Source organism: Akebia trifoliata, chromosome 15, assembly GCF_017979445.1.
Source record: "Akebia trifoliata isolate Shusen 1 chromosome 15, ASM1797944v1, whole genome shotgun sequence".
In the NCBI taxonomy this organism is placed as follows: domain Eukaryota; kingdom Viridiplantae; phylum Streptophyta; class Magnoliopsida; order Ranunculales; family Lardizabalaceae; genus Akebia; species Akebia trifoliata.
The window spans coordinates 25,569,313-25,626,962 of NC_141389.1; the positions used below are offsets into that span (position 1 = coordinate 25,569,313).

Genomic DNA, 57,650 nt, shown 5'->3' on the forward strand with positions numbered 1-57,650 from the left:
CAAATCCCCAAATCACATTCGTATTCTTCCTCTAACAAAAACCACCTCATACGAAGCTAAAACATCGAAAATTCAAGCACCCTAACAGATCCGAGCCTACAAAATTGATTATGTCGAAATCCAATCATTCTAAAAGATCATGAAGAACACGGGTAATTTGTCAAAATTGCAACTACCAATTTTAATTGAATCGTTTAAATTGCATATATATATATATATATATATATATGTCCACCATTAATGGTGGACTGAAGATCCCCCTCCCTCTTTCGATTCCTTCTCTTTTTTAGATTCGACTCGTGCTTCAAATCTTCTAGTTTAGAGGTTTGACGGAGTCCGCCATTAATGGTGGACTGAACCGAGAGGAAGAGAGTTAGGATTTGAGGTAAAATGAGGAGAAGAGAGAAGAGAGAAATCTGAAACGAAGGAGAAGAGAGAAACGAAGGAGAAGAGAGAAGAGAGAAGGGTTTGAGTTAGAGAAATTTGAAACGAAGGAGAAGAGAGGAGAGAAATCTGTGATTTTGGCTCGGGGAGGTGTTTAGAATTTGTAAAAGTATTGAGTGAAATTATTCACACGTGGGTTATTAATATGTTAAATAGATCTGCGCCATTAGATCTATCGTGATCCAATGATCCATATAATTTGTCTGGATCTTTGTCCCAAATTTTGTCTATTGATCCCTTCCCTATATATATATATGGGAAATGTTCAGCAACAAACATTTTGGCAAAACATTTTTCAAAACATGGGTTAGAGGTTTTGGAATGGGCTGATTTTTGGTGAGGATGATGTCTACGGTGAGGAGATCATCCTCACAAAAAATCAGCCCATTCCAAAACTTCTAACCCCATCAAAAATGATTTACAAAAAATGGATGGTCCACGATTTTTCAACTTGTAAACTGGGGCTAGAAGTTTTGGAATGGGCTGATTTTTGGTGAAGATGATCTCCTCACCGTAGAGATCATCCTCACCAAAAATCAGCCCATTCCAAAACCTCTAACTCATGTTTTGAAAAATGTTTTGCCAAAATGTTTGTCAAAATGTTTGTTGCTGAACGGGACCCTATATATATATATTATAATTTTTTTTAGAGTCGTGCTGGGGTGACACAGTATTTATTGTGATTTTCACAATTCTGACGTGGACATGCATACATAACCGTAGATGGTTTTACTCATATCGCAAAGAAATACATCTATGGTTATGTGCACATCCCACGTCAAACTTGTGAGAATCGTAGTAAATACTTTTTGTCATTTCAACATTTTTTTTTTTTTTTTAATCTATTGGGTTTTCCAATAGATTAAGAATCATGATGGAGTGACACAAGATTTACTTTGATTCTCACAATTCTAATGTGAACATGCGTATATAACCGTACATGGTTTTTACTCGTATTGCGAGGAAACACATCTATGGTTATGTGCACGTCCCACGTCAAACTTGTGAGAATCATAGTAAATTATTTTTGTCATTTCAACCTTTTCCATAGATTAGTGAGGCCTTTCATCTCTCTCTCTCTCTCTCTCTGTATGATGGTTTTGGATCAATCTCCTAAATTTTAAAAATTTCTTTATCCAACATCAACAAAGATAGGATCAGACTCAGAATCAATCTAGACAATTTTGGATCAATATTAGAATTCAAACCTTATCTAATAACAATGGTGTGTGGATAACTAGATCAAATCAAATCCGACTTATAAAATCTAAATAAAATTCATATATATATATATATATACAAAATATGTAATTTAATTTATTTACTTCTCCAATTTTATCGGATTATACCATAATCGGATTGAGACATGGTTGATCCAGAACCGATCCAACAGATTGTCAAATCCGATCCTCATCATAACCCCAATCCTCAATTCAGATCCAAAATTATCATATCACAATGGATTCAAGTTCACATATGATCTAATCCATTGACATCCCTAATTAACTAATAAATAACAAAATCATAAGAGGGTTAAAAATTTTAACATTTACAAAATGAAATCTATTCTTTTAAAAATTATCCAAAATGATTTAAGTGGTTGAACAATCTTACATTTTAGTAACTCGGTAGATTGTCCAACATTTTAATGTGTTAGCATACATTATTTTACCAAAAATACCCTTCCAATGATTAAAATGTTCGACTGTTCAATAATTTAATAACTTGCTTTTAACACCCCAAAAATTTAACCTCCACTAGACAATCCAGTCAATTACTAAAATACCCTTCCAATGATTAAAATGTTGGACTGCCTTGCGTCTTAATGTGTTTTGGTAAATTTTGAAAGAAATAATTATTTTTTTAAATATTAAAATATTTAACCTTTTTAAAGTAATTTTCCCCCAAATCAAACGTCATTTTTACCAATTTCTCTTTTAACGTCAGCAATACGTTTGATGTTTTACCTCAAACGTCGTTTGAGAAGAACATTTTCCAAAAAGAAAAAGAAAAAGAACAAAAGCAAGATGCCAAAAAGAAGAAGGTTTAAGAATGTCAAACAGGAAAAAGCCGGTCAAAAGATCCAAAATACAACACCCAATTACACTAATAGTCTGACGAGTCCGATTTGAAGAAATCCTCCTCGTTACAAGACACGTGGCGTTTTTATTATTATTTTACTCTCTACATTCAGGAAATTTTAAAATACATTTATAAAATGCCACGTGTAATTCAATGGAGAGGTTTCTTCAAAATTTTGAAGCAGCTTACCCGCTTCAAAGTTTTTTCCCACTCACACCTACTGTCACTGTACTCTCTCTCTCTCTCTCTTCATTAGTTTTGCATCTAAGCAAAGGAAAGTGTTTCTGTAACTGTAGTTTTAATCACTTTTGTTCTTCTTCTTGAGATTTTCTTGGTTTCGGAGCTTAGGTTGTCTCCACACCAGCAATGAATTTCTCCAAATCAGCTTTATTAGCTCTGTATTTGGCAGATTTACAGAGTTTCCAGTCCAAATCGAGATGATTAAACATCTCGAGAGCGAGATCTCTCGTCTCTATCTGGTTTTTGAAACCTCGAGATTTCAAAAGTAATGGAAGAAATTCAATCTCAATCTGATAACTATCGATCTTCATCTTCATCTGCAAGTAGTCCACCAAGTAAGGTTCCTTCAAGTAATCTCTACTATTTGCGAAAACCTGGTTCGTTTCGACAACCAATCTCGTTCGAGGATTCTCCCGATTGGGAGGACACTGAGATCGATGTACACGTGGAAGAAGGTGATGGTGATGGTGACGCGGACGATTCGATCAATGTCGCAACCACAACAATTTCCCCAGTTCCTTCGAAGTTCAACAGTGGATCATTCACCTCCGTACAATTGCCAGAGTGTTCAGCTGTTCGAAAAATTGTTGGGGCAACGGTTGTTTGGAAGGATTTGACCGTTACGATTAAGGGAAAGAGGAGATATTCTGATAAGGTTGTGAAGAGTTCGAATGGTTACGCTTTGTCTGGGACGCTTACGGTAATCATGGGTCCTGCGAAATCGGGGAAATCGACACTTCTAAGGGCGATTGCAGGTTTGCATTTGTAAAGTTTGAATTTTTTCTGAATTTGTGGGTTTAATTTGTATTTTTGGAGGTTTAGAACTGAAATATGGTTTGGTTTTTTGTTAATTATAGGGAGATTGCGCGATTCAGATAAAATGTATGGTGAAGTGTTTGTTAATGGGGCAAATTCACGCTTGCCATATGGATCCTATGTAAGTTGGCTTGATAATTTTAATTCATGTTTTGAGGTGAATTTTATTTCAACTTAGGCATATTTGTAATCGAAACTGATCTTCTGTGTCAATTTTAGGCCTTTGTCTATTATCTTGTTATATTGTTCATTTTGTTTTAGTTTTAGAGCTGTGCTAGGGTAGTCATGAAGAACAGACTTGAGATTTGCGCCATTGTATTCTAAATCCAAGGGCTTAGCTTGAATTTGAATTGATGCACACTCAAGAATTTAAGATCAAACAATGTAGAACTAAGGACCGCCATGGTCCCAAGGGACCACTCTTTAAACATTCTCCTTTTTGTGAAGGGTGTACTAGTAGTCATCCAATATCATTGGACTTCAAAAGTACTTTTTAATTTCATCTTGCATTTCTTCCTTAAAATTGAAATCTTATAAAATTATCAAAAAATTGGTAATGTCCTGAATTATTAAAGCATCAACTAATGTCATTTACAACAACTCAAAAAACAAGATCCTTCACCATTTAGGCCATCGAAAAATATTTGATCATCTTCATGTTGTGTATTCTGATCCAAGTGTAAAATCTCCAACATATTTATCCTTTTTATCCCGTTGTTTGTTGCTATAAATCCGTAGGCCAAAAAGCTAGATTTCTAGTGTTATCACATTATTTGGTCGCATTTCATTAATATGTCAAACATCTTATGCTTGATTCGTATTGTGTTTATCCCATAGTTTTTACTACCAAACAATAAATCATCTTGCTTTTTAGTATTTAATAAAATTTCAAAATAATAATAATAATAATAATAATAGGGGGTCTAGAGGGAAGTCCATAGATTGGATGGAAGGATCACTTGATCAGGAAATGTTTTTAGGGAGATATTTGGGGTGGGGCCTGTTGAGATATCTTGAGTGTGACCCATCAAATGATGCCCACAAACCCTTCTGTTCATATATAATACCCATTGTTTCTTTAATCATATCCATTCCATTTATTATTATTTTACATGTATGCAATATTTATTGTTGGTTGATTGAAGGTGTTCACATGAGAACTGTTTTCACTTTGCAGGGATATGTAGAGAGGGAAACCACACTGATTGGATCCCTCACTGTCCGAGAGATGTTATACTACTCGGCACTTTTACAACTTCCTGGGTTCTCTCAAAAGAAAAGTTTAGTAGAGGATGCTATACTTGCTATGTCTTTGGGTGACTATGCAAACAAACTGATTGGTGGCCACTGTTATATGGAAGGTCTTCCTAGTGGTGAGAGAAGGCGTCTCAGCATTGCCAGGGAACTTGTGATGAGGCCACACATCTTATTTATAGACGAACCACTTTATCATCTTGACAGGTTCCTATGTCATTCTTACCCAATTTTGAATTTGGTTTAGAATGACTTCGTGTCCAAGGTGATCTAAGGTACCCATCTTGTAAAGCACAAGGATGGGAAAACAACTGCATGGCAGGCATTTAGTGCACATGAGTTTGGAGTGTAGGATGGGCCATTTGATGTGACCAAGTATAAACTCCAGGGAGTTGACCTGATAGGATGATCCAAATGTTTCAATGTATTGTTAGTATTGTATTGTAGGGTTGACTCTTGGCCTAGAAGAAGTTCTCTTATATAGGTCTCAATGAAATGGGGGCCACCCTATCCTCCCCTCTGCACATACACATTTGATACTGATCTGTTGGTCCATCTCCCCTCTATCGTGATAAAAATTTTGTGCTGGGTTGTTTTTTTGGTTGTCCTATTTTTGTTTAACAGTAACTTTTCCTTTCTTTTTTTGTCTTTTCTTTGCTTTTAAGTAACAATTTCTTTTCCTTCTGTTCAGTGTATCTGCGCTTCTGATGATGGTAACATTAAAGAAACTTGCGAGCACTGGGTGCACTGTTGTTTTCACCTTGTACCAGAGCAGCACAGAAGTATTTGGCCTCTTTGACAGGATTTGTCTGCTTTCAAATGGAAATACACTCTTTTTCGGAGAAACAATGGCTTGTCTGCAGGTTTATATTCTTATGGATTTGATGTGTTTTTCTCTGTTGACTTCAATTTGCATAAAGAACTTGATAACCCACAATTATTGAACCATTTTCTAATTTTTGGGGTCACTTGTTTTGCTTTCGTTGAGGATCATTTCTTTATTTGTACCAGTGGAGGAAAATAACTTGGCATCTTTTTTATTGCTATGTAGCACTTTGCAAATGCTGGATTCGCTTGCCCAATTATGCAAAGTCCCTCTGATCATTTTATGCGTGCAATAAATACAGATTTTGACAGGATCATAGCCATGTTCAAAAATTGGCAGGTAAACATCTTTGGGGAATTCTAAGGCCCGAGTCTTCTACCCTTCACTAAGATTTAAAGGCAGTATGACCACGCTACTGTTACTTGTATCGTACACCTAGGAAATCTCTGCAAAATTTGGGTTCAGACGCATAGCTCAGTTGGTTCAACAGAATGTCAAACAACTTTGAGGTTGTGGGTTCAAGTCCGGCTTGCCCATCCAAAAAAAAAAATTATATATATATATTGGGCTTAGACCCATAGCTCAGTTGGTTTGACACATTGCAAAACAACTTTAAGGTTGTGGGTTCAAGTCCAGCTTACTCAAAAAAAAGGGCTTAAACCCATAGCTCAGTTGGTTTCACACATGTCCTGCTTACCAATAAATAATAATAATAATAATAATAATAAAATTGGGTGAATGAACCATCTTATCTAAATTAATCTTTAGTACAAATAATTGTTAGTTGGTGTCTTCTTTTGTATTGCAAAAGATTTTCTTATGTATACATGACAAAGAAGGGAACAACCATTTTGACAGGATGACCATGGTGATTTTTCATCAGTGAATATGGACACTGCTGTTGCGATACGTACTCTTGAAGCAACATATAAGTCATCAAGTGAGGCTGCTGCGGTTGAGTCTATGATACTAAAACTCACCGACAAGGTACCATTATTACTACTAATAAATCCTTTCTCTGGACTATTATTACGGTGTTCTTTTTTGTAATTATGTTTGTTTGCAAAGCGGCCTTGAAATATTAAGTAAAAGACTAAATGGTTTTACAGCTTGCCCAAGATAATTATTAGTCAAAATTCCATCCTCCTCTCCCTCCTTATACAGATGCACAGTTGCACACCTTTTCTTTCCCCAATCATTTGTGGATTTGTGCACCCAGGCGACAATTTTTATGTCCATCTATCCATAATGCACATGAACTGCCTACATCTGTCTAATGCAGTTTATTTGGCCTAAAAGCAATCTATCTCTTGCTTCACCTATTCATCAACCAATATATCTATCCGACCATCCATTTTCTTCTTCTGGTGAATGGATATCCATCGACCAATATATCTGTCTAGGTGCTCTTTTGATCATATTTTATTGCTTATCTCTTATCTCTTATCTCTTTTTCTTTTTCTTAGTTTCCTTTTTAAACTATTTCCATATTTTTCTATACTTACCATTTGAACGAGAAAATGGTTTTGATATATGACATATTTAATGTATACTTCACTGTTAGTTGGATCATTACATTGGCTGGACTATAATTACTTATTGAAAAAATTACATTAGCAAGACCATGCTTATTACAGGAAAAAAAAAGGACTTGCCAATATGTTCGCTCTCTTGACTTCTTGGTCTAGAAAATCTCCTGTTTTATCTTCAATTGAATTTTTGTAGGAAGGTCCACTCCTCAAAAGCAAGGGCATGGCTGGTAGTGCTACACGAATTGCGGTTCTAACATGGAGGTCTCTATTAATTATGTCAAGGGAATGGAAGTACTTTTGGCTTCGGTTGATTCTTTACATGTTTCTCTCGCTCTGTGTTGGCACAACATTCTCCAATCTAGGGCATTCTTTGTCGTCTGTAGCGGTGAGTTACTTAAAAAATGAATGTTATGTATCACATTAAGTTGGCTGACAATAATCTTTAAAAAGGTTAAATTCCATTTTCTACGCTTAGTAATCATCTGCACAGGTATATATGTATATCAAAATGTACTTACTATGCCAAGTGTTTGACCTGGCCGGATGCTTATGTGCTCACTTGGTCCAGTTTGGCCATGCAGATGTTTCTTTTTGTCCATGCCACACCCATTCCCTACTATGGTTTCCCATATGTAACAGCCCTTTAGTATTTTAAATTAAATTTTTTACTGGAAAAAGGTGAAAGTACCTTCCTTTGTTTTGCCATGTGGCAGATGTTTAGTAGGAAACTTTCCATTGAGGAAGAGAGTGAGGTGGTTAAACATGTGGGGCCCTTTGGGCATGCTACCTCAGCTGCCACATTTGAAGATGCTTTCACATCAGTTGGGTGCCTATCAGGGTTACTGCTTAGTTCCCAGGCACCCCACCTTTAACAAGAATGACATGGACACATATGGACACAAAATGAATTATCCTACCTCTTATTGGACCCACTGAACCCTATGAATATGACGTGATACTTCAATGCATGTTGCATACATCACAAGAGCATCCAAGATCTTCTAATGACAACCTTTACTCTTTTGAAGATGTTTTACTTTTGCATGATATGTAGTCATGATTCTGTATACATCCACATTACATATCCATGTACTTTAAAGCTGATTTAACATTTATAAAGTCATGGTTGCTTATCAGAAAACACACAGAACATCAACTTGAAGTCATACTCATTTTCTTTGTTCTGCCTCTTAAATTGCAGGTTAGAGTTGCAGCAATTTTTGTATTTGTATCATTTACTTCACTACTAAGCATTGCTGGAATACCCTCTCATATAAAGGAAATCAAGGTAATTTTGACTCACTATTTTGCTTAATATTAACTCATAGGATGGGATCAAGGAAAAGTTGCCTGTGCATTGTAAAGTTCAGAAGTTTATTACTCCGTTCATGTATCATTTTGAGAATTGAGGTCACTATGTTTATTTTCTCGGGATGCATAATAGTTTTCATTTCTCTCTTTTCCTGATAATTTTGTACATAAAGCGTAGTACCCTTTGGGAAGGTGTTTGGATCCTCTATCAGTGCATGACAGGTCTGTCACTAGTGAGGTTACTTACATAAATGACTTTAGGGCATAAAGTAGTATTGAAGACTATCCAATACAACTGTGGGTTCAGGTATTTCAACCAAGTCTTGTTGACATATAGGAAATAATTTGAAGTGCCAACTTAGCTTAGTTTGTAAGACGCGTGGAGTGTTGTTCTCACTTCCTAGGTTCAAACCCCCCCCCCCTTCGAACCCAACTTCACTTGCTAAACACTAACCATTTACCTATAATAAATAAATGGAGAAAAATATTAAGATAGGAAATTTTCCATGTTGTGTGAACATGGTTTAATTCAGGTTGGGAAATGTTTGGTACTGGAGAACCACACATCCCATATTAGTTCTAAAAATGGTTAGTAAGAAACTAGCAGTCCTATCTTGGAAATATGTTTGCTTGAACTAGAATTTTCTTTATTGAGCTAAGATATGTGTTTTCTTTTTAAGATGCATTATTACTTGTCATCATTATTTATGCTTTTACTGTAAATGAATAATCTGTTCTGCTTTCTAATTTTGCAGATATACGCCCATGAAGAATCAAATCAGCATTCAGGAGCATTAGTTTTCTTGCTCGGGAACCTTCTCTCCAGCATCCCGTTTCTCTTCCTCATCTCCTTTTCGTCAAGTCTTGTCTTCTATTTTCTTTTGGGGCTGCGGGACGAGTTCAGTTTGGTGATGTACTTTGTACTGAATTTCTTCATGTGCCTCCTAGCGAACGAAGGACTCATGCTGGTTGTTGCTTCTATTTGGCAAGAAGTTTTCTGGAGCATTTTGACTATGGTGTCTATACACGTGAGTGTCGCTCATTATCTTGATAACTTGCTAAGCTAAATCTTGATCGGGTTAAAATATGAGAGATTTTATTGCCACACCAACTTTTACTAAGAGCACCCCAATTCATATGAAATCACCAAAGAATTAGCACAGATCTTGGGTTGCTCTTACAAAAGTTGGTGTGGCAATATAAGCTCTCATTATTTGGCTGACTTGGGTGCAGTCTGGAAAATTTTTCTTTGTTTTAGGGTGCCAACACATATTGCTTACATCAATATATCATAAATGCGACGATTACTAAGAGAACCGAAGCTGGCTAGGCCTAGCAAATAGAGTCCTAACCAGTTTTGGTGTTGGCCAAAGTCATGTAATGAAACAAAGATCTAATTTCTTGATTTTGATGTCATCTCCAGTTAGATTTATTATTTTGTTAGATGACATTATTGATTTTTACGTAACAATAATCCATTGAAGCTTGATAAGCCAACTTTGTTTTTAAAACCTGAGCTTATTGTTTCTGCAACTGAGTTTAGTTTCTGTTGGGTTCATAGATGATAATCCACTGATCCCCTTAACTTGGCCGGGTACTTCTATAGATCCATTATTCCATGCTTGCTTATTCTGAAAGCTAATGTTTCTGTTTTTTAGGTGATAATGATGCTTGTCGCAGGCTACTTCCGAATCCGAGATGCATTGCCCAGACCAGTATGGACATACCCATTGTCTTATATTGCTTTCCACACATACTCTATCCAGGCAAGCAATGTCCTGATCCTTACCGCTATAATATATATGTATCTATATATATATATATATTTTGTTTTGAACATTTTAAATCTTATTGAACAAAGGGATAGGTCAAGAAGATCGGCCTGTTAGAAGAAACCCAAAATACTCAAGCAAGCATTGGCAAAGAAAACAGACCTATTTCTTACTACAAACTAGCTCACATAGACAATAAGGCCGTAAAAAGGAAACCCTTAAAAACTCTTTGAAAGGTTTACATTAAAAGAAAATTAAAGCTAGAACGCTGATGATGACTTCCTTACCATTATTTCAAGAGTCCAACTAACCTTACTAAGTAGGATTTCAACTCTTACCAAGTGTCGTTGACCTCACCTTGTCGCATCCAAAAATATGATCCGATCACACAGAGGTTTAGAGGCCAAAATTCCATGAACTTTGAAAATTCAAAAAGAAATTATTTTTCACTGTTGAATTTTAATTTTAAATTTGGGAGTTTCGTGGAAGTTCAGTAGCCGTCCATTTTCAAAACCTTGGATCCGGCCCAAAAAATTGTACTTTTTTATTTTGGATCTGAGTTTTTCAATGAAATCTAGAGGGCTGTGGTGTTGGATTGCCAATGTGGTAATCCATTTGAGCAAAACAACCCTTAGTTAGACTTAAAATCTTACTAAGTTAGAAAGGAAAATGTTTAACTCAATTTTGAAATAGAAGTGCAGTCACGTTACCCATTCACACTACCTTCTGATGTTTCTCGGTTATCTTTGTTTATGTTAATAGGGGCTACTGGAAAACGAATATGTTGGGACTTCCTTTGCTCTTGGGCAAGTAAGGAATATTTCCGGGGTTCAGGCACTCCACGAGGCTTACAACATCTCTCCTAATTATAATGCAAAGTGGGGAAATTTACTGATCCTGTTTCTGATGGCGGTTGGATATCGCATTATTTTGTTTGTATTACTACGTTTTCGTGTAAGTAAGAACGTAGTGTCGTGTAGGTTATACGGGTATAATAGGAATAAGGCAAGGTGAATGTTTTAATACTATTGGGCAATGTAGCTTGTATTTGTATTTTTTCTTTTTTGTTTCTGTTCTATTTCCAATCTGCTATTTGAAATCAGAAACTTTCTACCATAATAGATGATTTTTTAGCAAAATATATTACAGCTTTCTGATTTAGGATTTCTGGTGATTTATTATTATTATTATTTACTTTTCTTACTTATGTAGCCTGAAAGATACAAGACATGTACACTTATCAAAGCATGCTTTAATATTTTGCGGGATACTGTTTTAAATAACTTCTCAGCTTCCAGCACTGTGGATCCAACAATCCTACTGCTCGGTCTCCAATCCATAGAAAGACATAAATTTTGAGTGTTATTTTTGTTGTAGAATTCATATTTTTATTTAATGGGTGTTTTGTGAGGGCAAGACTTGAATTTAATACCTACACTTGAGAATTAGTGGTAAGGTTTTTCTTTTTTGGTGAAACCTAAGTTAAAAAGCAAGTTTCTTTTCTTGTGTCGTTGAAAAATTCGAAGATTCTTTTATTTGCTTTCTCTTGAGAGTTGTAGGGATTATTCTTTAAATGTTTAGTTTCGCATCAAATAGAAATAAGACATATGCACAATTAATAGAAGTTTTCATTTTCCTATTTACTTGAATGTGAATGAAAACGAGATTGGGCATTGTGCGCATGTGGGGTCCAAGACACAATGGGACTACAACACATTGTGTTTGGTTTGGGGGAAATCTGTTGAAAAATCTTAATGCGTGCATGTGCGCTCTCAATAACACACAATGTGTTCCTGTTGGGGTTGGCTCAGCACACACAATGTGTTCTAGACCGTTGGGGTCATCCAACGTATAAAAATGAGCTAATTAAGGCTTAAATGTCTCTTTTATTTATTCTCCTTATCGTTGGGTTTTTCTTTATAAAAGAGAAGTGTGCCATAGAGTTCTATACACAGAAATACATAAATAGAAATTGTGTTCTGATCTCCCTCTTCTTCTCTTTTGTACTTGATTTTATTGCTCATACACCCATCTAACACTCACCAAAAAAACACAATGTTTCCCATATTACCGATTCAAAACTTACTAAACCCTATCGAAATATTTCCACCAAAAAACTCTATTAAGATTCAACCGAACATTTTGTCCTCAGATATTCTACAAAAGATTGTGTTTTGATCCATTTGTGAGGGTTCATTATTCACACAAATCCAATATTTACCTTTTTTTTGTATAAATTAAGCATTTTGATTGATGAAGGTGAGTTTTTATTATTTATTTTCATCATTTTTTGTTCTAGGAATTGTTTTACAATTGAACCATGGTATAAAAAAAAAAAATCAATTTTATCTTTATCATTTGCATTAGATATATTTTTTTTCCAAAATACCCAAATCGTTTCGTAAGTCGGAACTGTATGCATCAACACTATTTCAATAGTTACATACCAACTGAATCAACACAATTTTGGTAGGTACATACCGAATGATTTTTCAGATGGGATCCCACATATAGAACTATTTGGTACATAACCATCGAATGATAGTGTAATTATTCAATATGTTGCTACCGACTTTATTTTCTTAGTTTGATAACTACATACCAAACATTTTTGTATATGGGATCCCAAGTGAAAAATCGTTTGGTATGTTATTTCCATACATTGTTGGACATGTTCAGTATGTAACCACCGAAAGTTATTGAATGGTTCAATAGTTAGATACTGAAATTTTACGGGTCATTTTTTCGAATCTTATTTTTAATTTAATGATTTGCATCCTATTATTTCTATATGAACCTCCATTTATTGATAATTTATTTGTTGATGTCTTACATTCTTTCATTACCAATAAGGTATATAAATTTTTTTTATTGATCGATCACTTGATAACAATTTGTTATGTTAATCTGAAACAATAATCATCATATTGTAATTATCTTGTAGTTATTTAAAAACCCACAAAGACTTGTGTAAATGGTTCGAGACATGCCAAAAAAGTTGGTGCCCTTGTTGTGGTCTCCCGATCCGATTTTAGCCAAATGGGAAAGAACTTAAACTATTTTTGTATGTGGGGGGGTGGGGGGGGGGGGGGGGGGGGGGGTGGGGGTGGGGATGAGATGTATAGAGGTTCCAAAAAAGGTGAAGTTGATTTGGACGTTGTTCGACAAACTAGTACTAAGAAGTGTGGTTGTGAGGATAGATTGAACGAAACCAAATTGACGAAGAACGTGATTTGAGATCAAAAAATCTTAAACAACCATAGTAAAATTATATTTCAAGTGATGGATGTTACGCCCTACTTCCATTATACGAGTCCCAATCATATGGTTTTAAAACTCGTTCGAAACCAAGACATATCGCCCTAGTTAACTTGGTATCGGAGCTGAACGAGATCAATTCACGAAGTCATTTTGTTGATCGAAATTTAGGACTCACGTTCAATTTTTTTATTTGTCTCATGAGACGTCTCAAACGTATCGGAAAACTCATCTAAGACGATTTGATATCGGACCTGAATGAGACGAGACACAAAACCGAGTTTTAAAACCATGGTCCGGATGAATCTGTAATAAAAGTAAACAAAAACATGGGTTAAACGAGGAGGAGGGTGTGAAGAGCAAAAACAGTGGGTGTCAATAGAGGTTCCCTTTTGACGGTTCCAACTTCCAAAGTCCGCCCACGCACCTAAAACTGCAACTGCTACAGCGATAGTCGTCATACGCGCCTATTTTCTCTCTCTCTCTCTCTGAGCTCGCCATGGCTGTATCGCTCTGTAATGGCGAGTTCTTCAATGGCGAGAGAGCTGTTGTTTTTCTCTTTATCTCTCGCGTTCTCTTCTCTGTTCCTCTCTCGCTCATCTACGAATGTTTCGCTCTTTCTCTCCTCGCTTTTGCTGGCCTCTTTGTCGAGATCTTTGCTGAGAATTCGACCTCCTTGAGCCGATTCAAAACTAGGTCTAATTTCTTATTTTCTGATCTCTATGTAAGATTAAACTTTTCCAATCTTTTGAAATTTAGTAGAATTTATGAAATTTCTTCCATATTTTCTGTTAGGGCTGAGATTTGTTATTACGGCTGTTGTTAATGTGATTATATTTCACATAGTTTTATATGCTATAATTAGACATATTTACTAAAAATTCATAATTTTTCATTTATTTTTTTGGGGTTGCGGGGTGTATGTTTTTGTTGAAACTCATCTATGATTTTTAGGTTTCCATGTTATTAAGGTAGAATTTAGGTCGATTTATTTTTTAGAATGGAAGAAATTGAGCAAATTCTACCATAAAATTAGTCGATTTTTTTAAATTTTCGAGTCTAGGCCATGCAGACTTGAGTGTTCTTCTTAATTTTTTTTCTTCTTTTGGTTAATTTCTTCTGTTCAGACCGGGTGCTTCGTCCGGTATACTGCTGGGAACAGTTACACTTCCAACAGTCATGATCTCGAGATTGATACAACTTTCTAGAGCTCCCTCATCTCATGATATTGGGTCTCAAGGTAAGGATTTCAAAATCAATTTAGGACTATTGGATACTGCACTCACTGTCATTTTTATAATTGATATTAAATTGAATCAGGATCAGGAAAGGTGTCCCGAACTGTGTCTACGCGGCACATTTTGGTTGGTGTTTAAAACACATTAGGCTCCTAACCAATCTGTTTTCTACATGGCACACAATCAGATGTGTCTGATCTCCAGTTAAAACGTGTTACATAGATACCGTATGTTGCTATAGGAATGGGACACTGTTCTGGATCGTTACTCTATTAAAATTTTCTATCACCATTAGTTATAGCTGTTCTCTTTATGTTTATTCTAAGGAGACATTTGGTTGTGACAATTACTCTACAAGTATTAATAATTTCTTACCATTAACCATTTCGTTCCATAGAATGCACTTTGACAATGATGTACGTTAGTTATTTTTTATTTATTTCTTTATTTTTTGATAGGTATAGGGTTAGTGGTTCGCAAATGAAGTTGGGTTCAAGGGGGTCCACACATTTTTAGTTTTTTTTTTAATTGGTCAACCTGTTTTTAATGAGATCAAATACTTGGTGATGGTGAGAATTGAATCTAGGTTTGTGGTATCATCACCCATAGACTTTATCAACTAAGCCAGCTGGCACTTTCATGATGTTAATAATTTTTCTTGCCTTGGTGGTCGGAGTGAAAGGTGGTTTTAATGGGTTTTGAACCCAGTGGGATCAACTGTACAAAATCAATTTAGGGTTTGGAGAATATATATATATATATATATATATATATATATATATATATCTCTCTCTCTCTCTATATATATATATATATATATAGAGAGAGAGAGAGAGAGAGAGAGAGAGAGAGGAAAAGTTATTTCTTCATTCCATTCCTTCCTATTTATAGAAGTGACAAAAAAATAGGAAAAGATGAAAAAGGACATAAGACATAAAATAAAAATAACATCATATCTGATAAACACAGTCCACATGCATTACCAACTTAGCTAAGTTGGCTCCTTCTTATGATGCTAATAGTTACAATCCCTTTTTTGTGCATATTGATGCAGAAGAGCATAACCCCAGAAAAAGATGTTAATCGTGTAGGTTCTTTAAAGGAAAAAAAAAAAGCATAATACACTATTATTATTGATTCTCTAAAGTTTCAGCCTTTATCCAGTTTCATGTTTTTTTTTCCTATATGCCTTATCTGTGTTTAGCCATGGTGTTTATCTGCTTGTACAGAGAATGGGTATCTAACCATACAATATTGGGCTGTATCTGCAAGCTGCTTCAGCGTACTTGTTTTCCTGTTCTTCATTTTACGATGCACGGCTAATGGAACAAGTTATTTTCATTTACGAATTGTGCGGGATGCAAAATTTAGCTTAATGTACATCGTCTTCTATGCTGCAATTGGCTCTTTGTCTCTTGCTACAAAATCTCATTCTGGTTAGTTCACAATTCTGCATTCGAATTAGTTTAGGCCATTCTCTTATGTTGATTGAGTTTTAATAAGGAAGAGAAAAAAAATTATTCCAACTTTATAGACTTCCGAAATTTGCTGGTAATTTCTAGATAGACACCTATCAAAGTAATTTCTCTTCTAGTTCTAAAAATCAGCAAAACTTCTATGATTTAGACGATATTGGTTTATGATTGTTTTACAGGTTTGCACATAGTAATGAAGTTGTTGTGGATACTTTGTCATGGATTGGCAGCGGTTAAATTAATTCAATATATTCTTTATACTTTTCCATCATGTGCTTCCATAGGTATGTGCCATGCCACTTATTCTATTTCATTTTTTATATACAACAGAATATCCAACACATCTGAGGAGAAACACCCTCAAAGAGAAAGTGTACAAAAATTCAATTTTTTGCTATTGGTGCATTTTTTGTTAAATCTCCCATAAAAGCCTTGCTCTGACACTTGTGTAGAGAATGTTTGGTAGGTCTCTCTACCACCATCCTTTTCTTTAATAATTTTTTTGTTTATTTATCAAAAATAATAATAAAAAGATAAGACAAAGGATTTTTAAGTAAATAGGTCTCGCCCCTTTGAGAAGTAGAAGATTTTTGGGGTGAATTCAGAAGTACCAGTCTCCCTTCCTAGTTCCATTCGGACTGATACATAACTATGGCTAAAAGTAAAAAAGATGTTGGTAGATTTTTTGAATTATGGTCATCCATTTTCCTCAATCTATATTCTATACTAGTTTACTGTTCATGACTACTGAGGTTGAATCTGTGAAGCTGTGTCACATTAGTTGTCACTCTTTTGGTAGGCATGTTTGTGCTCGTGTGTCTAAGCTAATGATTCCTTGTCCCTTCATAGGCGAAGCACTTCTAGTGACCGGTGGGCTCATTCTTTATTTCGGTGATATGTTAGCATACACGTTTTCCAAGGTTATTGGTTTTCCATTCAGGATAGTCTGTTTTATTCTTCCCTGCATGTTCAGCACATTTAATACAAAATTTTGATCTTTATCATTGTTTTGACAGATCTTTGCGTATTTAATGTCGTCGAAGTTAGTATCTGCAGAAATTGGAATTAAAAGAAGTGAGATTAGTATCATTATCCAGGTATGGCTCTGGAAAAGAAGGAAATGATTATTACTAGTGTAAGTGGAGCATTAAGATTGTTCACTTCCATGCAGGGGATTCTGGTTTGCCTTCTTCTTTTCCCAATGTTCTACAAATTTCTTCTCAGAATTTGTGGCCACTTTTCAAATTCAATTAACCCTGGAACTCATGTGGCTGGAGAGAAGACATCCAAAGGGATAGAGAGATCTCTTGTTTTCTATGGTTCTCTTGCAGTGGTCTTGATTGTGATTGTTCCAGCTTGGATGCAATTTGTTCAGGATTTTCACATGCATCCTTTGTTATGGTATGAGTTCTTTTAGGTCTAACGTTGTTCTTATTGGTGTGTTGTTTCACCAGCATAATTGAGAATTAGGGAATCGTAGTGTGTCTTAATATTGTGTTTGGATACAATAATTGAGCAGCAATCTTATTATTGCATCTCAGTGACTAACTGTGTTTGCATTATATGGGTTTTGGCAGGGCATTTAATTTTGTATTCACAGAACCACTTAAAAGACTATCATTATGCATATATTGGATAGGTGTTATATGTTTATCGGTTTTGCGGTTCTACAATATTTCAAAGAGTAGCAAGATTGAGAGGATTCTGCTTCGAAAATACTACCATCTAGTGGCAGTTTTAATGTTTTCGCCTGCACTTATTTTTCAGGTGGTTTGGAAGTGATATTAAAACCTTGATGTAATTCTTTATGATGTGGCCACTCTAGTATTGCACCCTAAGATATCTTATCTATCAAACATGTTTGTCTTGCAGCCAACTTTCTTGATCTAGCATTTGGTGCAGCTTTCGCAGCTTTCTTGTTATTAGAAATTATTCGGGTAAGTTCCTTATGAGATTACATATTTTATATACAAGGTACTTTTACAATGATGCCATACTACTATTAAGACATTGACGGAGTTTCTAATGCTGCTAACATTTCTATGGGTGATGATCTTTCATCATCAAATTTTCCTTTTAAGTATAATAAGCGAGCTGCTATTGACACCCCCAACTTCTACTTATTACACCACAATTAAAATAAAAAAATAAGTCAATGGTTGAGAATAAATTAAAGTTGGGGTGGCAATATAAACTCTCTCCTTTTTTGTTTAGATTGCTATATGTTAGATTTAGGATTTTATATGAGCCTAATCCTGATTGCAAACAACTGTTGAAGTTGTTTGAATGTGTTATAATGCTTTGTAATATTGAGGCAATAACTTGAACCAAACTTTTGTAATGTTTGAATGGTGTGTTTTAATCTTTAATTAGGATGTGATAAATAATTTAAGAAATTGGGTGTAATAAGTAAAAGTTGGGATGCCAATAGTAGCTCTATATAATAATATCGGCTATAAATAGATATATCTTCAGTCATGTCTTCATATTTGAGGTGCTTCATTCTTATATTTAAGTACAAGTCATAAACTGTTAAGAGCAGTCACAAATTTCACTGCAAATGCAACTGCACCTTCTGTTTGTAACAGCAAATTATTGTGATTCTTTGTTTTATACGAAAATAATAGTTGACTTGAAGAAATATAATATACATGAGTGAAGGAGACCACCAATGGAATCAAATCGGTATTTGCCAAGGTTGGTTAATGGATACTAAATTTGTATTATTTCAAGCTTATTTATCTCTACTAGCTGTTGTCTTAAATATCCATCTTGTGCTAACAACATTATAGTGCTCTATAAAATCTATTGGATTTCTCTTGACAAAACGTGCATAACCAAAACTTCCATAGGCAGGTATGGAAAATTTGGCCTTTTGGGAAACATGTACATCAGTTCATGAATGCATTTACAGACCACCGTGACTCAGATCTTCTTATTGTCAGGTATGCTATTTTATTGCACAGATTGCGCAAATTGTACCGAACATATGTTTGGTTCAATCCCACTTTGGTCCCTTCTGATGTCATTTGATCCTTGCAGCCATTTTTCACTCTTACTGGGTTGTGCTCTTCCTAAATGGATGTCTTCTGGATTCAATGATCGTCCACTTGCCCCTTTTGCTGGAATATTAAGCCTGGGAATTGGAGATACAATGGTGATTTTTTCTTTTTCCATCTACGGTTATTCGGTTTGCACCATAATTTCTGATGATATGTGATGTTGAGAATATTAGAATCTAAGTATATCATTTAAATGGATAATTTGATTTTATAGTGGGTTGAAGAGTCATCTAGTGATGTTTTTGGTAGTTGACTATGCTTCCCAATTTCACATTTCTTTAGTAGGTTTAGGAACCCATTTATTTGAAACTTTTGAACTGTTAATAAAATGTTCTATCTTTGTGAGCTTTAATTAACTGTCAACCATATTTAACTTTTCCTATTTTACCAGTCATTTAGTGTAAATTACTTACTTCTGGGAATGCAAGGCAGTTTATCGATGAATTCTTGTTGAGAATTAAAAAGAAAAGAGATCTGATTAATAACAGGAAAATTCGGTCACATAGATCTTCTATTTCACCAAAATTCGTTGATTGCTTTGTAAGAATTTGCAATGGAAAAACTCCTGTTCATTGTAAGATCATTGAAGGAAAGGTTGGTCATAATTTTGGAGAGTTTGCTTCTACAATCATCATCATCTCCAAAGCCTTATCCCAAAATTTTGGGTTGGCTACATGAAAAATATTCTGTAATTCAAAGTATCTTCAACCCCATGAGATTTATGGTGGTTGTATCTTTAGTCTCTATATCCTTTATTATATATAACAATATATAGCATATATCTATGTTTCTAGCCATAAATCTACAAACTTAATTCAACTTTAGCTACTAACCATACAAATCTCATGTCAATGTGTTCTTTGTTTCTATCCTTGGCTCAATTTGCCTTCTCAGAACTGATTGTCTTCTTCTTCTTCTCACATCAACACTTGAGAATATTGGTTTGCATTCACTTGAGGCTATTTATGCTTACCGGTCATATAAATGTGGCTTCTTATTGTCACTAATTGATCTTTCTTTCCATCAAACAAAAAAAGAGAAACATGAACTTCTAATCTTCATATAGAGCTAACACTACAAAATGCATGTAAACATTATAATGGACATGAAGCCCAATGTGCAGTCACTACCATCATTGACTTGAATTAGGACTGGGGAGTTACTTTTCCTTCTCCCTCTTTGATCAACATCATCTGATTGACCTGCAATGTTGATGGTTTTGAAACTACAAATATATATATAAGTTGCTGATGGATTTACTTTGTGATTAGGCATCAATGGTTGGCCACAAGTATGGTGTCCTCAGGTGGAGCAAAACTGGCAGTAAGTAATTTTTTGTCGTACTAGTTTATTTACTGTAATTGACAACCATTGTTGCCTTCCAACCTCACATTTTTTGCCACTTCGTTACACTTGCTAGAGAAAACCGTTGAAGGTACTGCAGCTGGTATAACATCTGTCCTTGCAGCTTGCTCAGTTCTCCTTCCACTTCTAGCATCGACTGGTTTTATACTCTCTCAGGTATTTTTCTCTCTCCTGTCCCACATTCTAGAAAAAAAAAAGGGATTAAGTTTCAGAAAGCTATGTTAGTATAGCCTTGACAACCCCCCCTCCCCCTAGTTTAATGCTTGTTGTGCAGCCATTGTCAAGCTGGGGTGAATTAGCGAATCAACTGAACTTATGGTCTAATTATTGGACTTTTTATGAAAAAGCTATGAATTGAAATGCCTTAGGTTGCATTTTGGAAATACATCTGGACCCCTAAAAGCTGGATTCCAGCTTCTATGGGAATCCAGAAATTGAGTTATGTTGTTTTGGGTAAAAAATGTCCTCACTATTTTAAGTTATTGACCAAAATGTCCCCCAAATTTTTGGGATAAGGCTTTGTTGTTGTTGTCCCCCAGAACATTTCTAGGATATCAAGTTAATGACCGAGTGTCCAAACTTTTAATATAATTACAAAAATATCCGGAGAAGATGTTTGTTCACAATATCCTAACCTACTCTAGATCCCAAAAAGCTCTTCCCTAGCATTGTCACCAAACAGACAATTTTGCAATCATGACTCAAAGGGTGATTCTATTAAAGCTCCTCAATTGGAAGCAATGTTGCACCAAATGAGGCCTCACTGTGGATCAGACTTCCCCTCTGGGCAAATAAGTGCTCACTTTGGGATTTACTCAGCTTAAACCCCATTTTGGATTAGCAAGTTAGGGCAGTTTGCTTAATCCCTTTACTTCATTCGTGAAGTTAGCAACACCCCGTGTGGTCAACCTTCGGGTGTCTTCAGAGAGATTAGAGAAATGCCAAGTAACTCAATTTTCAGTATTCTTTTTTTTTTTTAATCGACTAATCCATACTTACGTTGTATTTTTTGGTACATGTTTATGCAGCACTGGATCTCCCTACTTCTTGCTGTCACTGCGAGTGGTTTGTTGGAGGCATACACAGCACAACTTGATAACGCTTTCATTCCTCTTGTGTTCTACAGTCTTCTCTGCCTGTAAAGCTGTAACACAATTCCATACTTCTACTAACCAAGTAAATCATCCAACATACGAGTTTTTTGTCCGAATAAAGTTCAGTGATTCTTAATCCCGTGCTTCCCTCAAGCACCATTTTTTGTACATATACTTAGGTCTATAATATACTCTACACACAGAAAAGAACAGCTTATTGTATACTTGATACCTCAATTTTTTTTAATAAGTTATTTGTTCCTTTCGACATATTCCATTTCCATTCTCCAGAGCGAATATCATTCAAGCTAGAGTTTGCACTTTTACTTGTTTAGGGAAGTACTGTTTGACCAAAGGCATGAGAATTGGGATGGTGTTTCATGATGAGTTCCATAGCTATTATATTTTCACCCCACCTTATATCCATGACTTGGTTGTATTTTTCATTATATTTACTAGAAGTTGGCATGTGCAAACTCACATGTATCAAAGGTCTTATTTGTAATTTAAAATGTTGATTAAAAGGTTTTAAAAAAAATAAAAATAAATAAATGGTAAAAAAGAATATTTTGTAATTTTCAAAACCAAGCAACGTGTTTTAGAGTAGTGGGTAGCAATATTTTACTAAAATAAGTCTCATTATCTTAAATTTAAATTTTAAAAGCATTTATGACCACTTGAATCTTGGTGTCCAACCACTTCCTCTCTGCATTAGCTGGAGTGGGCCCAGCTTATAAGGGCCTGAGAGCTTCTCCTGTTTGCGTCATATGATGGCCCATTGGGCTCATTATGCCATAACCAGGCCTACAATCAAAGCCCGAAACTAAGGCCAAATCCCAGATAACAGGCCTTAAAATAAATACAGTTTGTCGAGCCATTTCATTGGTAATTCTACAGCAGTTTCAATTAAACCTCGCTAACCCACCGAACAAACTAGAGATGATGAAGCTTAGGGCCTGTTTGGATACCAGGAGCAGAACTATTCTGTGGAGGAGCTGGAAAAGTAATTCTGTGCAGAAAGGGCGTTTGGTAATCAACTCTATGAAGTACTGGCAGAAGTACTTTTGTGCTGGAAGTCTATTTGGGAACCATACTGACTTCTCATGACTTCTAGAAAAAAAATCAGAATACCCTTATATTATACCAGTTACTGTTTTTTGTCTTTTAATGTCATAATATGCCTTCAAACTATACTGTTTTTGACATTTTAACTATAAATATTAATATAATATAATATAATATTTTAAATATTAAATATTAAATATTAATATAGTGTGTTTAAATCCATTATACTCAAAAAAATTTTAAAAAAAAAATTAATATTAATAAAGGTTTCTTTCATTTGATTTAAGGGCAAATGAATTAGGAATATTTTCATAGAAAATTAATAAAGTTAATAGTATTTTGGTAAAACAAACCGTTAGATTTTGACTCCCCGCAAGATGAGTTTTGAGAAATAGGTTTTCTCAACTTCTTCACAAAGAGTAATTTCTTACTCTTGCGCGGAGTAACTCTTCGAAGAAGTTGTTCATCAAAACGCATCCAAACGACTTCTAACTCTCCGCAAGAGTCAGAAGTAGCCAAGAAGTCCTATCCAAACGCCTACTTAGAGATCCGTTATACACCGTTACTTTAAATTAACATGTTACGTAATGTGCCGAGGTCATGGTCTATCTATGCTTTATTTATTGGGGACGGCTATTTGCACACACAGAAATAGCTCATTTCACCCACTTTCTTATGATACCCACCTTAACTTTAAAAAATATCAACACACACCTATTAAATTTATTTTATTTTAAATTGCTTATTTCACCCACTTCAAGGTACCAAACTATTTTCTCTTCTTCTTCCTCTCTCTCTCTCTTTCTTTCTCATTTTTCTTCTTTTTCATATTTAAAAAGGTTTCAATGAGAGTTTTAAGCTTTGATCTTACTTATTTTATTCACTTTCAATCGAGTGGATGTCATTTACATAGGAAAGTTATATTTGGTAGGTACCTACTAAATCGACTTTGTAATGATCGGTAGGTACCTATCGAATCTGTTTAGTAATATTTAGTGGGTATTTACCGAATTTGTTAAAACAAATTCGATCTGAACTTACTGAACAAAATTACTAAAAAAAGTTTGAGTTATTCGATTCAAAATTTCGTTTTAAGGTTTAATAGTGATTTTCAATTTTTCTTGATGATTAAATGCAAAAAAAAAAGTAAAAGAAATAAGATAACTTAAATAATAATAAATAAATAAAACTTAAAATCTAATCTCCATTTATTCAACCTCTCACAAAACTTAGAAGGAGATGAATATGAAGAAGAAGAAAAAGAGGAAGAAGGAAGAAGAAGAAGAAAGTCGGTGTTAAATTTTTTTTCAATGGGTGGTGGGTGCAATAAGCCAAAATAAAAGGGTGAAATGACAATTTACATTTTTTTTTAATACAAAAGTCATTTAAGTGGGTGCATTGAGCCATTTCGATGCATGCAAATAGCCACCCCCTTCTTTATGCTAAGTAGTCAATTGAGTGCTACATTTGGCATAAAAACTATGAGTGACATTGTGCCGGTTTGGTTCCAATATAATCTAAACCAATATATGATATATCGATTAGGATTCCTATCAACTTTCATTCCAAAGTATTAAATCCTTGGCATCAGAATCGACCATAGAAATACGTGTTACTCATTAAAAACCCAATAAGATAGATAATTATTTTTGAAGGGGAAAAAATTAACATGTAAATAGTTGATACCAGAATAAAAGTTTCAAGTAAATCAAACTTTTGAAAAGAAAACTAGGATCTAGATTTTTTTGCTTGCAATTGAGATTGAGAACGAATAATAAGGAATATAAATGGAACTTTGTATAAAAAGAGTATAAAACAAGAACTCCACATTCTCTTTACAGCTCAATTACATTACTTCTTACTAACTCGATGATTAATATTTAATTAGATTACTTAATGTTTCAAGACAAAAAAAATCCACCAAACCAAAATTATTTAATCAGTTGAGTTATCAAGGTAATTCTCCATCGTTGCAAAACAACAAATTGTAATCAAGAGATTGGACTCATATATTGAAAACGTCTTCCTGAAAACTCTTTTGCAAACTTAAATTTTTACTTAAGGAGTAAATTACATTTTAAAGAAAACAATCTCGTGCCTCGAATTCAATGTCTCTTTTTTTAATTTATCTATTATTTTCCAGATTCAAGACCATTTTTCCAACAAAGTCTTGTTTCTTGTTCTCATGCCCTTGGACAAAAAAACAAAGGAAATGGAGAAGAGAAAACATGATTTTACATGAATTTATTAAACAGTGAAGATTAGGGCACAAATCTGTCTACAGATTATGTTTCTGTACAGTGATGGGTCAGGATTTCTTTAATCGGATATTTAGTCAACACATTGCATGCCCAACCCGCAATTCCATTGGCGAGCACCATACCATCCCCGGCCACGTTAATCAGCTCACGTCTTGTCGAGAAAGAAGAAAGCTTAATCTTCTCCAGACACCAAACCAGAACGAAAGAACTCAAGCTCACTTTTTAGGGTTTCCATGTATGTCATATACACTTCCAGATTAGTGATTCTCAAACCTCACCACCAATTTTATGATCCAAAAGCACGGAAGTTCCCCGAGTTTCACTTGTCGAAGATGGTTCTTTCTTGTCCAAGCCAAAGAATGAGCAGTTCTGAAACGCATCCAGACTGTTGGCTATCAAGCGGTTCAAGCCGGTTAGGCTGATACTATCACTGAACATCAAATCTTGGCCATGGTATCTTGTCGTAGGTGTATCCAAATCTAATGGTCCTAGAGAGTCCGGCTGCAGCATATAACAGGTCACAAAAGAACATAAAACCAGATTATTATTTTCCTCGAATTCCGCTAGGACAATGGGGAAAAAGTAAAGCAATTTTAGAAGAGAGATCCAATTGCCACACCAACTTTTGCTAATGCCACGCCAATAAATAGCCAAAGAATCAGCATACATATTGGGGCACAGTTAGTAATAATTGGTATGGCAATAGAAGCTCTCTTTTAGAAGAGAAGTTTGAGTACCCAATAAATATCTGTAAGTGAGCCAAGATCCTTGGTGGAGTCATCAAGTCTGTTTGTATCAGACTTGTCATCAGTTGGATCTCCTTCACAAATAGTATAATCAGTTGTCCGTATTTCAGGTAACACCTATAGAAAAGATCATGTAAATTTCACCTTACAAACATGCTTAGATCAAAGTAACAGATGCTCGGAAAATGGTGATAGGAAGCAAACCTCAACCAAGCTCCTGAAGCCCATAGAACCCGTATGTTCGGTTTGTTTCCAGGATTCTAAAGAAACAGACCCAGATGGGCATGGAATCTTTTGGTTTGAAGCTCGAATTTTTCGGAATGAGAAGGCATCACAGGTTTCTTCAGCATCCCAGATGGATGTAGTAGCATGAGACACTTGAGCAGAAGGTAGGTCTGGCTTGCCTTGACGACCAGATATATGAGCAGCAATGGCAGCATCGAATGAATCACAACTAAATGGTATCTGCTGAAGAAACTGAGAGTTTTCCACAATGGGTGCCTCAATGCCATCATTGTTCATGGCTTGAGATGCTTCCATCAGTAGCTCTCCCATGCTTATATTAGTCAGGCTATCTGCCCAATCCCCAGCAGACAATGTGGCACCATTGTTCGTTTTCAGATTGTCCTAAAAATAATCAGTTAAAAACGGGATGAGAAAATGTGTTAAAGGTGTCTCGCAAAACCTATTCTGTCCATTAAAAAGTATTTTATGTTCATGGTTTTTAATATTTTGTAGTTCCTTAATTCTCCAAATAATTTGATGCTTCCATACTCTGAACCATAACACAGTTTTTGTTAGTTTAATATATATAGGGTCGAGATCGGTAGACATATGGAAAGGGCACTCATATGTTCACTCACAATCCTGACTGTGTATATGTGAAATCCAAGGGCCAGGATAAAAAAGGTATCCCGAGAATATAGCATGAATCTCGAAGATAAACCCCAACAGTTGTAATTAATATTTACACGGTTGTGATTGTGTGTAAACATATGAGTACACTTTCATGACTCTACGGATCCCAACCCTATACATATGCACAGATAGCAAAGAACCAGGCTCCAGAGAGAGATCTGAAGCTGATGCCCCATATCTGTGTCCACTTTTGTGTCAAGTTACATAGGTTAGAAGAGAGATATACCACATCTTCCCATTGTTTCTTGAAAATCCCATCACCGGCTTCCTTTCTAAGCCATGAAAAATCAGCTGCACGCTGTGAGGATTCCGGAAAATTATTCTTGGGATCTAAATCAATGCACCCTACCATCTCTTCTGGCAAATCAGTATAAGGTATAAGATCAGTGTGCTCTGTCATTGAGGTTAGTTGGTCCTTGGAGGACGCTACAAGTTTCTCAGAGTCGTGAGGTGAAGCGGACATTGTTGTTGCATCTGCAGTCTGCTCCGTCCTATTCCATATGTTCATACTCATAATCTCCTGATCACTACGGAGAGATGATGCTCGAGGGGTTACTGATGCAAGCTCTGCATTAGAGAACCATCCATACCTTGATGGATGAATTACAAAAATCAGTAAATCGGGTTTTAACTAATTGGGTGTGTTATATTAAAGCAATGCCTAGTGCAGGAAAAACAAATAAAGAAGAAAACCTCAAGCGGAACACCGGAGGGCTTCCGATAATTGCATATACATCTGATGCACTGGCAACAGTGTCCTGTGTCCATCTATGTTGACCTACTAGGTTTTCCCTCTGAACACCGTAAGGAAAAAGCATTAACTCCCCTACTGCTATACTTGAATTGCCCCATTTGCGATCGAGATGTTCTAGAACTGATGAGATCTTCTTCCGAGCACTCAGAGTGAGCTCCAAGTGTGGATTATGTTCATCCTACAGTACATATGAAGTCTTGTTAATCATTGCCTTTTAAGTACTGATCTAGGGCATCGAATGGGTTGGATCTTATCCGAAATCCCAAGTGATACAAATCTGAATTTAGCAGATTTGGACCCTTGGAGTAGACCCGAATTAAAAAATTGATCGAATATGGTTGATGTCCATTGATCCGAGTCGGATCCGGCGACTCAGGCCGGATAAGAATCCATCCCTATATCCGCCTAGATCTGGATGATATATTGCTTTGAGAATTATACTTATATGTTTTTCATAATATCTTTTTTCTACTACTTTAATATAACATGAATTCTTATAAAATAAAAGAATTATATTAGTAAAATAGAATACTATACAATTAAAATAGAAATATAGCAACAAAAAAAATGTTGACCGGTCCAAAATTATCCAACCCGACTGACATCAATCAAGTAATTCGGTTGGGTCAGACTGGATCCAGTTTTAGAGAAGGCAAAATGGTTTGGATATGGTTTTGGCTAAAAGGATCAGGATCCAAATAAAAATTCGGATCTGGATATGGATATACTCAGATCTGGCCCGAACCTGACCCATTTTAAGCCCTATTCTGATCACATTCCAGCTGCTGGAAATTCTTTACTAGATAAAATGTGTGTATAGTTTTCTGCTTTTTCTTATTTTACCTTCTCCAGGGCTCTTCGTGTAGCTTCATCAATTGGGAACAACTGGAGCTTGAGTTTCGTAAAAGACCGTTCAGTGGTTTCTGTAACCTGATGTTGGGAGCATGTTGGTAGGGGCAAATGGGGCATAACGTTTCCAAATGTGTCAACACTCTTTTTCCCTGGGAAACATGGATGGGGCAGAATCAGGTAGAGTTACAAAATTTGCATTTTAGTTTTGCTTTTGTTTCCTTCCAGGAACTTACCAGTGGTGGGAACTACTGCCCTGGGAAATAACTGAGCCGAGTTTCTTTGATCAGGGGAGGAGACCCTTTTATTGGTGGTTGTCCGCTCCAAATGCTCAGCTGCATCCGCAACTAAGGAAACGCCAGCCATTGCAGCCTTTTCCCATCTCTTGTATGCCGCAGATGAGGCACCACCTAGCGAAGAACCAGTAACAACCAAATTTCGAGTTCATAAGAGATTTTTTTTTGGTTGATGCGAGGCATGAAAAAAGTCATGACCATGGATAAGGTGGGAGCAAAGTTTATATTTCAAAAAAATAAGAAAAAGGTTGCAGCGGATATTTGTTGCAAAGATGAAAATGGCGATCAAAGATCTGTGTATTAAGTAGAGCTCCATCACAACTGAATTCAAGAAAAAGGGAAGTTGACAAAAATGAAGAATACATATGGCCATAAATTACAAATAAGCCAAATCAATCCACCAGAGCATAACCAATTACATCATCTGAGAATAAGTTATCTAGTTAGCACCGATGGAATGGTGAACAAGTATTGATAAATATCAAATAATTTTAGTCAAAAGAATATGGGAAGAAAGTTAATGAGAGTTCCCAGGTGTTAATAAATTAATTTCTGTGAAACACTTTCCTTGGGCAACGAACGAGTCAGCAATCTCTTTGTCACACGTAAGGTTATACAAAATATCAAAATCCATACTAATATCCATAGTACGGTCAAGAATGTTGAATGTCATATAAACCAAGCGGCCCGTCCAATTTCTGGAAGCCCAATTCAAAACACTGCTTTAATCTCATAAAGACCAAAAATTAGAAGTATGGAGAATATAATAAGACACTCATGTTATGCCACAAAAATCTATGTGCTTCTTTATACTCAAGCCAGAGGGAGCACCTTGAGGTGTACATGAGAATGGCACAGAAAAACATAGAATACTTGGAAAATTTAAGTATGGTACCAAGTACATATCACATTTCATCTTTTAAATTATATTAAGATAAAGGAAAACATGATATTACCTGTTTTACGTCGTTGCCTCACAGTCTTCACAGCGGCTAAGTCACCTTTGCTGTTATTTCGATTAGTGCCAGAATTCACATTACGCTTCAGTGAAGACCCTTTTCCAGAACCTAGTTTTTGAATATTTTGGCCATCAACAATAAGCAATTTAACAGGACGAGTATCGTGCCCCGATGCTTTACTATGAAGAGAAACATTTACTGGAGATGCAGACGAACAATTTTCACCCTGGGAAGGTCGTTTCCTTATATTCTTTTTGCGATCCTTCAAGAGTTGATGCTCCTACATGGCAAGATAAATTAATTAATCTAATGCATGCAAACGAAACCATATTTCAAACAGAAAGAATTAAGGAAATAAAACATAGATTCCAGACTAACCAAAGCCTCTATGAAAATCTTAAACCTTCGAGGCTTCAAGTGAAGCTTAGAAGCCTTGCAGCTATACTTTTCCAGTAAAGACCACCTGTAACACAATTGAGAATTTTATGAAAAGGCGGTCATCTCAATAAGTAGACTCAGTTTGGGAAAAACCATAGAGAATTTTCATCAAAATGTAGTCCTTAGAAAATGGGGTAACTGCCCTAAAAAACTTCTCAAATAGTACTCAAATAACATCATCAGCACCTAAATTCAAGAGTATCAACAGCTAAAGGGTGAAAGTTCAAAGACTAGCAAAATTTTTCAGATGGATTTGTAAGGTTGATCCAAACACAATCATCCTTTTCTATAAGCGAGCTCAAATTAGAACTTTATGAAGATTGTTTCATAAAACAAATGCTCAAATAAAATATTCGTCATTTGGAACATGACAGAATAAGTTAAAGTTGCTGTATAAATTCAAACAACTAGACGTATATATGATGTATAAATATTATTTTGTAGTTGCCTCTAATTTCCACCATAGTGACAAAAATCATGATTTAATTGACAGTCTTTTGAAAGAGTTCAATGACTATTTTTATTTATATTATTTTTTAAGTATTATTTCATCATTTAATATATAAAATACATATTTTTTTAACTTAAAAAAGTTGTTTATATTTTTTTATTTTTTTATTTTTTTTAATTTATCCAATGTTTTCCCAACTTTATCGATTTGCTGACTTTTCTGAAACTTTCCCTTGCCGAGTTATTCCCAAACCCCGACGACTTTGTCACTAGGATTCCCATAGGAAAAGAAATCATTACAATAAAAACAAAGCCAACATATACTTAAGGTACCTCAGCAATGCCCTATAAAAATATAAAAGAAATGGTGCAAAATGAATGTCTTGCTTTATGTATATAATCAATAAAACTAATATAAAAATAAATTGAATAATAGTTATGGTTACCATCGAAGCATTGCAGCATTAGTATCTTTGGAGTTCTTGGCATCTAGACAAAGTTCAGGACCCAACAGTTTGTTCATACGTCTCACAAGACGATAGTAATAATGTCTGACCTGCAAAATATAAAAATATGAAAACATTATGATTTTGAAGAGAGATGAGATGAGTCAAGGGACACTCATAACCACGGTTATAGATATGGAATCAAGCCGTCAAGTGCAAGGGGCGGAGCCAGGATTTTGCCCATGTGAGGGCAACCAAGAGTAGAAATTATTTTGTGGGGACAACTAAGAGTGAAAAAAAAAAAAGTTGTGGGGGCAATAGTGGCAGATTTATCTGCCGCTAAAAGCTGTTGTGATAGCTCACTAATTCCTAGGCTTTGAAAATTCTTGTGGGGGCAAGTGCCCCCACTCTAAATCCACCCCTGATCAAGTGATCAACCCAATATGTTTTTGGACAGGTAAAACCACACAATTTCTTGTGCATGCTGCATGTGCTCTTCTATAACGAATACAAAAGTATGAGTTGAGCTATAGTCACAAATATACTAAGAAAAAGAATCCCAATGGTTTAACAGGTAAGTATAACATCTTCATCATGGAGATAAAAATTTTCAATTTGGAGCTTAGAGACCAGATTCATCCATCTGGGGATTTCACACTTTGAGAGCAAATCCACAATCAATTCACTCTACCATAATATCTAGAACATGCATCCAACTATTGGAAACGAACTCCCAATAGTTCTAAGTGAAACCCACAATTTTCTTGCAAAAAAAAAAAAAATTTTGAGAGAGAGAGAGAGAGTGAAAGACCTGTGAGATCCCAGGTAGCTGTATATATATATATATCAAATATTTTCAAGGCAACAAATCATTTTTAGTTTTAGTTTTTAAGCTTAAAAACATAATACATTATTTTTATACATAATGCTTTGAAGGTGCTTCCAACTTGAGGATATTTTAAACTGGGCACTATTGCGTTCTCGCACCCGCACCCACTAACCAAGAGTTGGAGTGTTTGCATGCACTAAGTCAGACTTATATACCTATATTACTTTATTTTTTTTCCTCAATGACAATGAGCTGACATATCAAAATTTTAATGAAAAAGAATACTACAATAATCTGTTTTATCTGAAGACTTATCATTTCCAATATTTCCCTTAAAAATGCTTTTTATCTCTCTATAATAGCCTCAAATAGGCATGCAAGGGCCTGCAAAAAATTATACAGGTCTGTTCCCCACTTCCTAAAGTTCCTATGGATTTAGTAGACTACCTACTATGAGCCTGTTTGAATAAGGTAATAAAGTTCATAGACAATTTAAACAAAGAGGACTAAAAATTCTACAAATCCAAAAGAAAGAAGGGATAAATAGAAGAGCCTCATAGACCTAATATTTTCATATTGTTTCACTATCACATACTAAGATATATTGGTGGACAATGTGGAGAGAAAGCAGATCACCTGATCTTTATTTTTACTCTGGACACGGCATGTGATCTTCTCAAAATTCTGCAATCAGAGCATGACATGTCTGCTATTAGGAAAACTCGGATAGTAAAGAATTGTATTGCAAAATAAATGCAGACAGAAACATGCCTTGCCAACTTGTCGTAATGCATTGAAGAAACTTTCTTCTTCTTGACGTGTCCAAGCAGCCCATTGTCGTGTTTGTCTTTTAGCTGTAATTATAAAATAGCATGATAAGGAAGGGTCTACTTGTACATTTCTTTCGGATAAGCTCACTTCTAAATAGTGTCTCTGGTAACCATAAAAGATGTAAAAGAAGAAGAAGAAAAAAAAGAATAATGGAAGATCAAGAACCCCTAGAGACATACCAGGCTGCTGAGAATCAACAAGGCTTGGTGAAGATGAAGTAACACCAGAATCTCCATCCTTAATCAAAGGATTCCCAGGTGTGAAGTGACTCTCACATTCCAAAGCCACTTGTGACTCCATTACATATTATGACATCACAATAACTCTAGATTTCTATACTTGCACATTCCAAATCCTCGAATAATGCACCTTACAAACTCCAAATTGGCATACAACTCCGAATTATTCAAGCCTGGTTAAAATAAAAGATTGATTACTGTCCAAAAAGAAGGTGGAGAAAGAATCAACAAATCCCAATATAAGTGAAATTAGTTTAAAAAATACTAAAGCCCACACATGAACATACACTATAAGTAAGTTGCCTATTCTTGGCCATGTTTTAAGTTGTGGATTTAAACAATAGACAAAACCCATATTGAAACCTAAACAAATAATTTTGATAAGGTGCATTTGCACCATGAACAATAACAATAAGTATTTATGGGACATTGAAGGTCAGAAATCCAATGGCCTGAACCACCACAATAAAGCCTACCTTTAGCCCACTTATAGAACTTAAAAAATAATCTACTCAACAATCATTGATTCATTGTGCAATGTCAAAAGTGAAGAAAAAAACTCTCTGTCCCAAATTTTTAGCGTTTCCAAGTATTCACCAAGGGATAAGGATGGATGCATATGGCAAAGAAACCAGCCAACACAATGAAATGATTATTTTAATCTTTGTTGAACTGTATAGGATATCCTTTCAAGCATAAACATAACTCATGCACATGGTCCAAAACCTCCTCCTTATATCAAGAGAGTATAAATTCATGAGCCGCAAAGGCATTGTAGATAACTTTTCTGCACCTAAGCAATGAGATTTAGCACCTCTTTGACAACATAAAGCACCCAGATATCACTTTTGCAATTATTCATGACAACTACTAACTTTGCCACTAATTCTAAATGACCTCAACGCTTTCTTTATAAACCATCAAGATCAGATAAGCATCATCCAAAACTGCATCACACACAAAAAGCTCATTTTTTTTTTCTTTTTTCATGTGCAAATAATTAAACCCAACACAACATAAATTTTGATCACCAAGTAGTGGCAAAGGGGGTTGATCAAGGGACAACTAGGGAAAAGTGATAGATGAGAACTCCAAGCACCAACAAAGTCAGAATTCTTACAGAGAAACCTCAATAAACCTTCTGCAACGGTCTCCTGAAAAACCCAAAAAAGCTAGCCAAGAAAAATAATCCCTAAAGATAATTTTTATTCACTAGTCAAAATTAGTGTAACTTACACGCTTTTGGACAAACAATTTATAAAAAATATAATAATAATAAAATGGAAAAATATATAGTTCGAACGCTAACCAAACAATATTGGGCATCCATCAATAGCAAACCCAATTCTTTTCTTTTATAAGCTAATTCCAAGTTGAATAATGATCAACATACCCTAGATCTCATAATAAACCCAATAACTAGCTTCTAAGATGGACTTAAAAGACTAAAACGATAGAATCTTGTAAAAACCACAGAAGTAGCTATTGTAATGGTAAATCTTGGGAAGAGCTTCCCTACACATCTAACAGGTCTTTAATCAAATACCTATAAAAATTTATGGTTTCTTAAAGCAGAATACATCATAATCGCATCGGTGTTTGAAGGCCTAGACCTATTTTTATCAACTCTACTCATTACATCTTAAAACATCTTCCAACTTCAGCCCTTCCAATACTCCCACTCAGAAACATCGGTCATCGTAAAGGCAACATGTAACAATGAAATTTACAGCATAATCACAATTGCATCTTCAAACCAACACCTAACAGAAACAGAAGAAAACCAACAAAAAAATACAAAAAGAAAACCTAAATCTTGGCATTTCTGCTGCAATGCTGCAGTAATGAAGACAATTTCAACTGAATTAGGGCTCTATCAAAGAATACATCAGAGACCCCTTAATTTGGTGTTGAGACTTCAGAGAACTCTAAGAGCATAAAATTGACAAATTCTGGTAACAATTTGAAAATAAATAAATCCAGCAATCAATAAATTAAACTAGAACACAAAAAATATCGAGATTAGTGATCTTTACTTGAACACAAACAAGATTCAGAACCCAATTAGCCAAACAAAATTAGGGTTTCGGACTGGAATTCATAAAAGAAAATAGCTCTAGATCGAATCAGATCAAAGAAAAAATAAAAATTATATTACCTGAAACAAAGATTTGCAAAGCAAGCAAACCCTACAATCGATCTCTTTTCTTACAGTCGAGAATCAGTCAGAATTCTCGAACAAACGTCATCGACAAGCGTAGAAGAAAAATCGAGGAAATTTACAGGCGAATTTGACTTGAGAAAGCGGTTTTAGTTAATTTTGAGGATAAAAGGGGATTATTGCGTCAGTCACAAGATTCTGTTCTTCACTAATTTGGTACTTTATTTAATGGTAATAAATTCATATTAGATTTTATTTATTTCAAAATATATGATGATCCACGGTGTTGGGATTCGTTAAATCATTGATAGGCCTACCCAATGTACTTATCGAGGAAATTATCGTTGAATCAACATCGAACGGTTGTACGAGAAAATACTATTGATAGCTTAATTAACTTGCATCGTGAAGATATTTATTTTTTATAATTTATCTTAAAGTTTTCGGGTATTTAAGTTACTCCATTCTTTTAATCGTTAGTTCGATCAAGGAATTATTTTGGATAGAGTAATGTTGGAATTTGCACCATCAAGTTAATTTCGCTAATGAGCTTAAATACATAGATGATTTATTTTGGATAAATGAAGGTAAAAAATCAGTATTGTCGGACTGACGAGCTTAGATACAATGTGATTTCTTTTAGATAGGGAATGCAAGGATTTGTATCCACGTATTTATTGCACAAAAGATGTGCAATGAACATATTTTAGGTATGATCCATGATTTGTCTTTGGGTAATGATACCAGAGACCTGGGTTCAAATCCCGCCAGCATCGAGTTATTAAACTCATTAAAAGCATGTTTATCCATTAAATAAAATAAAAGGATATTGCTGACGTAACATTGTGGGGGCATCATGGGAAAAATTTATGACGTGAAAGCGTGTAGGAGCCATAAATGTTTTTGATCAAAATCTCACTCGTATCTCAAAGAAAAGCATCTATGGTTCCTACACATTTCCACATCAGAAATGTCTCCCACAATGTTACTCCAGCACGACTCTAAAAAAAAATGCATGATCCATGATTTGCTATGATTTATTGCACAAAAGACGTGGTATAGAAAAATGTTAAGACATGCACCATCGTATTAATTGTGTAGAATTTGTGGGATTGGTGAACTTATGTGCAATCAAAGGTTTGTTTGGGATTGATTTTGTAAAATGGGTGGGACTGATAAACATAAGTCTGATCGATGATTTATTTTTTATAAATGAATGTTAGAATTTGCATTGACAAATTGATTATGCTAAAGATGTAGGATGGAGAGACTTAAGTACGATCCATAATTTGTTTGGGACACAGGAATGTTGAAATTTGCATCATCACACTAATTGTGCAAAATTGGCAAGACTAACAAGTTGAAGTACAATTAATGGTTTGGTTTGGATGGATGAATTTAGAGTTCTACTCATCAAATTGATTGCACCAAAGAAGTGGTATTGACAAACTGCATGCATTGTGGTGAATGGAGAAGAGATAATTTATTCAAAGTTCTTAACAATTATTCAAATATCCCTTCTACGATGTTGGGCAAAAAATTAAACATAAGATAGACATCCATTATTTATATTATATTAGTCAATACGTGGAGTAACTTTCTCAACACGTAGGCATATCAACTAGTCAAATTCTCATTGAAAGATGATCGTTATATTATACTACTTATGAAATGCGTATAATATTTGTCTTATTAAATTCAACAAGAACTCTTAGGTAGTTACGTCAAGTTAATGATTATTTCCACTCAAAAGTAATTTTCAATGTTGAAAAGGAATTGTTAAATTTTGAACAATGTTTGTGATAAGAACATCTAGTGCTAGCACGATTTAGATAGGAGAAAAGTCACATGTTTCATAGGATTATTAAGACTTCATATGAATTTGTTTATTATAGATCTAAGTGTTTTTCTTCTCCCATCTTAGTCATACATTGGAAACTCTCCCTCAAAATGATGAATCTATTTTTTAGATTGTGTTTTTGGGTAGCCAAGTGGTTGGTTGTTAGTAGTTCTTCAAGATGAGTTTTGAACCTAGTTCGTGATATCCAAACATTGTAACTTATCAAGTTAATACATTCTTTATTTAGTCATATTGATGAGATATTGTCTGAACAAAGATTTTACACCATATAAGTAGTCTAAGTAAAATGCTTTAAAAAAAAGAAAATAAAAAATGGAAAGGTAGAAAAATACTAATAGCAATGCATGTATTGGACTTAAATTAAGATAGAAAAAGATTTCTTGCAGAGTTTAATCCTATTAAACATGTATTTCTCTTTCAAATTCATACGTTTATTACCCACATAGTGTTGACTGCAACAACAAAAAAAATATATATATATATATTTTCCATCATTTTCTTGTAAAAAATAAATATACGATAAATTTATTTTCATAGAAGTGAATTTATATTTAAGTATATTTATCATAAACCACAACATTGCAGGTTTGGGAATGAAGTGGATAGCTTGTGGAAAAAGTTGGTATAAGCGAAGTTTGCTGTTGACCCTTTTGGTTGGGAGAGCAAAGATTCGCGGCTTTCATACGATTGTGAGGAGTGAAAAGGGACCCTTAAAGTTCTTTCAAAATTCCAAAAGATAATCAATTTTGTGGTTGGCTCGAGGAAAAGAATTTGATTTTGGGAAGATGTTTGGTGCGGGGAGACCGTACTTATGTTAAGGTTCCCTCAATTCTTCATGTTATCTACAGTGAAAGGATTACCAGTATTCTCTTTTGTAAACCAAGAAAAATGTATGTCAGGGTAGAACCTCGACTTTAGAGGAAACATAAATGATTGGACGAAGTAGCGCTGCTTTTATAACGCTTAGATGGAGCAAGAGTGAACACCGAGGTGACAAATGGGTTTTGTTGGTAAAACAGCCATTTAGGGACCTTCTCAATGAACTAGTTCTATGAGTTCATGTCGTTTGTAGGTTCTAATTTTTCATTAAAGGACATGTGGGGTCAAAAACTTCCCTTGAAAGTGACTTTGTCATTTTGTGTGTTACCTTGAGTAAGAATTTGACCTTGGACCAGCTTATGTTAAGAGGTGTGCAAGTGCCATATGTTTGTTTGCTTTGCATGAGGGGTGAGGAAACCATTGATTATGTACTCTTGCATTGCACCTTTGCAAGAGAAACTTGAAACTTCTTTCTAGGGAGGTATGGCGTGAGGTTTGCTTTATGTTTTTGTATAGTCACTACTCCAGTCATAGCATGAATAGGATTTTCAGTTTTTTAATGTCAAAAGACCTCTTTGGAGGATTACTCCGTTTGCAATATGTTGGGAAATGTGGAAGGAGCGAAATAGAAGATGCTTTGAAGATAAAAGTGTGGATGCTTCAAAAGTTTCTTTGTCGGTCCTTTCTTATATCTTTTTTTGGTGTAAAGTGTTTATTAAGTTTAGAAGTGTGTTCTTCAAGGATTTTGTCACTCGGTGGGATTGGATTTGTTCTATTGTTTTACCTTAATTGTTCTATATCTTTAGTTGGTCATCTTGACCACTTTTTTCATAAATTTTGTTACTGATAAAAAAAAAAAATTATGAACAAAAAATATTTTACATTTAAATTTAAACACATACAATATACACTATAACGTGTGAACGATACCACTTCACATCTTATATTTGTAATCTCGTAAAAAAAAATACATTTATATGAAATTCGTAAAAGAAATTTTGAGAATTAATATGAGCAATATATTAAATTTCCATGTTATATATTTCAACTCTTATATAAGAGAAACTTTAAGTTTAGCTTGAAAATAATGTACTCTTATGGAATAGAAATATAAGAAGATAAGTTTTCATTGGAACCATACGCAATAAACAAAACTAGTATGAAAAAACGTTATTAAGCTACCGAACTACAATAAGAAATTATATGGATCAAATGTCCGCGTATGACTAAACAAATTGTTAAAAGTCAAAAAAATTGTACATATTTTTGACATGGATATCAGGAAAAGGATATATTTTGGGGAGTGTAGGCTACCCCCACGATCCTTTCCTCCACACACACATACATACACACAAAAAAGGAAATAAAGAAATGAAAGACAATCTTAATCTAATTGGATTATTTACTAAGATATTGATTCCCCACTTTTTCTCTTATCATTAAAGGATGTAAGTATGAAATAACTCCGATAAAGTTAATTTTCAACAAAATAAATAAACAATGTTAGCATTGTATCATGCATAGCTTTGTCTATGTGCTATCCTTTTTTTTTTTTTTTTGTGGTCCCTTCACGTTTGTAAAACTTACTATCGTATAGGAATAATCTTTTGCTAACATGTCATATTCACCGAATGCCTTATCCTCTTGTCTAGATTTCATTTCGGTGCCAGTCAATACTTGTTCCGCTTTGTATGATCAATTTCTAAAGAAGCTTTTCCCTCTCAAGGTTTACTCCACGCACACTCTTCGATTCCAAAAGTTTGATTTTGCTTAATGATCGTGCAACACAAATCTCTATTATACTGACCTGAGTGATTAGTACTTAGTTTTTTTTTTTTTTTTTTGTCTTCACTTCTGAGATAATTTTGAAATACTTTGCGAGGAATTGAGAAACAAGAGTTGGATTCCTTTTCTTTGGATAAGATCAGTCGTATTAGGCTAAGAAGCCAGATACAATGATCATTCTGGATATCAAGATATCACATGTCACAATATAATAAAATAGTTTTCTTAGTCTTCATAAGTAAAATTATGAAAATTTTACAATGGTCATAAGGCTTTGTTGAGTTATTGTCAAAACTCAAAAACACTAATAATGCATCTAACTTTTAATCCAGACCTTTACAAACTACTTAATTTTATGTTGATATCTTCTTATCTTGATATTTTTAAAATCCTTTTATCACAACACACTTTCTTTGCTATAGCCTCACACCGTGCATTTATTGAAGATAGTGTTATAATATAAGTTTCAGGTGTGCAAAATGTAAAACATAAAAATATCTACCAAACAAGTAATATCATTTGAAGTATTAATGATTAAATATGATCAAATAGTATTTAATAGAATTCCTTCATATATATTATAAACTCTACCTATGGTTTGTGTGTGTATGTGTGCATGTCATGTGCAAATACATGACTCACTAGTTCGATCAACATGTATAGTCACACATGGACGTGAATGAGTCTTTGAAAGTCTCAATAATACATACACTTGAGATCCACGATTATTCGGTCTTCCATCACCAAATGAATTCTTTCGGGCATAAATCAAATTAAGACAAATTATCGTAATCCTTCAATTTATACGTTTTATGACTATTTGTTAAATTTCTCGTGGCCATTAATATAGATCAAACAATTACGATTATTTTGTGAGGTTGGTGTCCACGCATGTAAAATTTATCATTTCCATTAAGATAGTTACTGAGAATGTACTTGGAGATCACTTCTCACTGTTTTGGCGTTCATGAGCACTTTTGGAGTTCATAAAATTAACGTTTAACAAAGGCTTGAGAAGTATTTTTCAAAAGAGTGGAAAACTAAAAATGGACAAAAATGATAAACAACTTAAACCTACTTCCAAATACCAAAAATTTGAAGTAATATGACAAAACCTAAAGTTAGGACTTTTCATACGTGAGTGTAATTATGTTCCCAATTAATAACTAAAATACCCCACAAAGCATTTATAAGATCTGAAGTCGATGACCAATAAGTCTATAACTTCTAATATAACTACCCAAATCTCGAAGATAATTATTTCTTGTAAAGTACTTTTATTATAAGATTACCAATCGGGGAAAAGTCTTTTCCACCAAAAGTGTCCACATAATGAATTATGTTCGCAAACAATGCCTAAGTTAACAAGAAACACAAAAAAGTAAGAAAATTTAAAATGGTTGAACGAGCTCCCATGGGACCCCAATTAAAGTAGACTTGTTACAATTGTTCCACATATCAAATATGATATTATGTTTACTTTGCATGATAAAAGAAATGCAAATATTGTTGACACCAATCCAAATTAGGTAATATTTTTACAAAAAAATGATCTTGCATTAACTAACCCAACACTTTATAAATTTGTATATTTAAATTTTCTAAAAAAATATCTTTAATTAATTGCTCCTCCTCCCTTTCAAGTATTGTGTTTCTCCAATTCGTTTTGAAGTTATGATCCGGAGATTTCTTAATATTTAGGGTTTATCACCTTCAACGATCATGTATCTTATTTTTTAGATGAATGAGGGTTCATGCATCTCAATCCTCAAAATCCATGAGATTGTCGTTCCTTTAATCAATAATTACTGAGACACAATAAATTTGATGATTTGTGTTGCATTCTAATTTATGTTAGAATTATAGTTGTTGCAAATGGCTAGTACCGATGGTTGTTTATAGATAGGACTTATATATGGATGGTTGGATGGTCTGAATTCTAAGAATGGTGGAGCTATCGATTCGAAAAACTTACGAGTAAAGATACATTGCTCTTTCTGGAGAACATCTCTTTTAAAGAAATTCTATTGACATACCAACTATTACTAACAACACACCAATCCTTTTGAAATTAAATGATTGTCTATATGTACCTTGGTTTGTTATAAAATAAAAGTTGGGGTGTTGATATATGTTCTCTTCTATTATGGGTGATCTACCAAAATGTTCACTAAAAATTATGAAATACCGGCACACTATTCATTTTTATTTTGAAAATGATAAATTATCACTTTTGGAATTAATTTCTTTTTGGGGGGAAATATATTATTTTTTTAAAGTGAAAATTTTTTAACTGTTTACCAAAACAAATGACATGCCTTTTGTTTAATTATTGTTAAGGAAACATTAGAATAAATTAATTTTAAAAATTAATAAAAAATATTATTTTTTAAATTAAAATGAATAATGTGTTGGTATGGGAATTTGAGAAACAACAATGCTAACATTTTGATAATTTCCTTTATATATATAGGGTTGTGTTCCATGTACACATAAGGCAACTCATAAAGCAACAAATCGACACAGCCGTCGGATTAAAAGATGATCCAATGACTCATGTTATAAAGTGTAGAAATTAAAGCACGTGGTTCTAATAAAAATACTTATAATTTTAACTATTTGTAACTACCTCCCCGCACCCATTTCATTATCTTCATTGTCGTTATTCACTATGAGTTCTCATTGAAGAGAAAGAGAAGAGAGAGAAAACAATGGATCATCGTTTATCCTCTCTCTCTAAAATGTCTTATTTCTTCTTCTTCCTATCTTTCCTTTTCTTGCTAACCTAATGGTAACTTGATCTTATTAAATGGTACTCTCCTCTCTTTGGTGATGGAAATCTCGTCTATTTATCTAATGGAAAAAGCGTTTGTCTCCTCCTCGATCGTTTTAGAGGTTATTATAAATAAAAAATAACGATTTTTTTGCTCTTTTTCTTTTCCACATCCCAAATTGTACTAGTATCTATGCTCGACGTACCAATCAACTTTGGCTTTACTTTGTTATAATTGAAGGAAGTTAGCGGAGTACAAAACTCATTGGTCTTGCTATTGTTGAGAAAAGATCTTGGCTTAATGAAATTCTCCTTATTTCCCATAGACGGAGATAATTGCCTGAGGATGCAAGGAGATGGCGAAGAGATTTGTTGTTGGTGGTGGTGGGATAGAACATGAGCTTGGTTGGGGAATAAGGGTGGTCGGAGGAGAGATTGGGATCAATTTTGAAAGTTTGGGTTTCTTCATCGAATGAGAGGATGTCAACCTTGTTAGTGAGATCTTCGATGAAACTTCCCACAACGATACGATGGGTTGTTTCTAACGAAGAAGAGATGGCCATGGTGTAGATGGGATACAGAGAGTCGTATGTAAAAACATTTTTAGATCTCAGGTGGGATTCTTGGCTGAAATTATCCATTTTTGTTTTTCGAGTTTGATATCTGATTCTGATACTTTTAGGGGGGCTTATGATAGATTAAGAGAGGTTTATACAGTTTTTCGAGTTTGATGATCTCTCTCGTTCTCGCTCTCGCTTGCTTTCTCTCTTTCTCTCTCTCTCTCTCTCTCTTTTCTCTTTCTCTTCAATGAAACACTCACAATGAAGAACGGCAATGAAGTGGATGAAATGGGTGCTGGGAGGTAGTTTCAAATACTTAAAAATGTAAGTGTTTTTATTAAAACCACGTGCTTTAATTTCTCTACTTTGTAACATGAGTTGTTGGATCATCTTTTAATCCGACGGCTGTGTTGATTTGTTGCTTTATGAGTTGCCTTATGTGTACACGGAATGCTAACCCCACACACACACACACACACATATATATATATAGGGTCAGGTTCAAGGGCCATATGAGAAAACATATGTAAAAACTTTCGTTTTTAATAAAATTTTAAAATATGGGTTAGAAATTTTGGATTGAGCTGATTTTTTGTGAGGATGATCTCTATGATGGGAAGATCATCCAAAAAAAAAAAAAAAATCAGCCCAATCTGAAACTTCTAACCCCATTAAAAGTGATTTAGAATGTGGACTATCGATTTTTTACCAATTTTTATCACTAATTTGTAAATCACTTTTGATGGATTTAGAAGTTTCTGATTGAGCTGATTTTTTGTGAGGATGATCTTTTCATCATAGTGACAATCCTTGCAAAAAATCAGCTCAATCCAAAACCTCTAACTCTTATTTTGAAAAACGAAAGCTTTTTCATATGTTTTCTCATATGGCCCTTGAACCGCCCCCACACACATATATATATATATATATATATATATATTTGTAACAATGCTTGGAGGTCATTATCAATGTATTGAGTTATAGCTTCTTATGATCTTAATTTGGAACTGAGAGTGTTTAGCATGGATTAATTGGTATACATAGTAAATGGGGAAATCACAATGTAGAGAAAAAGCACGAGAGAAATCGATGTGAATATTCTTCATGAATTGTATTATCTCAAGAACTCATTAATTAGAATATTATTGCAATACATTTTCAGCTAAGCATTGTTCGGTACAACCATAAATTATCATAAACTGACATAAAACAAAAACCAATGAACATTCAGGGCTTTGTTTCCCTCATTGACTACAAATCATCATATGTGCAATCCTGCAAAACTTTGTGGAGTTTTGTATCACAAGACTTCACAAATTACGTCTTTTTGCAGAAGTAGAAAACAAGGTCTTAACTATCTCGTGATGACAATTAATATAAACATGAGTCCAACTAGCATTACTAACTTAGTAAGATTTCAATTCTTACTAAGGGTTGTTGAGCTCACCTTGTGGCATCCAAAAACATTATCCGATGCCACAGGGGTGTAGAGGACAAAATTCTATGAACTTTGATTTTTTTTTTAATGTTATTTTTTATCGTTGAATTTTGATTTTAAATTTGGGAGTTCTATGGAAGTTCAGTAATTGTCCATTATCAAAACCTTGGATCAAGCCAAAAAAAAAAATTATTTTATTATTATTATTATTTTTTTTTTTAGATCTGAGTTTTTTCAGGAAGTCTAGAGGGGTTGTGGTGTTCATTTGAGCTCAAGGACTAAGGACCCTTAGTAAGAGTTAAAATTTTACTAAATATTTTTCTATAAACATTCAGAAAAGGTAAAACTAACGACCAAAACTACACTTAGAAATGGAACTAGTGATGACAACATAATCTTTAGATTTTATTACATAAATCCAAATGGCTATTTAAAGAAGAAAATATTTGTCGAATTAGAAAGATGAGTAATTTGGTATGGGCTCCAAAGTCCGAACATTAGAATAGTGAATAAAATAATGAGAACTACGTCTATATGAACCCTTAAAACAGATTGAAAAATAGAAAATGGAAGGTGATCGTAAGATCACCCGAAGAATGAGCAATTTCGAGGAGTTCATTAATAAGAGTAATCTTGTGGATTTGCATTGGAAGATGAATGTCGACATGGTCCAACAATCAAGAGAGCCAATTTGTTGTTTGGATATATTTTCAATTATCAGTGGCTAAGAGTAGCAATTTTACAAATTTTCTCAATCGCAAGTGGCCAAAAGCTTAACTGAGACTTAAGAAATACATTACATATTTATTCCATAAGATTAATATGCAAAAGAAAAAAACATTCAAATGAACGCATACTAAAGAACATAGAATATAGAACCCTAGATTCTTTTTCTCAGGATACACAATTGCACATATTTATGGGGATGTACAATTGTGTATCCCGAGGGAAAAATCTATGGCTCTCAACATTACAAAATATTATAACACCCATTCAAACAATTTCAGTAGTGGTTTACAACTATGATTAGGCTTATACAAAATCTAAAATCCCAAAAATAGAAATCTGAAAAAAAGAAAAAAGAGTGGGTTTCTATTTGTATCGTGACTTTCACTTATAATCAACCATTTAATCATTCTCATTATTTTTAATTGGGATGTAATAAGTAAAAGTTGGAGTGTCAATAGTACCTTTTTGCACTAATTTATACTTGATTAGTGGGCCCCATCACCACAACCATGGGGCAGAGGCACTCTAATAAGATGCAGCACATGGCACTAGATCATCTGGGCTATTTTGTTAATAAGCAAAGAAAATGAGGACAATTTGGTACTTTTACTTATTACCTCAGAAAAGAGGGCTCTGAAGTCTGATCTCGAAAGAAGAGCAATTCTTCGCGCCTCAGCTCACGTTAGAGAAATCTGTTCCAGTAAAAAACAATGGTTTTTGGATTCTTGATTGGGGGATTTGGGGTTTTGATACTCGCCCATGCTGCTTATTCTACCGTACAATGTAATTTCTTCTTTATTTAATGAATTAGGGTTCTGTTTCGGTCTTCGAATTTGATTTTATTGTGAAATTGTTTAAGTTCGATTTCGTTGCAGATAAAGGATTACTGAAGATCCTCGAGGAAGAGTTCTCAAGGCCTCCCATGAATGTAAATCACGATCACGAACGTTTTTTTTTATTTTTTTCTTTAATTTTCGTTTTTCAGTGTAAAATAAATAGATTTGTGAGCGTTTATGAATCTAAGGTTTTGAATTTGATAATTGCAGGTAGTTGTGGAACTGCTTCTTGGATTGTTTTTATGTATGTGGGCGGCGGTAACGGTTCCAGGAAAGTTCCTCACCATACGTTCGGATTCGGAAGAGAACAGGTTTAGATTTCTTCTACTTTTACTCTATTTCAATCAAACTAAGAATTGTGATATTTTTCGTTGATTACAGTTTAAGTTTATTCATTTTCGTTGAAACTTTAATCTTCAAATTAATTGTCTGACTTGAGTTTCACTCTATACACCCAATTTGTGCTGACTATCTTGTCTTCATATGTCAATGGCTCCAAGTTTTGTGCCATGTTCGAGTTTTCCAAAGATCTTGGATGTTTTCTTTCATAGAGAGAATCGTCTCTTATGAAGAAGCATACTTATGCGGAGTTGATTGTCAAATTGGTAGGCAATCCTACACAATTGATAAATGGGTTTTCATGTTTGATATAGAGTTCCATGCATGTTTGAATCCACCAAGTATGGCACAATCATGCTAGTGGCATTATTTGACCTTCAGGCAAGTGTTGGAAAAAAAATGTCTAAAATTCAATTTGTTAGAACTGTATGAGTCAAAGTTGTTCATGTTTGTCAATTAAATCTTAGACCAAATATCACTTTAAGATTATTTAAAAATAATAGTGTAAAATTCGATTGGTTATTAAACAAGAACAATTATGTTTCTCCTTGAGAATATTTTGGTCTTAATGTCCTGCAATATATATATCCAAGCAATAAATCATGTGTAAATTCTGTAAGATAAAATCAAAATTAAGGAAGAACTTATCGAATTGAGGCATGAGTGTTATTCGTTTTCCTAAAGGTGAGATTTCACAAACACTCCTTTAGATGATGCTATCAAGATTTGGTGATCATCTTTCAGGATTCAACGATCTACCTTCTTCTAACCAGCATTATCCGATAATGGGTTAACGAACATGATGATTCAATTGTTACAAGGTGTGGAGAAAAAATGTAAGATAAAAAAAAATTGATGTAGCAATTTTCATTTCTTCTTTGATTGCTACCACTTGGAAAATGAACATGGAAATAGAGTAATTTTGTGCGTTTTTTGCTTATTTTTTTAAAGGAGTGAAAATTAGTCTTTATTGAACCTTGGTAGCCAACAATCACTTAGGAGTGATTGGCATGTTCAAACATTTTTCACCATTCAAGCATTTTCTTTGAAGAATATAATTGTCAAATAATTATTAAAATGGTATTTTGGTAAAATAAAGTTGCAACATTGTAAAATTCTAAAGGATTTCATGAAAGAAATTCTAACAAAAGTTTGGTTGCACTTTTGTCCAAAATAATTTTTCATTAAACAACTCACATGTGGGCCCACGGTCCGTATCTAGTGACTTGAGTCTAGTGTGCACATGTGTGTGATTACCGAAACCCTTGATAAACAAGTTTAATTGACATTAGTGGAGTTTACATTTAAAAATCCCATGAGCTCTCTTTTGTTAAGAAATGTCAGACTAAGACAACATTACCAAAAATATTGGGAAAATAGTTCCTTGAAGCTTAATTTGAGACAATGTTATTTATTCACATTTATGTTATATACAACCTATTTAAGAATTTCAACCATAAGATTTTTTTTTTTGATTAAGTTAAAATTTATTAGAAAAAAGGAATGAGATGTCCCATAATTACAAGCTTGAACTAAAAAGGGTAAAAAAAAACTAAAAACTAAAAACAAAGAAATCACTAAAGAGGACACATTAGTCTCCCAAATTACAAGATAGATCCCAACGAGCTAATTTGGGATTCAATTAGATTTTTCTAAATATGAGTCTCCACGCCTTATCAATATTGGGTGTAATGTAAACAATCCTATTTATCACAATTTTCTCAAAAAATTCTGTACAACTATCAATAAGTTGGAACAATTTTAAGCATTGACAGATAATGGTGAGGTTCTACCTCATTACTTTGGGCTTGGTTAATTTCTTATTTGAACACGAGCTTTCTTATGAAAGTATGAGCTTGCAAAATCAGATTTACGACAAAAGTGGGAACATGTAAATTATCTTTGCAAAAATTATATTCTAAATGGTCTAGTCCCATCTTTGTCCATTGTTTGTTGTGTTTGTTAGACTGCAAAGGAACTGTGGAATAAATTGTCTAAAAATATAAAATTGAGGATGCGGGATCCAAAAAGTTTATAGTGGGTTTTTGTTTTTTTTGTTTTTGGACTTTAAAAATGGAAGATGGAAAGATTGTTTGTGTGATTGTTAAGGGTAGTACAAATGAGTTCATCTTAGTACCCATTCCTATGGTGTAGTAGTACCATGTGGATGTTGTTATTCTAAGGATTGATTCTTTGACTTTTAATGCATTCTATAATTGACTTTTTCAATAGGATGAGATGCAAGGCATCTTTGATAGAAGCACCTATGGGAGTATGGAAGTAGGTCTACTCCCTATGAGAATTAAGGTTTATTATATGAAGTGCTCATGATATTTGTGGGATCGCTCATGGTCGAAACAAACACAATCGTAATATTGTGTTATGCATAAAAAGATTAATTGTCTCGAACATAAAAAGTACAATTCAAGACGACATGTCACTCAACAACTAGTACACCCTATGGATTTACATCAAGTAGAGGTTCAAGTCTAAAGACACCTCTCTACCCATGCATGACTACTATTGTACTCCAATTCGTTTCTTTTCCTTTTTTTATTTTTAATTTATGTGGGAGATTGTTAGTTATGTAGTATTTTATGAGAAAATTTGTAGTCAGTGGGCCTATTTACATCCAATTTTGATGGGGATGTGGCGTTCGCAGCTGGGAAAAATCAAATTGGATCTTTTTATCTATAAAATCGTCTTAGATTAAGATTCTTAGATGAATTATATAACTTCAATGTGAATGAAAAACAATGGCTCCAAATAGGTTTTGAAAAAATCAGTCTTCTTTGTCTTTGGTCATGTTGTCTTAGTCCCACATCGCTGATGAAAAGAGAGCTCCTTGGATTCTTAAATTCAAATTTCACTATTGTAGGGTAAAGTTGTGGTAAGCTAAGGGCTTCGGTAATCACACACACTTCTGCATGTCACGTCGGCCAGGCTTGAGCCACAGGATCAGGGCCGTGTGCCCATATATGGGTTTTGTCTTATGAAAAATAATCTTTTTAGGTAAAAGTTTAACTGAACTTTTGTTAAAATTCCTCCATGTTTGATCTTTAAAATTTCATCACGTGTCAATTTTATTTTGCTAAACTACTATTTTAGTAACCATGGGACGGTACATCTTTTAAGGGGAACGATGGAACAAGTTTAGACACTTGTCAATCCCTCTAAGTGGTCATTGACCACCAAGGTTCTATAAAAATTCTTTTCCTCTCATTATGAAAATATGTTGAAACAGAAAAAGAAAAAAGAAAAAAAATCTAAAATCAGCTCCATCTTTCTCCCCATTTCTTAGTTGTGCCACAACTAAGAAATGGGAAACTGTTATATCAACTTTTTATTTTTATATCACATGTTTTCTTCATACATTGTGAGAATTGAAGGCTCTTGATTTTCATTCTGAAGTTGTCGAGTTCATAGAACCTTCATCCGATAGTGTTGGGAAAGAAGGGTGGATTGTTGTATCTTGGGAGGTGATCGCTAGATTCTAACAATATCAGCTCGAGGAGTGCAACGTCGAATCTCACCTTTAGGACAATGGACAATTCATGCCTCAATCCACTCAATCCGATACTTCTTCCTTGCCTATTTGGTTTCATCTTACAAAGTTTATAAATGTTTGATTGCTTATATATATCATTAAAATCAAATTATCTAGGAGAAAGGTCTCTTTGAACAACAACATTCATACCCCTTTGATATAATTCATCTACTTCTTGGTGCAGCTAAAATCCCTTTTCCTTGTGAATTTTCCATGTTGCATGAGGTGAAACTCTATCATGAAGTAAAACCAAGTACTTATCAAATATATATATATGGCTCAAGGTATACAAATGACAAGCAATATCTTCCATGCACTCATAGTTGCCAACTATGGGAAAGAAAGTGTTATTGAGAAAACTCGGCTAGTTTAGGAGGGAATTTTTAGCACCAAAGAGGCAGTAATTTGAGATTTTGAGTTCTTAGTAATGAGGGGTTAGGTGGAATATATATGTGAATGAGGCAGATCCTCCAAGAGATTTGTTTTTTGATTTACAATAAGAACAAAATCTGATAGCCATGAAATTAGTAAAGTTTAGAGAACAAATGCCTATGCAAGCATGATGTGCGCCACCATGTTCCAGTGCATCCAATTTATGGATTACCCCTTTGAAAGCTACTCCAATTGGACTTTCCTAATTCTTCTGTATCTAGATATCGTTTAATGTATAATCAATGTGGTTATTTTAAATTGTCAAAAATCTGTCCATCAATTTGAAGGTTTGGATCCTCTTATTTATATGATTTCTCTCCTCTGGGCCACATTCAATACAAGAGGTGCTCATCAATTGGACTTCTTGTATATGAGCATCTGCGCTATATGTACCGTAAGAGAACTTATGCCACAATGACATATTCAACTTGAGCTAGCACACCATTGCTTGCATAACTCACCCTATACAGCAAACTGCAGAAGTACAGGACAGTAACAAGAAGCACTCTCAAAGGCTTCCAAATCCTGAGGATCTGTTTTCAAGTTATCTTTGTATAGATGTTTAGACAATTTCCTGGTTGTACCCTGTGTCTTTTGTTTTAATTTCATTTAATTTTTGAAAATTGAAAATAGGAATGAAAAAGGTACTCCTACATTTGGACTTAGAAGCTGTTCGTTGAACAAATTTCATCTCTGACAACATGATTTGTGTATTCTGAATGCAGGATAGTTTCATTACCATCCAATCTGGACTTCATGATCTTTAACCATCGTGGAAAATTATTTCCCTCAGAAATGGATATGTAGCTCAAATCTTAAACATTCATCAAATCGAGAGAGAAGGATCTCTCTGAAGGTAACCGTCAATTTAGAGAATGTTTGGAAGGTTAGTGGCCCTAGTGGATTTGTGATGCTGTTCACAATGTGCTTTGATTGTTTTGGATTACATGAGTTATTTATTCATTGTCTCTGGTGAGATCTCTCAGTACTTAATGCCTCTTGTGGCTAACTTGGTTGAGAAGTATTAAAACGAAAGAGATGTTTTATTGATTTATTTGTTGATTGTTTTCTATGGTATAGAGTCATGCTGGTTGGTGGTATTAAGAGGGCATGTTCGAATTGAACCAAATGCTATCACTTCATGATAAAAAAATCTTTGTTTGAAACAATTGTGACATAAAATCCCAAGTGCATTTAGTGTGCTTTCACTTTTTTTTTTTTTTTAATTTGCATAATAAAATAGCTTTAAGTCATGAATTGTTTGAACTCACCCAGCAGTTTGAGTGAGTTGGAAACAACTATTCATATGTTTTATAGTTTTTATGTTACCAGGTTCGCTCTAAACATGCCGAATTGTGAACTGGTTCATGGTTCAATTTGTTCGTAGTTCGTGAAAGCAGTGAACTGATGTACCACGTCAAGATGTCACTCCCTTGTTTTGTCATTATTAGAGATGCCTTTCTGGAAAATAACAATTCCCTCCACCTTTTGTCAAGTTTAGAGAAACCCCTTGACCTAGGTCATCTTCTCTAATTAATGTAAATGGCCTAAGTACCCTTTATGAAACTACCTCTACCAACTGGGTTCGTTCTAGAGTGACAAACCAGGAACTACGAACCCGAATTCGAACTCCTACATTTTCAAGAATATACATTAACACCATATTTGGATTGAGAGAAGTGAAGAGAAGAGAAACCCATTAAGAGAAGAGAAACTCAGTTTCTCTCCACCATGTTTGGATTGACAAGAGAGAAATTAGGATAGCTTTGGAATGGAGAGAAACTCATTCCAATCCAAACAAGAGAAATGGAGAGTCTTATACTTGATCTTATCTACACCTGGTCCATTTGTGAGGCTTTTGGGACAATTGGATTGATGTCTGATCTCATTGAGATTAACTGATAGAGAGACAACACACTCTCCACTTTACCTGCCTCTTATCCCTGTCAATAATTATACATAAGTTTAACTAGTTTTTTCTTTGCTGATCTTACCCGAACCCTCTCTAGGATGTATCGAAGTCAATGTGCCCCTCACACACGGTTGATCACTTACTTATCGCGGGATGTCTCGATTCATGAGAAGATTCATTGTACCAATCAACTTCTCATGGAAACGTAGGTCTTGGCAGCCCCAAAGACCCGAAGAATGAAAAAGCACCTTTTAACCTTCCCAATGTTCCAATGGTGAAATTTATCTTGAAGTAGTGCACAGATTGATCTCAACTTGAAGCTTGATTGTAGGGTATATTCAAGATTCTCTTCGTCAAGACTCGATTTAGAAAAATTGAAGACCTTAATTATCTACATCAAGAACTTTCAACAGAACCAATAACATGTTAGCGAAAAAAAAAAAAAAAAATGAACAATGTTGGTAATGGTAAGGACATAACATGCACTCAAGACTTCCCCTCACAATGGGGTTTTTAGCTTTTTAGATTTGATCAAGTATATAACTTTGTTCGTATGAATTGCTGTGATGAACAAGTTATTTATTTGATTCGAGAGCATTTTTTTTTCTAAACCATTGTTTCTTTTAGTTTAAATATACATTGAAATATATTCTCGTGGTTAAATATATTCACATCACAAGAGCTACCTTCAGAAAGATGGTTTGGGTTGCTTATTTGCAGAAAGAAGATTGTGGGTTCTATCATCATTTGATTCAAAGCAGTTGAAGCATCTCAGGTACACTTATCCTTCTCCCTAGGGTAGTGGCCCAACTTGCTTGCTACCTACACAACAGAGAGGCCCCTCCTTTCTATACCATGTGGACCGACCCATAGCCATTCATGTTCTTGCTCTAATTGAATGTGTTCTAAATCAATAAAACCTACACACAAAAAAAAATATCTGGTGACAGCTAGTTGTGACCGAAGTGACTATGGTCGTACCTTTTTTTTCTCTACTTTCCACCTCATCTACTAGTTCGAACAATCTTTTATATGCAAGGACTAAGTCTGTTAGGGGAACAATTTCATATGCGAAAACAGGAACCCCAGTGATTCAACTGTTGTTTGAAGTACTACTACATGAGGTTTCACTGGAAATTACAGTTAGGTACCTTGAGGAATATGGTTTCTCTGTTTCAGTTTTTGGCTTTTCTGACTGTTTCAATTAGTTATGGTTTATGGGGACATCTGACAGCATCTTTTAATCTACTAAGAGCAACTCCAACGTACTTTGCAACTCTCTCTCCATTTTGGCAAAAGAAGAGAGGGAGATCTAGGATCTCTACCTTTGGGTGGCAAAATATGATGACAATTGGGTAGGATTTTGCTGTAGCGGAGTTTTGGGTAGAATTAAAAAAAAATATTAAAATATCTTTGGATGGCCATTATGGATAGAATGATTGTAGTACATACCCATTGAATCTCCAAAATGACTCTCCATAATGGAATGCCTAGTCACTATGGCTAGTATTTATGGATATCCCTGTTCGAGTGTTCGAGTTGCTGTTGGTATGACTGTTTGTGTTTGGTTTAACAGCTAAACAACTGAAAGTTTTGGGTGATTTAGCCATAACCCTCCATGTTTTAGTGAATATCAAATACACTTGTGTTTTTAAACTGATGACATACCCCTTTACCTTGTTGTTCTCTGATAGATTACTGGAAAATGACCTAAATACCCTCAACTTTAACCTCTAGCTAAAACCCTGTTTTTTTTTTCCTCCCAAAAATCAGTCATCTTCTAGCTCTTCAATCTTTAGGTTAAATTACTTTTAACTTTTAGGAGCTCACCTTCAGTCCATGATCTTCAACCTCTTTTAGAAATCCTCCCTTAACCCAAAAATCCTTATCTTCTACTTGAATTGGAAGCTTGAAAGAGGTGGATCCTCAAGGCTGAGGATGAAGGTGAAAGTTTTCACCCTTGAAGTTAACATGGCAGATTTTGTGGTGAAAAAGCAAGAGCTTTTCACTAGAGGTTGAAGTTGGGGCATTTATGTCAATCTTATTAATCTCTTATGGAAGACCAAGGTTAAGGGCAACATTCGTCAGTTTGGAAACACAGATATCTCAAATATTCAGTAAAGCGTAGGGTGGTATGTCTAAATCACCCAAAATTGATGGAGTACCAGTATCATCAGTTTTTCTCCATGGGAACTATTTCAATGTGCGAATCTTGAGGCCCATCAGTGGTCCAGATCTAAGGGACGATAAACCTTTTTTTTATGAGATCAGTAACTCAGTAATGGAAGGAAATGATCTCGGGTCTATGATGTAATCACCTGTAGACTTTACCAAGCTATCTTACATCTTCAATTAATTTGATAACTTGATTTGCCTAACTACCAATCTGATAATGCAGACGTGACCAGACAATAACTACCCCTCAGAGATTGCTCGAAACTCTAGAGGTTTATCTCACATGCATTGCTCTCTCTAACTCTCACAGTTAAGTCTCAGTGTTGTACCCCTATATATGCACATTAAGTTATTTATATAGAATCAGAGTTAGTGGAGTAATTGCAGCCATGATTAGGTCTAGAGCTAATGGGTTGAAGAAGAAGAAAGGTATTTTTGATCTTAAAATTTTAGTCGAGAAGCTACAAAGGAGGCTGTCTTTGGGTAGGAGGCCAACTTCAGACTTGGATCAAGAATTCGAAGAATTTGGTGATTCAACATCAGTGCCCGAAGATGTTAAGGAAGGACACTTTCCAGTGATGGCTATGGATGATGGTGAGACGAAGAGATTTGTCGTTGCATTGAGTTATTTAACACACCCCACTTTCCTAAGGTTGTTAGAACAAGCGGCGGAGAAGTTCGGTTTTGATCAGGAGGGTACGCTTACCATCCCTTGCCAATTGAAGGAGCTCGAAAGAATATTGGCTGAGCAGTGGAAAGGAGAAACGGATGTTAACAGTAGTATTGGTTGTGATTCACATAAAATCATGCTTGAGAGTAAGGGTTTCAATGGGTACCCTGTTACCCAATGTTTTCGAAACCAATTAGTTGGTTTTGGGTCTACCATCATGGACCCGATTGTTATTCAGTTCGATCCTAGGTTCTATATCTTAGGGACCCATTTAGATTATGTTCTTCTTAGAACCTGTGAAGAAGAACCAGTTCTCCTTTGGGTACCCCCAAAAGAGACTTGATAGTGTATGTGTTTTATTTGTAATTTATTTAGAGATCTTCTATTGCCATGCCAACTTTTGCTAACTCCACCCAATTCTTGGGTGATTTACATATGAATTGAGGGGGTGGTGTTAGCAAAAGTTGATGTGGCAATAGAATAAGGACACTATGATTAATTAGTAATGAGTTCATTTCCTATGAAGAAACTGTTTTGTTATGATAATGTACTAAAATGTTACATCTGTTTGATTATTAGTGTGTGTGTGTATAATAATGTCGATGGATTTAAATGTCATTGGATAGATCTATTAATGTATTTTAATTAATTTGTCTACAATATAATAATGAGATCTTGTTAGCGTGTGCTCTTTAAAGTGCAATAAATACACTGGAATCTGAGGGTATTTGATAAAAAATAAATTTTCATGGCATTTTCGGTACAAAATCCAATTTCCAAAGTGACTTCATTGCACTTCAAGGGCACACGTCAACAAAATCCATAATAATGAGAGGTGAGTATTGTTGACCTACTAATTGGGACTAAGTAGTTGCACACCACTAATAGATGGTTGCACACTAGTCTTGAAAAATATATTTTTTTTGTAACCTTTATTTTAACTTACTAATTTCACTTTATTATTGATAATATTAACTTTTAGAGTTATTCACCTTCTCATGAAAATCCAAAATCCAATCGTTAAGATAAAATATGTGTCCCAAGATACATATAATACCTCTCAGATAAATCTCGATGGTTGGATTTCACATTTACACTATTGGGATCTATGTTACTTGGTTCGTCTATCTAAAATGATCCGAGTTTGTAGGGATATGTAGAGAAAATTCATTTTTGGGTTCACTTCAGTTTCCTAATTCAATTCGTTAGCCTCGTACGCTTTTGCATATACATAATTCAAATACACAAGTTATAATTATAATATTAAAAAATTTCTAAGTTAAATAGAAATAAATTAGTAAAATAATTTAAAATTTAAAAATGAATAATGAAAAAACAAATTCAATTCAGTTTTTTATTCATTAGTTGAATTTCATGTTTTGGTGGGTTCGTGATTCGCTTGATTTTACAAATCCACGAAACCAATAAGAATCAAGGTACTGGTTCGCGTGTCAAAATTACAATGTTGATCTCATGAGCTACTACTAGCCCATCCTTTGGAAAAAAATTGCAACAAAAATCAATAAAATGGATGATTTATATAGGCTTTTAGTTGCTAAATTTGAGGGCAATTTTATGGTACTTTACCATTGGATGCATTTGACATGCTCCCACTAGATGAACGGTTCAGATCACCTAGAAAAAAGAAAGAAATCCTGCTTGAATGATGCCAATAATTACCGACATCAAGTTTTCCTTCTCCATCATCGTTCCCACTCATCTCCAAATGTGAATCATAATTGGGGTGGTGTTAGCAAAAGTTTGATGTGGCAATAGAATCTCTCCATAATAATAATAATAATTATAAAAAAAACGTAATTTGGACTTTTAAAAAAAAAAGGAAAGTGGTTGGAACAGTCAAATCTTGGCTCAAATGCACGTGGTGAAACTGTTCCCACATAATTGAAGTAATCTGGACCTTGGAATTCAAGTCAATGGTCTCGTTGACTATTAATGGGACGGTCTAGATTTATTAATAGATGGTTCACACGTTCAGACGACAATTACACTGCCGTGTAGAATAACGTGGACACGTAACGTCAACGTTACAGTCTCTTGTCTCCACGTCACCAAGATAACGACTTTCAATCAAAAACCGTCTTGTGGCCGGCAAGTCACATTGTGCTTTAGAGGGATTCCCTCTATTTTCAAGCTATGACCTAGCCCTTGACCTAATTCTTTTCTAATTGATTGATTAGAAATAACTTAAATACCCTCGTCTTCAACTTCTATAGTAAAAGGATATTTTAATCCATCATTTTCAATCTTCTCTTATTCTTTTTGACAAATTTTTAATTTTTCTATTCAAATTTTCATCATTTTTTTTTTACTTATTTAAAATGTTATTATGTTCTTGAGGTTTGAAAGTTGAAATAACTACTCTAAGATCAAAGATTAAACAAAAAAAAAACTTGTTCAATGAGATTAAAAATGAAATCCAAAGATTGAAATAGTTTGAATATTAAGATAAAAAATGAAGGTGAAAACATTTTATCCAATTTTTTTTTAAAACATACTCATTATATATAAAGGGTCAAGTATACAAAATTATAAACAGTATTTTACCTTATATAGGTTAAAAATTTTAAAATGATTTAATTTTTTGTGAGGATGATCTCTATGATGAGTAGATCATCCTCATAAAAGTCAGCTCATTCTGAAATTTCTAACCCTAGTTTACAAGTTGAAAAATCATAAATCGTTAAGTTAACCATTAGTTTGTAATCACTTTTGATTAGAAATTTCAAAATCGATTGATTTTTT

At 34.4% G+C, this 57,650-nt stretch overlaps 4 protein-coding genes across 5 annotated transcripts; 3 read left to right on the forward strand and 1 right to left on the reverse strand.

Moving 5' to 3' along the window:
• Positions 1-2,773: 2,773 nt before the first annotated feature.
• On the forward strand, positions 2,774-11,418 carry LOC147384802 (ABC transporter G family member 3-like). The gene is made up of 11 exons (XM_086426007.1): positions 2,774-3,521; positions 3,624-3,703; positions 4,760-5,043; positions 5,528-5,699; positions 5,888-6,001; positions 6,521-6,649; positions 7,388-7,579; positions 8,396-8,482; positions 9,261-9,533; positions 10,164-10,271; positions 11,040-11,418. Exons 1-11 carry the CDS (start codon positions 3,035-3,037, stop codon positions 11,289-11,291), a joined length of 2,178 nt encoding a protein of 725 aa, XP_086282133.1. The 5' UTR covers positions 2,774-3,034; the 3' UTR covers positions 11,292-11,418.
• Positions 11,419-13,947: 2,529 nt separating this feature from the next.
• Positions 13,948-22,039, forward strand: LOC147384803 (phosphatidate cytidylyltransferase family protein). The gene is made up of 14 exons (XM_086425995.1): positions 13,948-14,231; positions 14,663-14,775; positions 16,003-16,209; positions 16,428-16,532; positions 17,098-17,168; positions 17,265-17,345; positions 17,420-17,649; positions 17,826-18,014; positions 18,119-18,185; positions 19,105-19,193; positions 19,291-19,405; positions 20,582-20,633; positions 20,731-20,831; positions 21,704-22,039. The coding sequence occupies exons 1-14, from the start codon at positions 14,035-14,037 to the stop codon at positions 21,815-21,817; spliced, it is 1,731 nt and encodes a 576-aa protein (XP_086282121.1). The 5' UTR covers positions 13,948-14,034; the 3' UTR covers positions 21,818-22,039.
• Positions 22,040-25,047: 3,008 nt separating this feature from the next.
• Positions 25,048-35,222, reverse strand: TKI1 (TSL-kinase interacting protein 1). The gene is made up of 14 exons (XM_086425602.1): positions 35,009-35,222; positions 32,791-33,023; positions 32,552-32,634; positions 32,417-32,464; positions 30,952-31,061; positions 29,996-30,080; positions 29,615-29,897; positions 28,599-28,772; positions 28,357-28,514; positions 27,453-27,691; positions 26,986-27,349; positions 26,046-26,468; positions 25,833-25,958; positions 25,048-25,596 (listed from the first exon to the last, which is right to left on the reverse strand). The coding sequence occupies exons 2-14, from the start codon at positions 32,909-32,911 to the stop codon at positions 25,363-25,365; spliced, it is 2,448 nt and encodes an 815-aa protein (XP_086281728.1). The 5' UTR covers positions 32,912-33,023; positions 35,009-35,222; the 3' UTR covers positions 25,048-25,362.
• A 10,360-nt stretch (positions 35,223-45,582) lies between these two features.
• Positions 45,583-51,184, forward strand: LOC147384805 (membrane magnesium transporter-like protein). Of its 2 annotated transcripts, XR_015172543.1 has the most exons (5): positions 45,583-45,759; positions 45,852-45,904; positions 46,023-46,123; positions 46,896-46,987; positions 50,856-51,184. XR_015172543.1 is itself a non-coding variant. In XM_086425317.1 (4 exons), the coding sequence occupies exons 1-4, from the start codon at positions 45,687-45,689 to the stop codon at positions 50,935-50,937; spliced, it is 309 nt and encodes a 102-aa protein (XP_086281443.1). In that variant the 5' UTR covers positions 45,589-45,686; the 3' UTR covers positions 50,938-51,184. The 2 variants fall into 2 exon arrangements, 1 of the variants encoding a protein (XP_086281443.1); XM_086425317.1 differs by lacking the exon at positions 46,896-46,987 and having other exon boundaries at positions 45,589-45,759.
• The last annotated feature ends 6,466 nt before the right edge of the window (positions 51,185-57,650 follow it).

Excerpts from the sequence above, each read along its gene's own strand:
- LOC147384802 (XM_086426007.1), top strand. The coding sequence starts at position 3,035 with ATGGAAGAAATTCAATCTCAATCTGATAACTATCGATCTTCATCTTCA. Across the intron at positions 6,002-6,520 it reads CCATGTTCAAAAATTGGCAG|GATGACCATGGTGATTTTTC; the intron begins GTAAACATCTTT and ends CCATTTTGACAG. Across the intron at positions 9,534-10,163 it reads TGACTATGGTGTCTATACAC|GTGATAATGATGCTTGTCGC; the intron begins GTGAGTGTCGCT and ends TCTGTTTTTTAG.
- LOC147384803 (XM_086425995.1), top strand. The coding sequence starts at position 14,035 with ATGGCTGTATCGCTCTGTAATGGCGAGTTCTTCAATGGCGAGAGAGCT. Across the intron at positions 14,776-16,002 it reads TCATGATATTGGGTCTCAAG|AGAATGGGTATCTAACCATA; the intron begins GTAAGGATTTCA and ends CTGCTTGTACAG. Across the intron at positions 18,015-18,118 it reads TCGCCTGCACTTATTTTTCA|AGCCAACTTTCTTGATCTAG; the intron begins GGTGGTTTGGAA and ends TGTTTGTCTTGC.
- TKI1 (XM_086425602.1), bottom strand. The coding sequence starts at position 32,911 with ATGGAGTCACAAGTGGCTTTGGAATGTGAGAGTCACTTCACACCTGGG. Across the intron at positions 30,081-30,951 it reads AATGCTGCAATGCTTCGATG|GTGGTCTTTACTGGAAAAGT; the intron begins GTAACCATAACT and ends ATTGTGTTACAG. Across the intron at positions 26,469-26,985 it reads AGAAACAATGGGAAGATGTG|GACAATCTGAAAACGAACAA; the intron begins GTATATCTCTCT and ends GATTATTTTTAG.
- LOC147384805 (XM_086425317.1), top strand. The coding sequence starts at position 45,687 with ATGGTTTTTGGATTCTTGATTGGGGGATTTGGGGTTTTGATACTCGCC. Across the intron at positions 45,760-45,851 it reads TGCTTATTCTACCGTACAAT|ATAAAGGATTACTGAAGATC; the intron begins GTAATTTCTTCT and ends ATTTCGTTGCAG. Across the intron at positions 45,905-46,022 it reads TCTCAAGGCCTCCCATGAAT|GTAGTTGTGGAACTGCTTCT; the intron begins GTAAATCACGAT and ends TGATAATTGCAG.